Genomic DNA, 71,449 nt, shown 5'->3' on the forward strand with positions numbered 1-71,449 from the left:
GAACAGGTGGATGATCCTGAAGCTTGTCTAAACTTCTTCATTCTCCTCAGTAGTGAAGCACATATATTTGAGTTCCTACTATGTACCAAGTACAATGCACACAGTGTCTTATTTTGGTCACATAATTACATGAAGGACGCATTAGTCTGCCTATTTTGGATAATGAAATGAGACTGCTGTGCTGTGGGATGTTCTGTATGTCCTGTGGGAGCCCATTCTCAGGTTCCTCGTGGCTTTACCCAGGAGGTCCGCATAGAGGATGATTAGGACCGCATGCCTGAGTGCAGGTGTCTGAGATGGTCTGCACTTGGCTATGCTGTGGGATGTTCTGTAGGGCAAATGTGTTGCTCTGATTGGTCAAAAAATAAAATACTGATTGGCCTGTGGCTAGGAAGGAAGTATAGGCGGGACTAACAGAGAGGAGAAAAGAAAGAACCGGAAGGCAGAAGGAGTCACTGCCAGCCGCTGCCAGGACAAGCAGAATGTGAAGATGCCAGTAAGGTATAGATTTATAGAAATGGGTTAATTTAAGATATTAGAACAGTTAGCAAGAAGCCTGCCACGGCCATACAGTTCGTAAGCAATATAAGTCTGTGTTTACTTGGTTGGGTCTGAGCGGCTGTGGGACTGGCGGGTGACAAAGATTTGTCCTGACTGTGGGCAAGGCAGGAAAACTCTAGCTACACTGCTGTATACAAAGCTTAACAAAGATGGCTTGAGTCTGGGGCACTTCCCTCTTAACAATTAATAAGTAGAGTAACTTACAGAAAGGGGTGAAGCAAAAAGAGCTCCAGAGCAAGGTTTTGTCCCTTAAAATATTCTGCAACATGGACAGAAATACCATGCTACGGCTCAAGGCTATTTCATGTTAGGTCTCCGGCCGGACAGGAGTGTGCATTCAAGATGTCAGACATTCTGAACTTAAGAACCACATCTACTCTTGACAATGTCTTTTCTTCTTCAGAGTTTTGGGGGTGCCAAGGAGTGATTCCCAGATAGGAGGCCTTTCTTACCACAAAGAGAACACTGGAGATGTCTGAGAACATGGATCTGTCTGTGAGCTTCTTCAGTCTCTGAGGGCAATTGTAGGAAACAGCTGCCAGGTAACACGTGAGGCTGCTATTTCTCCACTCCAGCCTGTCGTCTCTTGGGCCCTTCCAACTTACTCTAACCTTAGAAAGTAAATGAACTTGCTTGTGCTGGGGATTGTGGGAGTGGGATGGGGAGACTGCTTTAAGACTCAAGAAGTTCACAGTAAAAATATAGCCACTGAACAGTAAGGAATAAAAGATCCCCTAAGATCTCCAGATAGTGAGAACTCAGGAGACCCAGGCAGGACCCTCTCCAATTCTTTTTTATTTTTTAAGATTAGGTCTGTCTCATGTGTAGCATAGACTCTCCTCAGACTTGCTATGTAGCCAAGAATGACCCTAACTTCTGGTCCAATGCCACTACCTCCCAAGTACTGAGATCACAAGTGTGAGCCACTACATTCAATACGCCACCAAATTTTTGGTGAGGTATTCTGCCATATTCCCTGTGTCTTGGGTCCCAGAACCCCAGCTAGGGGCTTTGGGGGAATAAAGAAATAACCACAGACACACAGACATGAAGCTGGGATCAGGTAGGGTCACTAACTGCTACCAGCACATCCTGGAACCATAGCATGTTTATTAAGATACAAACCAGGGCAAAGCGTTGGAAGTCTCAGTAGGAGGTTCCTGTAAGCAGCCTGCTTTGGCTCTGGATGTAAACATCCAGGAGGCAGAAGCTGCAGTTGCCAGTCTTTAAACACACTGATCAAGCATTCATAAACACAGGTACTCGTCTTCCTGAGGACAGCTCTGCCATCCCTCTTGAGCCTGGCCCTTGTGGGTAATGGCTTAGCCAATTTACCATGGACCAGCTGGTGTTGGGGCCTTTGACAGGCTGTGTTTATATCTAGATACACATTCAGGCTTCACTCACTCGGGTCTTCTTCTGCTCCCTAGAGTATATTTTTCTTCTTTCCTTTTTGAGTTTGGTCAGACGACACAAATAATTATACAGATCTGAAGATTACTAATGAAATAGTATAAAATATAATAAGAATGATGCCACAGTGAAAAAAAACTTAATTCTTAATTGAGAATAGCAACCTCTTTCATACTATAATCATAAAAGATGCTGAGTACCTACTATGTGTGAAGTATTCACATATTGCATGCTTTTTTTGTAAAGTGAGTGGTATCATTTAACCCCTCCTACAGGAGAAACACAAGATTTTTTTTAAGGTCCTCAAAATTGAAACACTAAACTTTGTCCTTTTGATTCAAAAACTCTTCTTCTAATGCCAGACAGGCCAAAGAAAGAGGTGGTAAGTTTGAAAGAGATCCTGTCTCAAAAAAAAAAATAATAAATAAATAAATAAATATTCCTGCTTTTTTCAGCACTTGACAGTTCAGCAAGGCAAACAGTTCACATGAACACGGACAATTGCAAAGAAAAGGTCTGTGAAAGGGTAAAAGGGGCACAGACTTTGTCCTGACAGAGCGCTGACATGGGGGTGTGAGTTGCTAACACAGTACCTAGAAACCACATAGTAGAGGATACATTATACTTTAATAGAAAAGAGGTTTCTTTTGACTCACAGTTGCGAGGTCCCAATCCATCATCAGCTGGTCCACAGAACATCACAGTGGCATGAGTGTGTGTGGCAGAGGGGCCTACTCATCTCATGGAGGTCAGCAAAGAGTGTGCAGGGCAATAGGGACAAATGCCTTTAATAGAATGTCTCTGTTTGACCTGGTACCATTATATGTTCTAATTATTGTTAGAGCAGCTGGAATTTGACCATCAGGCCATTCTGTGTCATCTAAATTTATCTCACTTCTTTCAATAACATCTCTTGTTTCAATAGCTCATACCAACCCTACACTACACACACACACACACACACACACACACACACACACACACACACTCATCAGCTAATTGGACTTGAGCAAGAACAAGGAAGGACAGTAGAATTCAAGGCTAACTCTTGTTTTGTGTTTAAAAGTTGGAGTTACTTCAAACTTCTTTGTTTTAATTAGTTTCCAAGTTTAAGCAAGCTTTGAAACTCCTCTACTAAAATTTTACACAAAGAAAAGCAAAAACAACAGCAGCAACAATACACTGCCCCTGGACATGACTGGGGAAAGGGATGTTAAGGACTTTGATCTGGACTTTTACATGAACTGTGAACATTTAAAAGGAACTTGGGGGTTGGCAAGATGGTTCAGGGGGCAAAGGTGCTTGCCACCAAGTCTGACAACCTCAGTTCAATTCACAGACCCACATGATGGAATGAGAGAACTAATTCTCAAAAGTTGTCCTCTTAAATGAGAGAGAGAGAGAGAGAGAATTAAATATAATAAAAAATACCTTTTTTTAAATCAACTAGATAACAATGGAGAAATAGCAGTCTATAAATATGCTGACCTGAGCTTGATCCTCCATAACCCACACGAAGGAGGAGGAGGAAGGAGAAGTTAGAGGAGGAGGAGGAGGAGGGAGAAGCTAGAGGAAGAGGAAGAGGAGAAGGAGGAGGAGGAGGAGGAGGAGAAGCTGGCCCAAGCAGTACTGGGGAGGTAGAGAAAAGGGGATCCCTAGAACTCACTGGCCTGCTTGTCTAGCTGAATCAGTGCGTTTCGGGTTCAGGGAGAAACCATGTCTTAAAAAGTAAGGTGGGCAGCAATTGTGGGAGGCACCCGATGGGGCCTCAGGCTTTTGCACACAAGGTATGCGCCAGAACCCACACGTGAATGAACACACACACACAAAGTGGTGGGGAGATTGCTCTATGCTATCCTATTAATTAATTTAGGGGAGACACAGTCTCCCTGTATTGTCCAAGGTGATCTTGAACTCCTGCAATCAAGCCCTTTACACTCTCGGCCTCCTTTTACTAACCCACAGGTACAAACCACAGCTCTCAGCCTGGTCTGGCTCTTCAGAAAAGAAAATGCACACACCTTCATCATTTTTCTTCTTCTATATTAAACATCCATAGTCCTACTAATGGGCACAGTTGATCCAAATATGTGAACATATGTTCTCTGGCACAGCAGCTATCTTACTGGAGGGAAGCAGAAATGAAGTAACAAGGGTGTCTCCTCTGGGGGCCATGGATCCAGAGAGAGCGGTGCTAAGGAGAGTCTGGGCAAAAATGGGATCTTGGGCTACAAAAAGGCTTTTCATTTCATAACAAAAGTCCAATTCAAGATACAAATTAACCTTTTCTTCTTTCACTAATAATCTGAAAATAATGTCTACATTAAGCTAGAAAGTAAAACCACTCAATTAAGAAATTAAAAATATCAATATGAGCGAAGGACTTTCTGGTGGTCACTGGATAATAGTTCCTTTGTCGGTTTGTAAAAATAAGTCCAGGAAATATTTTTGATAGATTAATACTCAAATGGGCAGCAACTTAAATTTTTCCCTCACAGTAATACAATCTGTTTTATTGAGCATCAAACAGAAAGTTGCAAAAAAATACCCACTGGACAACAATCTCTTCAGTGTTACAGCTCAGCAGGTGGAATTTCTGCTGGCCAGAGACTCAATATTGGGAAAGCACTCTTCCAGGCATCTCCAGGCTGCTTTATTCGGTGAACGGAAAACTGTGAGAAGATTGTATTTAAGTATGCAATGGGACCCTGAAACAATCTTTTGTTTCCTGCCACATTCTGAGAAGTCTTTATGTGGGTAAATAGTTCAAGAGCACACTAACTATAAGCTGGCTAGAAGAGAAATGATGGAATGTCAGTAAACACTTGAGATTCGTGAAGATTAAATCTTGCTGCTTCATAGCCATCCAGTTTCTCTAGAAGGCAAAAATGAGAATTACTAGGTACATCAGAGAGGAGGGACCCCTCATTGGAGAGAATAAAAATAACTAAGCAACAAATTTAGATTTTTTTCCCCTAAGATATTTTTACGTGTTTTAATTCAAGGGTTACTTGCCACTAAATGATATCAAGAAATGTCTAGCCCTCTTGGACACACAAAAATAGCCTCAAGTGTTACAGAAATTCAGTGAGCCAGGAAGAGATGAACTGGAAGAGAATTCTTATAAGATCACAGTGGTCATTCACAGCTGAATAATGAATTATGTGTCATACAATATATGATAGCTATCTACATTTCTGAAGTTATAGCTGAGGAATTATTGGCCTCCCTTATCTGAAAAACCAAGCCTAGTATGAGATCAAAGGAAGTAATAATTGTACAGGAAATATCTTTTTCAAAAAAAATTCCTCTGAGGATGAGAAACTGATTTATAAATTTGAAGATTAGTAAGCACTTGCTTGGCCTTAGATTTCCCTAGTTGAATTAAGTATTTTTGGCAATATTTTGAACAGACCATTTGCTGCAGAAAGAAACACTTAAAAAAATATCAAACTGGCAACCCAGGGTCCCTCCTGGGGAATGAGCAAACAAAACAAAAAGCACATGAAGTTATTTTTCAGATACTTCTCTGGCAAAGAGTCTGGATAATAAATACATGATTGCATCAAGTCCTTCCTTTGAAAAGAGAAAATGACCCTTAAAATCTTCTCCAGAAGCCCCACAAACCAATCAGGTTCCCATAGACTATAAATCAAGGAAATTCTAACCCTACCAGTTCATGACCTCAGAGTTTTATGAATCAGCAGTTCTGACAACTCTAATCTGAGCACAAGAAGGACTTGGAACAAACTGATGTAGAATTCAAATCAAGAGTTAGTCCCAGAATCAAGATAGATTCTTTTACCTCCTTACCAAAGCATACCTACAAAACACATTTGGGATTCACCAGCACCTGATTACATATTTTGCCACTATTCTTTGAGAACCACAGAGGCAGGAGATGCCACGTTAACTTTTCCCAATGGCTTTCTTTAAAAATAATGTTTTCCTTCAAAATATTCATCATTCAAAACTCAGTTAAGAGGCTAGAGAGACGGCCCAATGCCTTTGAGCATGAACTGCTCTTCCAGACGACCTGGGTTCAATTCCTAGTATCCACGTTTGCTCACAATTGTCTGTAATTTAGTGCCAGAGGATCTGAATGCCCTATTCTGACCTCAGTGAGCACAAGTGCGCATGTATTACACAAACATATGTGCAGGCAAAACACCTATACACATAAATTTGTTTAATTAAGATACTATATTAAGAGTCAGGTTTCTGATGCATGTCAAAAGTACCAGCACTTGGAATGCTGAACCAGGTGGATGACAAGTTTAAAGATAGCCTGGGCTACATAGCAAACCCTAGTTTTAAAATAAATAAAAATAAATGTAAATAAGAAAAAAAATTACTCAATGGTCTAACTAATATGAACTGTCTAAACATCTTTAAAACTGGATAGTTGCAACAAAAAGAAAAGAAAAGAAAAGGAAGTTTTGCAACGGTGGTGTAAGACAAAGATGTTCAGTTCTTTCATTGGCCTAGATGGATACAAAATGTACCTTCCAATTATAAACCAAAAAAGCAAAAAAAAAAAAAAAAAAAAAAGTAAGACACATTCTCCAAAGGGACTTCAAGCACAGATAAGAGAAAACTTCTTCTCCATTTTATTTACATCTATGTCTCCCTTGCCAAACACAGACATGAGTCCACCACTCTGCATTTCATTCTGTTGACTCTTTGAAATGCTCTGTGAGCACAGGAGTCTCATTTATCTTGAGTACAATGGGGAAAATACCTCTGAAAATATTGTCATGCAGTATTAAGACTGCAGTAAGTCACCGGGCGGTGGTGTCGCACGCCTTTAATCCCAGCACTCAGGAGGCAGAGGCAGGCGGATCTCTGTGAGTTCAAGGCCAGCCTGGGCTACCAAGTAAGTTTCAGGAAAGGCACAAATCTACACAGAGAAACCCTGTCTGGAAAAAAAAAAATGAGAATTCGATCTCCCAGCTCTACTCACAGAATCACAGTAACTAGTATCTTCTTCCTGGCTTAAATACAAGGCCTTCAGTGGCTGAGAATCACAATATTAAGATTAAGCTTATTCAATTGCCAGCCTTCAGGAAAATAATCCTGAAATGAACTACTTTCTATTCACGTTTTATAATTCCATACAATATAGCTAAATTAAAAAATGTGCAAATATAGAAAGAAAATTGTTTAAAAAATCATCTATGGAGCATGGCATGGTCATTTACACCTATGATCCTAGCACTTACAGGTGCTGAGGCAGGAGGATTGTCAAGAATTTTAGGCCATCCTGGGATACATGGTGACCATGTAGACCAGCGTGGACTACAGAGTATCTCAAAAATTAGTCAGCTAAGGGATTGGTTGTCTAATGTGGTCAGCCTTGAAACTATATACACACAAACAACAAAATCAGACTCAGCAGAATGCATTTATCTATAGATGTGCAAATGCAATGCTGAGCCATTTATCTCCCAGCCCTTGTACTAGACATGTCAATACAGAATAAGAACATAGATTGCATCTAAGGTTGATCCTCAGCTATGAGGGAGGGGGGAAGATTAAGCCTTGCTTTATCTCTGAGACTCTCCCAGACTTACCCTTAGCTGTTCCCTAAATTTCTACTGTTCAGTCTGAGGTTTGCTTACCTGGCCCATGTGGACTACTTTGTATCAAGAATGTACATGCTCTGTAGGGGGGTCCATACAACCTACCTCTCTTCTGTTTTTCCAAATAGACTATGGGTTCTTTATGTCATTTTTGAATCCCCTTTCCTCCAGCAACCTCCTTTCTGATCTTAGTACCTTATACCATATCTAGCAAATATCGCATGGATGGATGATTTGTGGATCTATCTATGTATGGCTTTCCTTTCTAAATTGCCAATCAACCATCTTTAACTGAGTCTAGCCATAGTCCTCCAGGCATAAGTGTGAAGGCAGCATAACAGAACTGCAATCTATCCAGCTGAGAATTAGAACATGGAAAGACCAGGCTTCTGTCTGCTTATTGTGACCCATGCACTCTTGAATAAAATCTTTCACCTCTAGAATTTAGTTTCCTCATGGGTAAAAATCACAGTGCTACATGTGGTAAACTTGAACCTCTAGTCTAACTCTTAAATGCTATGATTTTGTTTGATCAGTGATCAACAAACCTCAGTGATCAACACAACAGATACTAGTTCACATGGGCCACTTAAATTCAAATTTAAGATATTTTAAACACCCTCACATGTGGAAGTGAGATATAGACTAAGCTATGAAAGGAAGATCATTTGGAATATTAGCAAAGTATGTTTTATGTGTCATATGTAAATTATGACAATTAAAATTGGAGATGCAATGAGAATAATCTGCTTAATAGAAGTTGATAAGATTGGTTGGTGCATCTTAGAAGGACAATAATGGTATTTAGGATATCACTGTAGACTAGGTCCATCCAATTAAGGTTTGGCATTGAACCCAATTAATTTTCCTGTCTTCCAATACAGTATATGACACATAAAACATACATTTTTTAAACGTTCACTATCAGTATTATTTTCTCTTAGAAAAATAGGCCAAGTAATGCAATTACGAGCAACAAACTGAAAACCTGAAGACTAGGATCCACCCATTCCTGTGGAAATTCCCATCAGGCACACTGAGCTCTTTCCACACCCTCACATGTGGAAGTGAGATATAGACTAAGCTATGAAAGGAAGATCATTTGGAATATTAGCAAAGTTGAAGAATCCATCTTTTGTGTCCATCCAGAAAGACACAAAGTTATCTGCCCAACATGCCACTCCCCACCAGTGGACAACATGACATCAGATTGTGTGGGGTGCAAGACCCAGCCCTGTGGAAAGTTGACAGGCAGTGTTCCTTAATCACCACCTTCTGATTGACAGTTCCCTAAAACAAACCACCAACGTAGCCTTTCAATAAATCACTGTATTGGCAGCCAACTCTACCATTATATTGTTTTTCTTGCTCCGCTTGTCTTGTTCTCCAGCACAAATGTCATTGCAGCATACCTAGTGAAATATTTTGCTCCCCACCCTTGAAGCTGCCAGGGCACCTTATGTCATTCAAGAGACACTCCTCATCCACTCCTATCCATTGATTAGTTCCTTTTCAAGATGATAAGATGTGATCTGGATCTTGTAGCTCATTTTCTAGCTGTTAACACAGTAAGTAGTATACTTACAGCCAAATAAGTAGTAAATCTGACTAGGGATGGAGGAACCGATGAAGTGAATGAGTGTATTTATAAGTAAATGAATAGATTTTTGAATGAATGCATGCATGAATGAATGAATGCTCTACAATGAGCTAACACACCAAAAATGACAAGTGCTTACAGGTTCTCTCATCTACTCAATCTTTCATCCACAGCTCACTCACTGAAATCTCCTTTCTTTGAAAGGAATTGCCTGGTCACATGGAGTAGGAAATGGCCAACAGCTATGTTAACTTCAGAGAAGTGGGAGAACTACTGAGAGCCATGCTCTTAGGCCATGTTCCCTGGCATGTATCTTCTTTTCTACATATTCATCTAAAATAATTACTGCAGTTCTTGATAACATATTTAGCTGGACTCAAATAAAATAACCTCTAAAGCAGTTTCTGTATATTTCTGTATATTGTGTATGCCAATATTAATCATTTTTATCACTAACTTGTCTTCTCATGAGATTTCTACCATAGTGACAGAGCTTTTCCCCAAAGCTAATAAAGAATGTAGCTGAAAAATTACTCACAACCAAAACTATTCACATCTGAACATTCCAGTTCAGCTGTGATCGTGAACTCACATTTTCATGTTATTTTCTATCATTACATCCAAGAAACTTCAGCTAGGCATGTCATTCACATTGCATTGCCAGTTTTAATTGTCATAATTCATATGTAGTACACAAAACATGTTGTGGTGGTTTAAAAGAAAATGGCCCCCAAAGGGAGTGAAACTATTAGGAGGTGTGGCTCTGGTAGAGTAGATAGGACCAACACATGTCACTGTGGGGGTGCGCTTTGAGGTCTATCATGCCTAAGCTATGCCCAGTGACTTCATGTTCCCTTCAGATCAAGATGTAGAACCCTCAGCTCCTTCTCCAGCACCACATCTGCCCACATGCCATGTCCCACCATGATGATAATGGACTAAACCTCTGAACTGTTAGCCAGCCCCAATTAAATGCTTTCCTTTATAAGTTTTATGGTCATGGTATCTCTTTATAGCAATAAAAACTCTGACTAAAGCTGGGTGGTGGTGGTGCATGCCTTTAATCCCAGCACTTGGGAGGCAAGCAGAGGCAGGCAGATCTCAGTGAGTTTGAAGCCAGCCTGGTCTACAAACCGAGTTCCAGGACAGCCAGGAATGCTACATAGAGAAACCCTGTCTCGAAAAAAGAGAGAGAAAGAGAGAGAGAACCTAAGACACATGTATATTCTAAAAAAAAACATTCATTTACAAATATTCCTTCATCTTAAAAAAATATAATAGGTAGTATGATTACAGAACCAAGCTGGTCCATCAGTAAGGGGATTAATAAGTAAACTGTGGTTGTATCACTCAAAGGAATGCTATGTAAATATTTTAAAAGATAAGTGCACTTTCTATACATTCCAAAGTAATCAATTATATCCCAGAGAAATTAATTTTTTCTATACTAGAAAATACACAAAGATTAATCATTAGGGAAACAAATGTAGTCCATAAACTCAGTAGAAGAGTATACAACTATAAAAATAAAGCCACTCTGCTCATATGAAAGATTTCTTAGTTATATAGTTAAGTAGAAAAATCAAACTTAAAAACAATGCATACAGTGTTTGTCTTCTATTAGAAGAGGAGAGAGTTGAGGATATTTGGGGGAAAATAAATTCTGGGATTAAATACAAGAAATTAATGTAAATGGCTGGACAGGAAGTTAGACAGATAAAGTTGGATGTTGCAGGGACAGGAGAAAAGGTAAAATTTTTTTACAATGTGTCATTTTGTATTCTTATTTTTAACCCATATGAATAGATTGCCCACGCAAGGAATTTTAAGATACATATCGCCACTCGTGTGACTAGGATACTTAATAAGTAAATTTTGCTAAATTTCCTTCTTCTCTCTGCCCTCCCTTCTTCCACATCAAATTACTTGTTCAGTTCTCATAAAGACCCAGCTTCAGGAAACAGCTGAAGCGGTAGAGTTTAGAACGAAGTTGCTTTTGATCCAATTTGAAATCTAAAAAAACCTAATGCTACCTAATAGAGTTGATAAGGGAACATGTTTTCCTAAAAGTAAAAGCTGGAATCTGTTGTCTGAGTAATAACCAAAAATTTAGGAGAGTATAATTAATTATATCTGTTTTGCTAGTGTGTAATGATCTGAAAGTTCAATTAAAATTTTTCATTTGGGGGTTGTGGAATGCAGTTCATGATAGACTACTTGCCCTCAGCACTACAACAAAAAGAAATACTTTCATTCATAAACAAAATCAGTGGTTATCAACCACCACCTGAAGAAGTAATTTTTTTTTAAATTTCATTGGCCTATACATATTTGAAGAAAGAAGGAAAGTCATTGTGTGGTCATACTGAACTATCTTTTTATTACATTAGCCCAACATTTTAAATATTTAAGTCATTAACCTATATTTAGGAACCTATATTCATTTCAGGTCTTACACAGCTTTTCATTTATTAGAAATGAATTCACACACACAAACACACACACACACACACACATGCACAAACACATTTAACTTTGGCATTCAAAAGACCTTCTCAGCAAGAGGTAATAAAATGTCAACTTCATTTAAATGAAACATTATTGACCCCCATTAGTAGGACATGTGCTCGGCTTGGCTTTCCCTAATGCTGGCAATGGATTTGGTCTTGTCCATCCACACACTCTTTCCCTGTCCTCTTATGACCTGGGGCAGACATATGCCAGACAGCTGGCTGGACCAAGTCTGTGGCCACTGAACAAAGCAAGCCTTGCTGGCCCACACAAAGATTGAACCTGTGACCTTGTTCTCATTAGCTTGTGCCCTAACCACCTGAGCTGAACAGCCACCAAAAAAGAATAAATTGAGCTCTGTGTAGATCAATGTCTGTGTGCGGGCATCAAAGTCAGGTATAAAATCATATATAACAACAGTCATAAAGCTGGTACTTAGGAGGGTGTTACATCTTCCTCTTATGTTATATGTCTTGAGCCCTAAGCCCCAGTGACACTTTCTAAGCTGATAACCAAAATATGACTACCTTAAGAGCAATTTGAGTTCAATTCTGACATACAATTGTGTATGGTGCTCACTCTGAAACAAAGAGGTTAGCCATTGAAATTAACCAGTTTGTGCTAGATCGCTGTGTAATCTGGGTTCTACTGAGATAATGGGGAAAGAAAAGGGAATAATAGTTAGACCTAGAAGCGAGGACAAGATGCAAAACCTGAGTGAGAAGAAACTGTCCAAGTAGAGCGTCATCAAAAAAAAAAAAAGTCCATGTTCAGTCATCCATCTAGAACTTCTGGCATGTTTCCAGTGTTTTATGTGTTTTAGGACTTGTGGTTGAAGAATTCTACCAACAAGGTAGGAATCTCAATTTACAGTTCATAATCAGAATATCTCTGGTATACAGCCATCTAGATTTCTATGTGTCTCCTGAGGTTGGAATGGACAGTTATTCTGATTCCAATTCCTAATGATCACCAAGCTGACCCCAGTGCAGTAGTGTGTGTGGAAAATTCCAAACTAATTGAGAGCATTAACCACAAGTTTAATAGTGGTTTCAAAGCCAGGGCTTTGTTTCAAGGGGTGAAGTCCTACATACAGCCTCCCTCCTTGTACATCTGAATGGATTGTCTCACATACAAATGCACTGAAGGTCTGACCACACACAGCGTACCATACATACCTAGCCTCTAGGAGACACAAACTGTTTTTATATCTTACATCATGAGAACATATTCCATGCTAACCACCAAAAACTACTACTTGAAAGCTCCTATATTCTTGTCCTGAGTATAAAGCCCTGGTTCCTCGACACCTGACAGAATTTCAAGGCAACATTTTCCTTATATGCTCATCTCTATGCCTAGCAGGAGTCTTTTGACATAAATATACTCAATAAGTCATTGGTGAGGGAAAAAATGAATGATTTTTATCCAGTACTATTTTATCTTTCTATATTATTCAACTTTGCTTCTCTGTTTCATCCCTTTCCTCCATTCATAATCTTCTCATTACCCTGTAAATACAGCTGACTCCCTCTTTCTTCTGTTGATTCAAAATGTTCTCTCAACTGAAAAAGGCTATCATTTATTGAGCAACTACAATGTACCATCTTATATGTGTTACATCATTTAATATTGAAAGGGTGGTTTTCACTATTGTATGCATTCATAGAAGGTACTTACAGAATCTGAGTAGCATCCCCAGATTACAGGGCTGAGAACAATGAAGACAAAATTTAAACCCAGATCTGTTGGAATCAAGATGTGTTCTCAGAATTCCTCTCTTGTGTGTCTCCAAATTCTACCTTTCCAGAATTGGTTTGGCACACGATTCAACAAAACTCATTCAGTCCATTCTATGACATAGTGGGCTCTTAATTTTGCTCATTTAAAGTGCTTAATGACTCAGAGTGCTTAATGATTACCTATATGCTCTATCTATCATCTCTTTCCTTGTAACTTCATTAATCCAATCCTTCTTGGCCTCAACCAAGTGTAGGGACAATAAGAGGAGACTCTGCAGGTTGAAAATGGAATAAGAGATTTCTGTGTTCGACAGTATCAACAAAATACACATTGACTGCTTCATAACTGCATTCAGACCTTTTACTGTCAATCTCTAGAGTTATAAAAACACACTAATTGTGTTTATCACCTATTATTTGTGGGGGTAGGGGGGAGAAACTGGAAAGCTTTGAAAATTTGCATATTTTTTAAATATTTTAAAGTGTTGTGTTCTGGTTGTATAAATCAGTAGCAAAGCACTTGTCTGGAATGAGATCCTACATTTGATCCCAAATTACATGTAATTTTCAATTTCAAAGCCTTTAATTTTTAAACTTCTAGAGCATCTCTGCTTCAGAGAGGTCCACCACACCAGTGTCAGTGAAATCACCCTGAGTTTCTCCTTGTTTCTTCAAATACCCTCATTTTCAAAGGTTAAATACATGGTTGTAAAAGTGCACTCCAGAATGAAATTTAACCTGAGCTCTCCACTCTTGAGGTGACCATTCTTGGCATTTTTTTCACAAGTAGAAAGCCATCTGTTTAACCAATTTAAATACATACTTACAGAAGAATGAAAAATAGGAATACAAAAGTTCGTGGATTTTAAGCTCTTCTGAGTTATGTGTAAAACACATGAAGACTTTGATGCTTGGGAAAAAATATGAAGTGATGCTTTCTGCTATAAATCAACACTAGTAACTAAAGCTAGGCTAGAGTGGGGATATCTTTAGGATGAAATTGTTTTGATCATCTAAAATGTTGATCATTTGTGTGCCATAGAGAAAAGGATTTATTATTTTTAAATGGTTCAACTTCTTAGAAAGATAAAGAGCATATAATCTGAGAAAACATCAAACAGAATACAATTCTTATTAATGCTGTATATCCTTCCCTGAAAAAACTTCACCAGGGTAACTTCCATTAGAACCAAATTGAACATGTTGACAGGTACATCACACTAGGGAGGTCTCTCCTTTTGAAAAGCTAGAACATTAATTCAATGTCACTTGACTAGTTTTCTTCACGAACCTAAGAGTTGGAGGCAGACTCTGTTCTTCAAGCTTTAATCACACAGAAGTCCCAATAACCGAACAGCACAACCCCTAACCAGTCAGGCCCTCAGCCATGGACTGGCTATAGGCATATCATTCACATTTCCATTATAAAAATAAAAATCTATAGCCAGACAACCAGAAAAGACTAGATTCCAATGTTCATCCAGAGGATATCTAATTCTAAGCATATGAGATATTACTGTGCTCATGTAATATCTCATATGCTTAGAATTGGATATTCTCTGGATCCAAATGCATAATAAATTAAAGGTTTTTCCCTAAGCAATATTTGAATTGTTTTTTGTCCTTATCCTAAAAATTAACAAGACTCTAACATTAGCATTTACTTTGTAGAATTTTTGAGAAATTCAAGAAGGGTTTATGTGACTTGGTGACAGAATACTTGGTTATCTAGCACTCACGTGACCCTGAATTCAAAATCCAATGAGAAGGTGGGACCAACGGGTTGAAAGAGAGAAGAAAGGGTGATATAAAGGAAGAAAGAAAGGAAAAGAGAGACTCAATATACTCCAGCACCTCGTTTACTTTATTATAGATCTCTGTAAGTATTTACAGATATTTACAAATATCAACTTTCTGAACTTGGGGCCCAACACGTAATTATAAACATGTTAGAGGAAATCAGATAAAAGTCCTTTTGAGGGGGAGAGGGGTTGAGACAGGATCTCTCTGCATAGTCCTGGCACTCACTGTGTACCCTAGTCCTCAAACTCACAGAGATCCACCTGCCTCTGCTTCCCAAGTGCTCGAGTTAAAGGTGTATGCCACCAAGCCCAGCTCAAGATACAAGTCTTAAAATCTAAGCTCATATCAACCACATGTAGTTGATTCCACTCAGTTCTAAGCTTGATCTAGTGAAGAAATTGTCTTTAAGTTTTTAAGAGCTCTAGGCAGAATAAGTTAAGAAGTGATCTGAGATAATATGTACAACTAAGTCTTAGAAAAAGTAGCTTGTCCCTCCTTTTGTATAAAAGAAGAAAGTTGTTGGGGCCATGCACTGAATCCCTTCCTGAGGCCATGTATCAATTAGAGAATCCAGAGTCATATTCTAGAGTTGTATAGCTACACATTACCAACAGAGCCCTCTAGGTGATATCACCATCCCCGAACTCCCTCACCTACTGCCATTACAACTACCACTATGTAGTGATACATATTACTGACACAATTGCATCCATGTAAGAGACACCCAGCAAACAAAAGAAAAGAATCCTGACCTTGAGAATTTATGTGGACTAAGTCAGACTTCCTACCCTCTCATACTAGAGCGTAAACAAAAGGACCAAAAAGGCTATATAAGGGGGCTGCAGAGATGGATCAGCAGTTAAGGGCACTGACTGCTCTTCCAGAGGTCCTGAGTTCAGTTCCTAGCAACCACATGGTGGCTCACAACCATCTGTAATAGGATCTGATACGCTCTTCTGGCATACAGGTATACACTCAGAGCACTCATACATAAAATATAAGTAAAATTTTAAATAAAAAGTTATTTAAAAAAAATAAAGCCATGCAAGATCCAGCTCTGGACTGCCCTAGGCTCTGAGGAAGAAGCATGTTCTTGCCTAGCACTGTGACTGACTGAGCAGGGCAAAGACACCCATGAGCAGGCCTGCCCTGGGCTTCAAAGAGAAAAGCATGGGCCTGCCCAGTGCGAAGCAGATGGGGCGCTTTTATGGTGAGCAAATGTATGGTGTGTTGTGAGAGAGACAGAGACAGAGAAACAGAATAGTTCATTTCCTGTGGACAGAAATGTGTCTGAAGAAGGGGAAGCAGCGAGGAGCAGGCTGAGGCGGATGGCTTGATTGCCACTCAGTGACACGGTCATGTCTGGGCCTGGGCTGCTGCCGGGGTTCATGTCTAGGTTCATGGTGCTGAGGCAGCCACGTTGGTGTTGATGTCCGATGTCTTAATACCACCGAAGGCTGAGAGGATAGGGCTGTACAGAGATGTCCCCGCCCCTTATTGGCTGCAACACTAGGGAGAACTGGTCCTGTTCCTCACCACCTGAAGCACTCAGGAAAAAGGGCCCTACACTTCATATGGGCAGCACCGTAGAGCTGACCCTGCTCGAAAGGGCATAGGCAAGCTGGCCCTGAGGGTGTGAGAATGGAAGAAGTCGCGCCCCTCTCATCTGCCATGTGGTAGCATGGGTGAGGGAAAGATGCCCTCCTCCCCTCGCCCTTCGATACCTGCAGCAGGTGGGGAACCTGACCCAACCCCTCACCAGCTGCAGGGCTTGGGAGAATGGGCCCCGCGCCTCGCCTGGGCAGCACAGTAGAGTTGACCCTGTAGACAGGGATGCGAGTGAGACAGCCCTGAGGGCGTGAGGGGGGCATACCGGGTACTGCCTCCCTCGTCTGCAGGGTGGTGGGAGAGAGGGTGAGGGAAAGACGCTTTCTTCCCTTCTCCTGCCACCTCCAGCTGTGGAGGGAGCCGACCCCTTTGCCAGCTGCAACACTCAGGAAAGCAGGCCCTGCATCTCGTCCCGGCAGCACAGCAGAGCTGACTCTGTGGACAAGGGCACAGGTGAGCCAGCCCGAGAACGTGAGAGTGCGAGACCTGGCCCCATCGCTCATCTGCCATGTGGTGGCATGGGTAAGGGAGAGGTGCCCTCCCCCGCCCCATCAATGCTGGAGGCAGGTGGGAGAACTGTCCCAGAGATCATAGGAGTGGAAGAGCTGTCCCCTGCCCCCCCCCCCCCCACCCCCACCCCCGCCAGCTGCAACACTCGGGAGACCCGGCCCTGCACATCGCCTGGGCAGCCCAACAGAGCCAACCCTGCTAGCAGAGTTGTGGGTGAGCCAGCCCCAAAGTTGCGAGTGTGGGAGAGCTGTCTCCACTAGTCATCTTTCACGCAGTGGTATGGATGAAGGACGGATGCCCCTCACCACCTTCGACGTAGGAGGGAGCTGACCCTCCCCCTTACCAGCTGCAGCAATCAAGAAAGCAGGTCCTGTTCCTCACCTGGGCAGCACAGTAGAGTTGACCCTGATACAGAGGCGCGAGTGAAATAGCCCTGGGGGTGTGAATGTGGGATGGTGGGCACATCCCCCTCCTCCTTGGCCGTGATGTGGTGGTAAGAGCAAGGTACCGCTGCCACCTGTGGAGGGCGAGGGAGCTGACCCTCCCCCTCCCTAGATGCAGCACACTTGGGAAAGTGGACCCTGCACCTCCCCCCGGGGGGGGGCAGCATGGTAGAGCTGACCCTGTTGGCAGGAGGTGTGGGTGAGCCAGCCCCAAGGTTGTGAGCAAGGGAGAGCAGTCTCCATCATTCATCTGTCATGGGCAGCACAGGTGGGGGAGAGATCCCCTCCCCCCCACACACACTCAAGGTGGGAGAGCCGGCCCTAAGGTCCTAAGAGCAGAAGAGCCATCCCTGCCCCTCATTGACTGCAGCACTCGGGAGAGTGGCCCCTATATCTCACCCGGGGAACCGGGGAACACAGTAGAGTTGGCCCTGAAGGTGGGTGTGGGAGAACTGCCCCCAGGATGTGAAAAGGGGAAAACTGACCCCACCCCTTGCTCATCACTGCAAGAGATGAGCTAGCCAGGGCTATGGTGGAGAGCTCAGCCTGGTGGTGAAGACAGGAGAGCTGGCCGACTGACTAGCCCTGCAGTTACACAGGCCCAGAAGCAGGGTTATGAGTTGGCCCGCCCCAACATCCACCCCATCTGTGATCTGCTGGAGCACAGGTTGGGCATGGGGGAATGGTCCTGCGGACCCAGAGCTCCAGGATCTTCATGACACAGGGCACCAACAGCAGATGTCCAGGAAGGGTCCCAGTGAGTGCCCAGCATTGATAGTGTAGCGGGGACCCGGGACCTCAAACCAAACCAGTGATTCTTTGTGATGAATGCCTGCATGTAAAGATGTATAGATAAAGGAGTTTTCTGTGTGACTCACTGTGTCACACTGCAGCTTCCATGACGAGGTTTTCCCTTTCTTCCTTTTTTTCCTTTTTATCTTGAACTTTTTTGTTTTATTTGGGGGGTTTGCAGAGGCAGAGGGTGGATTCAAGAGGAGGAGAGATGGGTGGGATCCAGATGCATGATATGAAAGATACAAAGAATAAATCTAAAAAAAAAAAAAAGATCCAGCTCTGTAGCTTCATTAAGGAGCTGACTTAGTTATGGTTTCTATTGTTGTAATGAAACACCACTACCAAAAAGCTAGTAAGGAAGAAAAGGTTTATTTCAGCTTACACTTCCATATCACTGGTCATGATCAAAGATAGTCTGGACAGGAACTCAAATAGAATGGGAACTTGGAGACAGGAGCGGATGCAGAGGCCATGGAGGAGTGCTGCTTACTGGCTTGCTCCCACTAGCTTGCTCAGTCTGCTTTCTTATAGTATATAGGACCACTAGCCCAGGGATGGCACCACGCACAGTGCTCTGGGCTCTCCCCCATCAATCACTAATTAAGAAAATGTCCCACAGCTGGATCTTATGGAAGCATCTTCTCAACTGAGGAGCTCTCCTCTAGTTTGTGTCAAGTTGGCATAAGGCTAGCCAGCACAGGAGCTTATATCAGTACTAACTTACATATTATCATTGATTCATTGACAGTATCTTCTCACCAGATCAACTTGTTACTGAAAGAGTCACTAGCTTTTATGTCCAACAAGCTATGAGTTTGAAGAAAGTACAGATGTCCACCTAGATTCACTAATACTTCACCTGAAATGCCTTTCATGCACTAAATGCTTGTCTTAATTGGGGTTTCTGGTCCTGTGATGAAACACCATGACCAAAGCAACTTGGGAAGGAAACGGTTTGTTTGCCTTATGCTCCCACATCACTGTTCATCACTAAAGGAGGTCAGCTCATCACTGAAGGAAGTCAGGACAGGAACTCAAGCATGGCAGGAACCTGGAGGCAGGAGTTGATGCAGAGGCCATGGCAGGCGCTTACTGGCTTGTAGCTTGCTCAGCCTGCTTTCTTACAGAATCCAGGTTGATCAGACCAAGGATGGCACCACCCACAATGGGCTGGGCCCTCCTACGTAAATTACTAATAACCTTATGGGGGCATTTTCTCCATCATGGCTCTCTCCTTTCAGTCAACTCTAGCTGTGTCAAGTTGACATATAACCAGCCAGGACAACTGACACCTTGTCAGCTTGACACACAAACACATCACTGTGAAGCCACAAACCTTAATTTCTTGTTCTTCACCAAGATCACACATTAATATCAACATTACCACATAAACCTTCCAAATTTTAAAAATCCCACAGTCTTTAAAAATTCAGCCTCTTTAGAATACCCAGTCACTTTTAAAATTCAGAGTCTCTCAACTGCGGGCTCCTGTAAAATCAACAATAAACTAAATACTTTCTTATTTCAAGAGAGAAGAACCAGGGCACAGTCACAATCTGAACCAAGCAAAAGCAAGCTCCAAAAGTGTAAATAAATCCAATAAATAGTATCCAGTTATCTGGAATTCATTCATGATCCTCTGGGCTCCTCCAAGTGGGTTGGATAACTTCTTGGGCTCTGCCCTCTAAAACACATACAACTTGTCCTCTAGGTTCCAGCTGGTTCCCCTTGGTGGCTCCTCCTATTCTTGATGGCCATCCTCTGGTACTGGCATCTTAAAAGCTGTTGGGGTCCCTTGCTACAACTAGACTTTCACTTTCACCAATAGCCTCTGCTAGGCTTGCTTCAGGGACTCCAGCCCTGCCACACGGTGCCAAGCCTCAGCTGCTCTCCATGACACCTTTTCAAAGCCAATAACACCTGAGTGACTTACACTACCAAGTTCAGTTGCCAACAGGTGGTACAACCTTGGCCATGTCTGGAACACAGATTCTGTGTGCTGATTCTGGGAGTGGGGGGAAACACTTTCCAAAAGACTTCACCTCAATGATGCTGGCCTCTTCTTAATTACAGCTGATTGTTCAGTTCCAACATCCATTGTCCCAGCAAAGCAAAGGTTTTACTTTAGTAGTTCTGGTCTCTTGTTAATCACAGCCAATTTTTCAACTCTAACTGACCAGACACCACAGATTCTTCACACAGAAGTCCTGGTACAGTCTTTGCTTCCCTCTGAAACTTCACAAACCAGCCCTCGACCATCTGCATGACCCTCAACAATCTTATCTTCCAAGTTCCTCCAGAAGAACTCACTGAGCTCTCAAGACTCAATAGCCCAAAGTTCCAAAGTCCTTCCAAAAACAATGTAACAAGGTCAGGTCTACCACAACTCTACCCCACTATCCTGGTACCAACTTGTCTTTTAATTAGGATTTCTATTGCTGTGATGATACACCATGGCCAAAACAACTCGAAGAGGAAAGGGTATATTTGGTTTATAGTTCCATATCACTATTCATCATCAAAGGAAGTCAGGACAGGAACTCAAACAGGGCAGGAGCATGGAGGCCATGGAAGAGTGCTGCTTATTGGCTTGCTCCTCGTGGCTTACTCAGCCTGCTTTCTTATAGAACCCAGGACCACCAGCCCAGGGATGGCACCATCCACAATGGGCTGGGCCCCCTACATCAATCATTAATTAAGAAAATGCCCTACAGCCAGATACTATGGAGGCATTTTCTCAAATGAGGCTCCCTTCTTTCAGATGACGCTAGCTTGTGTCAAGTTGACATAAAGCTACCCAGCACAGTGCTCAGTGAGTTATGGGTTGAGTGAAGGCAGATAAAACACTATCAAGTCAGGCTGTGGCTTCCATTTCTATGCTGCTGTCTGATCCTGGTGACACTCTTGTGCCTTGAGTATTCTATAAAACAGGTGTAGTAGCAGCAGCTTTTATGAGGAATTGTGAAAAATAAGAACCCATATGAGCCTGGCATATAGTAAACATCAATGTTGTTGTTGTTGTTATCTCTCTTTCTGGTGTGGGGCAGATCAGGGTTCAGTGAACTTCCAGAACTTCATGTAAAATTACAGGTGTTTATGGTCAATAAATCATTTTTTTCTTTTCTTTCTTTTTTTTTTTTTTTTGTTTTGTTTTGTATTGTTTTCAAGATGGGGTTTCTCTGTGAATTCCTGGCTATCCTGGAACTCCCTCTGTAGACCAGGCTGGCCTCTGCCTCCCAAATGCTTCTATTAAAGGGATGCACCACCACTTTCCAGCTCCAATAAATCATTCTTTTGTGGATGAAAACATAAAACTCACCAAACAATAAAATGAGTTTCCCCAAAGACTTAATGTTTCACAATATTCTAAAGACCCTCCAAAGGCCTGATGTGGTGGCTCATACTTATTCATATTTATTCCCATCACTCAGAATACTGAGGCAGGAGGATTCCCAATTTCAGTGAGTTCCAAGTCAGCCTGAGCTATAAAGCAAAACCTATTCTTTTTTCATTAATTCATTTTGTATTGATTCTTGGGGAATTTCACATCATGCACCCTAATCCCACTCATTTCCCAATCCTTCCATATCTGCCCTCCACCATTGTAGCTTCCCCCACAAGAAAATAAATAATTTAAAAAAAAAAAAATTCTCTCCTCCTTCATCTTTCCCACATCTTTATCACATATTCATTTGTTGTAGTGGCCTTGGGAGCTGTGCTGTGGCACACAGTATATACCCTGTTGCCCAAACAGCTTTACTTGCAAATGTTCATTGCAATGAGTTATTGGTCTGGTTCAAGACCTCTGGCTTCTGGTACACCTTCAATACTGGACCTTCACTGAGACTCCTCTCTCGGATATCCTATTTTGCCCTGAGTCATGGGGATCTTGCAGCTACGGTTCTACAGGACCAGTCCCTTCACAAGCTCTAGCAGATGGGGAAGATGTTGGGGTGGGCCAACTCCTTTAAAGCCTTGGATATGGGCCTGGGTGGTAGCTGAGCTGGTCAGTCTGAATACCCACCAGGACTACCCTACTCAGGAGAGGTCAGCACCAGCTCTCAGGGGCCTTCAGGGCCAGCTCTTCCAAGTGCATGATAAGTAGTGGGGCCAACTCTCCCGTTGTAGTGGGGGCAGGCAATTCTCCCAGGGCCATTGAGGGTTGGGACCAGCTATCCAGTGCCCAGGCCACTGGAGTCAGCTCTCTCATGGCCTCTGGTGGTAACATTGGCTATAGACATCAACACAGACCCTCGCTGCAGTAAGGCCATGAACCCAGACATGGCTCTGGGCCTCATTTCAGCCCAGACAGTACCATAGCTCTGAGTGGCAGCATAGGCCATCCAGATTGGTATGGCTTTGGTGGCAGCATGGCCCTTGGACATCAACATGGCCTCAGGTGGTGCCCAGATCATGGGTGGGCATCTCTGTATGGCCCTCAGTGGTAATGGGCCATGAACATCAACATAGACCCCAGCTAGGATAGGGCTGTGGTATCAGACATGGCCCTTGTTGGATATCACACCACCCCAGGTGGCAACATAGGCCACTTACAGTGGCCTGTTTTTCACCACCATCATATCCATCTCAGTTCTGCTTCTCTCCACAGGGCACGAACTTCTCTCCCATTTCTCCACCACATACCTGTTCATCATACTGGTGCCCGCTCACCCAGGCCACGGGGCCTGAAACCTATTCTTGCTTTTAAGCATTTTTTAAAAATAAATGGGCAGCTGGGCGGTGGTGGTGCACGCCTTTTTAATCCCAGCACTGGGGAGGCAGAGGCAGGTGGATCTCTGAGAGTTCAGGGCCAGCCTGGGCTACAGGAGTTCCAGGACAGCCAAGGCTCTTACACAAAGAAACCCTGTCTTGAAAAAGCAAAAATATAAATAAATAAATAATAGATAGATAGATAGATAGACAGACAGACAGGCAGGCAGGCAGACAGATGGGCTAGGGAAGTGGGGGGACAAATATGATCAAAATATATTGTATGAAATTTTCAAAGAATAAATAAAAAAAAACATTTTAAAAATTAAAATGTTACATCCAAGCTACTACTCAGAGTTCATTACTAATAAACATAAAAGCCAGCTTCCTTACATGTACAATTTGTACAAAATGCTGTTAGTGTGATTTCAGTAGATACAAGAAGACTTCTAATATTGCTAACTTTTCACTGCTATTCCACTCAGATACATTATATTGAATCTCAGCGTTTCCAGATGCCTGGTCTTCCGTCCCTCCCTAAGGGGTCTAGATTATCTAGCAGTGTCCAGATGCCTGGACACGTGCACTGGGGTCACCATCGACGGCCGACTGGACCAGGAGCAGGAGCATCTTAAAACAGAACAGCTGCATCCCAAGTGCTTAAGACTCAGGTGCAATATGATAGCGGCTATTAAACTCCTTTGAGCCTGTCCTGACTTTGATGATTTCCCTCTTCCTCTTCTTTGCCTAACTCCAACTTGATCTCGTAAAATCGCTCCAGTGTTTGTTTGGTTTCTGTGCTAATGTTTTAGTTGTATTATTAATTTTAGCATTGTGGATGGATTCAGTCTTTTCAGGATTTTCTCTCCCCACCACCCCAAACCCCCCACCCCCCCCCTTTGTCTTTTTTTTTTTTTTTTTTTTTTTTTTTTTTTTTTTTTTTTTTTTTTTTTTTTTTTTTTTTTTTTTTTTTGGTCTGGAGAAACTGTGAAGCGAGGTAAAAGCCATGCTAAATTCTCCCCAACGGACATGGAAGTAGCAATGTCTTGTCCCTAGCACTGACCTAATTCAAAGGCCCTGAGCTCCAAAGCACTTCTTGGTAAGTACCTGCAGTGGCCTTCACAGGCTGGAATGGTTTCTACACACTCCGTATTACCAACCTCCTTTCCAACACCTCTCACTCCACTGCCCATTATTTGAGTGAAAATGCTTCATTTCTATATTCACAAATGCATCACTGAATAAAATCTGTTGGTCACTATTTGGGGAGAATAAGAGCTTGAATGCACTGTTGAAATAATTTTTTTTTTCATTTGAAAAGTTTATAGACAAGGCAACTCAATAGAAAGAAGCGAGTCTCAAAAGCAGTCTTCTCTTGGAGGCCTGTTCTTTTCTGAAGAGGAAACAACTGGGGAGTGATTCTGAGGGAGAAGGGAGCTGGGGTGGGGGAGCTGGGAGGAGTGGAGGGAGGGATTCTGTGGTTGGGATGTGTCGTATGAGAGAAGATTCTATTTTCATTTTTTTTAAAGGGTGAAAAGAGAATTTCTCTCAAGATTAAAATAAAAGTTTACAGAGAAGCTAAGGTGTAGCTCACAGAGCACTTGCTTGAGCGTGCATGAAGCCCTGGCTTCAATCAGCAATATGTAAAAGGGAACAGAGTGGCTGAAGGCTGTGATTCCAGCACTCAGCAAGTAGAGGAAGGAGCTCCAAGTCATTCTTAGCCACCTAGTGAGTTCAAGGCCAGCTAAAGGAATGTAGCTCAGTGGAGGGGCGTTGCCTAGAACGCACGTGGGCCTAGATTTGATCCCCAGAACCAAAAAAGAAACAAAGAGACAGAACAAAGAGAAAATAAAATAGGACATAGTATACATTAAGCTAACTGAAGCAATTCTAGAACCTTCTAAACCTCCTCTTAAGGAAATTATTCAAATAAAATACTCTCTAAATTGTCCTGGCATGATGGTGGCACATGCCTTTAATCCCAGCACTCAGGAGGCAGTGGCAGGCAGATCTCTGTGAGTTCAAGCCCAGCCTAGATTACATGGTGAGTTTCAGGACAAGCAAGGCTCTATACAGAGATCCTGTCTCAAAAACAAAAAACAAAAAAAAAGGAAGGAAGAAAAGAAAAATAAAAGAAAGACCCTCTAAATCAATATATCCTTATTCTACCATTGTGTTGAATATAGTCTTTTCTAATAAGCTGTCACTTAAAGACTATTCCCAGTGCTAAAAGGAAGCCTAACAGTCACCCAAGTCGTCAGGACTTTTTCCAGCTCCCAATGGCCACCTGGGATTCATCTCAGTTCTCTGATTCTGTTTCAAATCAGCTGCTCAAAGATACTATTGCTGTCAGCAGGCCCTCTGATTTATTTAACCCTTCCCCAAAGTAGGTCCCGAAATTCTCACACTTTAACCCCTACTTGTTAAGGCAGCAGCTCCCCTGCGGGGACTGACTCTCCCCTGCACTGGTAGGTGTCTGCAGAGGGCTCCAGGGCACCGCAGTAGCCTGGGAGAGGAGCCCACCCTTTGTTCCTACTGTTGGGCTTTATCCCCTCCACACACCATCAACGAAGTCTTCAACGGAGCCTCCCACTCCTCCTTCCGGAAAATCAGAACACGCGAATTCGTCAGAACTCAGCATATGCTTCTGTTTCACATTTGAGCAGTGCTATCATTTTGCTAATTTAATCAGCAGCAAGAAACACTGGTTCTAGCTCACCCTGGCCCACTTCTGTAACACCAACATCAGGAGGCTGAGGCAGGAGGCTGGCAAGTTCCCGGCCAGCCTGGGATACAGAGTGAGTGAGTGAGACACTGTTTCAAAAACAAGAAAAAGAAAAAACACTTACAGGGTCTTTTTTTTTTTTTTAAATAGTTTTAATACATTGTGTGCAGGACTGGATAGGTGCCTGCAACACATACCACAGTGATATGTGAAGATCTGAGGGCAACTTTCTGTCATCAGCTCTCTTTGTATCATGCAGGTTCCGGAGTCATCAGACTTGGCAACAAGGACTCTCTCCCACTGAATCAATACAACATGGAAATACAGATTCAAAATAGAATAAAAGAAGGAAATTTAATAAGTCAGAAAGAGATGAGACTAAAAAAAAAAACTTTAGAAATAGATTATGGCAGTAGGGTCTAACACAATCTCATTTCATCTTCTAAGGTATAGTTCAATCTGCTGTTTCATCTTAAAGTTGTATGCAAAGCAGAAGTCCTGTGATGAGAGGTTAGCATCTTGTCTTTCCCTGAGTAGCACGACAACCTGTAATAAAAATCAGAGATAAATAAAATCAGCTGAGTTCGAGAAATGATCTAAGGCTCTTTAAGATTTATTCACAATCCCATCTTTCCCCTAGTCTGAGTTCAGTCCTAGAAAACATGGACTCTTAGAATATCTCGACATTTTATTAGGCTTTTTGTGGTAATTTTAAATTCTTGTGCAGTGGCAAAAAAAAAATAATAGAGATCCTCTTCTCCCTTATTCAGTTTCTCCAGTGCCGACTCAGGATTGCTCCGATAGGGTCCTGGCACTTACACAGTTAAGTACAAACTGTTTTCTTTGTGATGAGGATCCTTCTGCTGTTCTTTTTCGACCACACCCACTTCCCTTTCACCTCCTGCTCTTGGACTCTTGGTGGCCGCTAATCTTTCACTCATTTCTCAGATTTTGTTATTGCAATATTATTACATAACGTATGTGCAGGGAGATGGCACAGTGGTTAGAGCATGAGGACTGGAGTCAGGTCCCCAGACCCTCCCTAAAGGATCCCTACACCAAACTGGCTAGCAAGACTAGTCACCTCCAAGAGCTCTGAGTTTGACTAAGAGACCCTGACACCAAGAATACAGTAGAAGAACAACCAAGGATGATTCCAGGCATCAACCGTGGACCTCCCCATGCAACTGCACAACAATATACTTGCAAAACGTACATTCTTAACTTCCACAGTCACACCACACTCAGATGGAAATGGAGAAAAAAGCAAGAACCTTAAGTGGAACCTTTAGGGGTTGACATTTTTTTTCCCCACCCAGTCTAGTTCTCTAAAGATTCCTTCAGGTTTTGCACATATCAATGATTTTGTAGCTTTAATTGTCAAGTAGTATTGATATGGCTCCATCATGGCTGATAGTGGTTACTTAAATGTTAGTAGACTGGCTGATAGTTTATTTACCCAGTGAAGGACATCTGGGTTGTTTCTAGTTGTTGGCTATTGCGAATAAAGCTGTTATAAACATTCTGTGTGAACTTGAAGTACTTATTTATCTGGGACAAATGCTCAGAAGCACAATGTGAATTCTATGGTAGTCTATGGTTAGTTTAAAAAAAAAACAAACTAAACTGTCTTCCAGAGGTTATCATAGCTTTATATCCCCACTTGCATTTTATAAGCAATCTACATTTTCATATTTGCTAGTATTCTAGTTTGTTGTGGTTAATTTTCAGCCAAATCCAGAGATCAAATTTGAGGCAAAAACTGGCAATTTCTACTTACCGACTGTATGGACTCAGTCAACACCAATGACAGCTCATCTCCAACTTGGTCTTTAGAATAGAATCAGACAGACCTGCCTTTGAGATCGAAAGATGAAGAGTTCAAGTGAGAAATTATGTGAATAATTTGTCAATGGAGAATGATGATAACACCATGTAAAAACAGAAAATGGCAAGATTCAGAAATCATATCCAACATAACTAAAGGTCTTGTTCACTTTGCCAGAGAACTTCAAGCTAGAGAAATGGCTGGAAACAGAATGACCTCTGAGTCCATCATAATGGTGCCCAAAGCATGAAATATCAGAACTCTATTAGAAATTCCCTCTTGCATTTGTTTTACTATCAAAAAATCAGAAATTGGACACTGATATCATATATAACCATTGGCACTAACAGACTCAGGTAGTCCGTCCTATGTCAGCAGATGCTCTGGGCACGTAAGGTCTCATCTGAAAAGAGATGACCACAAAATGGGTTTCCAGTGGCTTCTCTTTTTCTTTCTTCCTTTCTTCCTTCCTTCCTTTCTTTTTTTTAGGAAAGAGAAAGAGTTAATATGGCTCAAAGTCCCAGGTTATTTATCTGGGACAAATGCTCAGAGTCCATCACTCCAGAGCAGTCAAGGCAGAACCTCAAAGAGTCACATCACATCCAGCCAAGAGCCAAGAGAATAAATGCATCATTTCTTGCTTGTTTCTTCTCAGTTTTCTCTATTTTCACACAGTTCAGGGCCCCTGCCTAGGGAATGGTGTCACCCTCCATGGTTTGAGTCAATTAACAACCAGCAGCCCCCTACAGATATGGCCATGATTTAATCTCACGTAGGTAATCCCTCCATGGAGGAGACTACCTTCTCAGGTGATTTTTAGGTAGTTGTGTCAGGTTGACAGTTAAAACTAAGGCAGACACGTGGCAAGTACTTTACAGATGAATCCATCTCTCCAGTCCATCATCCTGCCTTATAATTACTACAGTACTACCGTAAATTTTCATATCAGGGAGTATTGATCTTTCTTTCTCTTTTTTTTTAATTTGGCCTTCCAAATGTTGAGATTACAGGTATGTCTTTTTTATTGTTATTTAAAAAAAAAATTGCAGTGGCTTCTTAAGTGCAGAGAGTGGGGTGTGCTACCATCATCTGCCTCAATTATATAGAAGTAGATTATATAATCCAAACCTTCATCATGAATGAAGGGCTTAAAAGGATTCCTTCAAAGATCCTACCAGGTAATACCATGCAAAGAATGTGGGCAGAAACTATCTACAGAGGACAGCAGAAGGGACTGTGTCCCCTCCTAGTTAAGAGCTTGAACCAGCCATAAAACAAGGCAGGAACTCACCATGTCAGTCTAACCATGCAGTTTTCAACAGACAAGACCAAAGTTTACCCTAAAATACTTAAGTCTACTACCTGAGTCTTCTTTATCTTAGTCCCTGCTTATTTTTGCATGGGCTTATTATGTATATTATGTATCAGTAAAAGTGCTTAAAAATGATTTTTCTTTCAAATAAAATTTATTATTGAGGAGGCTTGAAATAAAAGCAAATAAAGAAAACCATTCCCACCAGGCAGTGGTGGTACATGGCTTTAATCCCAGCACTTTGGAGGCAGAGCCAGGAGGATCTCTGTGAGTTTGAGGCCAGCCTGGGCTACTGAGCAAGTTCCAGGACAGCCAAGGCTACACTGAGAAACTCTGTCTCAAAAACCAAAAAGAAAAGAAAAGAAAAGAAAGAAAGGGAGGGAGGGAGGGAGGGAGGGAGAGGAGAGAGAGAGAGAGAGAGAGAGAGAGAGAGAGAGAGAAGGAAGGAAGGAAGAAAGAAAGAAAGAGAGAGAGAGAGAGAGAAAGAGAGGAAGAGAGGGAGAGAGGGAGAGAGGGAGGGAGGGAAGAAGAAAGGAAGAAAGGAAGAAAGAAAAGAGAAGAAAAAAGGAAACCATTCCTGGGGTATTTTATTTATTTCCCCCAGCAGACCTTTGTGTCAGGCCACAGTAGAGCATAGTCACACTCTTGAAGACAACACAGGTATGAATGTCACAGGGCCGTTGCCCCATAGCATCTCTCTTTACCCCTAGTTGGTTTGAGGCCGGGTCATACAGCCATAGGCTGGCCTTGAACTCATGCTGGCCCTCTTGCCTCAGCTTTGTGAGTTGCTGGGATTCTGAGCATGCTCCACTACAGTCAGTTCCCATATCATTCTTGCACCTCTGAAGACACCAGAAACTTCCTTTCACCCTTCCAGCTTGGGGGCTGGAAACCAACACAGGCCCCTCGCAGAGAGCTTGTGAGGCGTGTGAACTGTCAACATCCTCGTGTTCTGTGGCCCGTCAGGGAAGCGGCCGTGGCCTGCCACTCACTGTAGAGCCACGCGGAAGGAAATGGCTGGTGTGTCTTAAGTACTTAGTGTGCACCAGACCCTCCAAGATCCCCATGTGAATATTCTCGCTAATGCTCCTGACATTATGACTGCAATTCTTATCCATCTTTTACAGATGTAATCACTGAGGCAGAGAATGGCTACCTGATTTTTCCAAGATCATACGGTTAATAGCTGTTATCGGAATTCAAATTATTCACGCTAACCTATTCCCTAAGACCTGTTCTTCATCACAGAGCTCTCCTGCTTGACAAGCATAGCAGTAGCCTCACCAGGTATCGCTGAGACTTGCCTTTTAACAACAAAATGAATTTTTGTAAGACAGGTGGCAGCCCAATTGTGACTTTTGTTTCAAAATAATTGTCAGAATGCATCCCTGACCTTGACCTAAATATCAAAAATAAATTGGAATCATATTTTCAGGAATTTTATTCTCACAAACAGATTTTGAAGAAAAAAAAAATGTGTCTTATCAATTCTTTAAGTCCCTTCTAACACTAAGTGGAGCCAAGTTGTATGTACACACGAATGTACATACAGCTTCTTACTTCTCCCACAATTTAAATGGCTACCATTCTAACATAATGAGAAAAAGACAGTATGTGACCCAGTTATTTCCAAGTATCAGAGTTATTGATGAGAGAGAAAAAAAAAAAAGACAGGAGAGCTGAGAAAACTTGTCAATCACTAATCGTTAATGAAGCTAAATTAGTGCCATGTGATATTAAGATGTTTAAGCTGAGAAAAGCCCAGTGAATTACAGCACCCATCCCCTCCTCATTCTGGAACTTTCTAATAAAATACAAGTAGAACTGTAGGGGCAGGGAAAGAAATGAAAATGTCTGTAGAAAAGCACTTCTGGGGGAAGGCTCCCTAACATGATTATATGTTCTTAGCTGTGCAAATTAAGGACTCAAATTTCTCTCCTTAGATGCCCCCATCATGAATACCAAAGTCATGATTTTAAATGCAGTATAATTTACAAAGCACAATCAACACCAGACAGACTTAAATGTTACTTTGTTACTGTGACTATTTTTAGCTTTGATAACCCCTCACGTTTATCTCTGCAAGGAGCAAGTGGCTTTAGGGGTGATGTTAAATATCGCTTTATCCAAAAAGAGAAAAAATTCAACAGTGAAACATCTAAGCAGCGCAATAGCCCAAGATGATGCGTACATTTTGTAATAAAGCAAAAATACCTCCTTGATTAGATTCTGTAATTTCATGAGTGACATCATCTTTACTTGAATAACACAAGATGCATAGAACCTAACAATGTTCGGGAAAGTAGAAAGAATTACCAGGAATGTAAGAAGACAGCTTCCTCATTTATTTGTCTGGATTAATAACAATTAAATGGCCTGATTTCTCCCAGATAAAGCTTTGTCACATTTTGCTCAGCAATTCGGAGTTTATAGAAATCTTCTCCCAGATACGGTTTTTTTTAATCAGTACTTTATAACACCTAACATACCGTGCATTGGGCTAGAAAGAATGGTGGTAACATCTTTTGATGTTCTTATATTTCAACATCATGTTTAAAATCACAGTAACAGCATTTGCATATATACAAGAGTGTGCATACATTTCCTTGATTGGGTTTCTTCACCCACTGGGGGTGGGGAAACAATTTTAAAAATCACTGCATTGAGGAAAACAGCCATCTTGGCTGGGCTTCTCAGCTGCCTGTTTAGGGGCAAAGACAGAGCTCATCCAAGCAAACTTTCTTTTTCATGTCTCACTCTTCTGTATCCTTCCTGTCTCCTTTATTATGCACCTCACCAAGCCTTCGAAACTGTAGCTGGGAAGGCACTTGCTCATTTTTTTTTTTTTTCTGACTTCACATTTAACAGAATTTTTGTTTTTAGCTGCATCACAAGCAATCTCTTGCAGGGGTTGGGGGGTGGGACGTGCAGAGACGTGTTCTGTGAGCTTCTGCAAAGGGTGAGCAGTCTGTCCAGTGTACCTTCTGTTTGTCACTCAGTAGGAATAAAGAATCCTGTTACCTACAAAAGTATTAGGAAAGTGCTCCCAGCTGAAAGCATTTACCCAATTCCAATTGTTCGAAAGTCTAAAATGCTAAGGAAGATACTCTTCCAGGAGCTACTGTTTAAAACAGTGCAATCCCTGTTCAGAGTGAAATCTTGGTATTTAGAAATCTGAGTTAGTTTTTAAAATAATAACTGTGTATCCAAAAAGGCATTCCAAAGAAGCATTCTTATGCCAAGCATATGTTTTTAATTTTAATAGCATTGGCTTACCTAAGTAAATATGTAGACCCTAATAAGTGTGCCTTACATGTTGATAGTTTTGAATATTATTTTTGTTTTAGCTTGCAAAAAGATTGCTGAATAATAATGTAGAAAATGCAGTATCTGTCAGTATCAAATTGCTGTGGTTTATTGGAATTGCAAAATACTGTAGTTTAAAAAAAAAGTTGTGTTGAAAACTAATAATTGAAAACTGCCCTGATTTTAAAAGAAATGAATATAGCCATATCCTTATAGGATAATGTCAAATAGAAAGAAATCATGCTCCCATACAATTGTGTTTGTTGGCATTTATGTGAGAATAATAATGCCTTACGGTTATTTTCATAGTTGTTCACTTAACGTGGGATTAACTTCAACATCTTCATAATTATCTGAGATCACCCAATTGAAAGTGGTATGGTAAAAACATGTTAATGGTTACGACACCCTCGCCATCTTAATACCAAACAGATTAACACACATGAAAGTAATAGTATAATTTGGACATGGAATAATATGCCAGACCAATTCTTATAGTGAAAAGAGAATTCTAATGAAATGGTACCTTTCTAACTACTGCTTCCTATTCCTTGGGATATTAATGCGATCCGTTGCCTGGACAATGATATAGGAAACATGCCTGGGTACATGTGACTCTGTGGACTTCAGATATGGTTCTTCCACTTTATCACTGCAGAATTTATGAAGCCAACAGTCCTGAGATTTGCCTTAGTTAAGACTCATAGCATGCTACATTGAAGGTGTAATCTAGCTGGGATCATAAACTGAAAAGGAAAAAAATGTTTTTAATTGTGGGGGAAAAAAAGATTGCTTATTGGCCATAGTGGCTGTGAGTTTAGTTTATGATCAACCAACAAAAAGAGACTGCACCTTACACATTCTTAAATAATATGGTTCATGTCAGTATAGAAGCCAGAGTCACATACAAATCTCTTCCTCAACTTCCCCTACTGCAAAAACCGCATGAAAGGAAAACAGCCATCTGTTTGCAAAGTGATATGAAGTCATAAATACTCAAGTCACACCCAGAGTGGACCTTGCATCCAAGACCTCACTATTTAATAATCCTTGTTACACGTGATAAACATCAGAATGGCGCGTGAAATCTCGGGATGCAGGTGTCTCCCCGTCAGGGATGGAAGTTGGCAGTGCCTTCCAGTTCCAGCAGTGCTGGAAAAGGGGGAGTGGAGGGACTTAAATCATGTTGTTTCCACTTATGCAGGGAGAATCCATAAAAAGAGATTTATTATTGTATTTTCTGTTTGAAATGTAATATTTGCTATTTTTCTACTCCAAAAGTGCTCCTCGGTATAGAGCAGAGTAAATATTACAATTGCGCCTCACCAGCAGCCAAGATTTAATTGTCTGTGAAATATAGGGCTTAGTGACTGACTTAACTACCGTTCTGCGGACGCAAACGAGGCTCCCAGCACCGGAGGGAAGGCACTCGGAGGCTACCCCAGAAAGAAAGAAAAGCGAGCTAGAGGCCCCCAGCCACATGTGTGGAAAAGCCTCTCCTAGGACCATGGGGTTTGGGTTCTTGCAGCAGATTTAAAGTAACTATGTACCAAAAAAAAAAAAAAAATCAAACAAGAACAGCTAGGGCAAATACAACACGCCACGCTAGCGAGCAGTTTAACAGCGAGGAAGCAGAGGAAAATCCAGAACCGCTAACACTGAACTGTGCTTTAGAAAACGTTAGGAGGATAGAAGAGAGGGGAAGAGCAGCTGGGGACCGAAAGGGAGCTGAAGACACAACGCTGGCTTCCATGTGTGGATTCTACGTTTTATTATTGTTGCATACACTTCGGTTGCCCAGCCAGGAACCTAGAAAGCCGGTGTTTACCCCGACCCTGCGCGCCCTTTGCACAGGGGTCTAGGCTAGGGCTCCACCAAGCCCTAGCAACCGACCGGGCCACCCCTGTCCGCGCCACCACCCCACCCCCCGCCTCTCCCAGCACTGGCTCCAGGGTCGCTTCCTCCAGCGGGCTCTCGGGGTGCAGAGGAATCAGCGGACCGCAGCAAATTTGCCCCGGTGGCACCAGAGGCACAAGCCAAGCCCGTAATTGCAAAGCAAACAAGGCTGAAACGGTGGATTCGCCTCCATCGTGACAAGATCTACGCTTTTGCCGCCAATTTGTTTGTGCAGCTCTATTTCAGGGCACTTGATTGAGGAAATGTTGAAAATAGCGGTGAGGGTTTCCCTAATGAGACCGGGGGGGGGGGGGGGGGGGAGGGAGAAGTGGCCTTCCCTCAGCACCAGGGGCTCGGAGGTGAGCAAGAGAGGCAGCCGGGTTAACCCCTTCCTGCCCGCATCGGGCGAAAAGTTCTCGGAGCCACCTAGGGGGAAGGTGCGGGTCCACGGTTCCCAGCAGCGATCTCTCCTGGCCTGAATGTGGTGAACTCGCCTCCTGCTGCCCGCCCCACAGAGGGGCATTGGGGATCGAATGAGAATGTGGCCAGAATAGAGGGGAAGAGACCAGGGCCTGGACCACAGGAGGTCTGTAAGCCCCTAACAGCTTCTGCTGCTCCCCCTGCCCCGGCAGCGCCGGGGCAGCCCTGTGAGCGTTGAGGATGCAGCGACCTCCCCCAGACCACGACTTTTGCTGCTCGAGGCCAACGAAGCAGGATAAAGCGGGTCGGAGAGACCGGACGCCCAAAGTTAGGCCGCACCGGAAAGGCGCACTTGGCCCGCTGACGCCCAAGGCTGTCGGGCTGGATCTTTAGGCAGCTAGATCCAGAGGGGAATTTAAAATAAAACTAAACAATTCAATAAAAATTAGCAAATATAATAAAATAAACGAAGATGCAGGGGGAAATACGTGAATAATTAATTGAGCTCAGCCTGGTATCAGACAACTCTCTTGAGGGTGCCTTGGTCTGTTTAATCTAGCTCTCAGCCTCCAGTCTGTTTCCTTTCCACCATTCTTTCAACGGAGAGAGAAACTAACTAAGGTACCAAACACTGACCACCGCGGCGATGAAGTGTTGAGGTGGCCTTGGCTACCTCTGACTCTTGAGTTTGGGGTACTTGGAATGGGTACCAGAGAAGCCAAGCCAGGATGGATCTGGAAGACACGTTCCCCAGTGCCCGCAGAGGCTTGAGGTTGAAGGTGTCTGTTCCTTCATAAATGACTTCCAAGTCGCATCCCAGCTCTAATGGCCTTCAAAATAGAATAAAAACCTGATTGCAATTAGAATGTCCAGGTTTCTCTAAATCGCCTTCCCACCAGCTGGTTGGGGGCATCTTTTTGTGTGAAGCATTCGTTGTGTGTTTAGAGGACACGAGAAGAGAAGACTGTGTCATCTGAGAACTGCGTGTATGCATGCACGATCCCACCAGAAAGGAGCTAAGGGAATGGGAGGCTTGGTGTGGGTACAGAAGGAAAACCTATCATCAGAAGTCCTCCTGTGAAGTGGGAGCACCCAGGAAGGCCCGAGAGACAGCAATGGAGTGTGGATTCTTCGCCAGCTTGGGAAGGTGGGCCATATTTGTCAAAGTGGTTGGCAAGTTGGCGACAATGTGAGGGTCTGTCTACCGCCAGCATCCATCTCACGCTCCCCTTGTAACTTGGAGAATGGCGGGTTGATCCAGTGCGGAGCCAAAATTCCAACCCGGCTTAACACTGAAAGCCCCACTTTTGGAAGTTGGTTGGCTTTGACCAGCTCGGTAAGCTCTCTCCAAGAGAACTGTCGAGGGCAGAGACAGTAACACGACACTAGGGGCGCTCTCACCAGAGAGCCTGACTGCTCCAGCCCTTCAGTCCCTGCTCTTTTCCCTGGGGTCTAATCTGAGATGTACCTTGGCCAATCTGAAGTTTCTGTCTGAAGTCACACTCCGCTGTAGAGGGCAAAAGAAAATCCCCCAGGAGGTGAAGAAGGCTGGTTTCGTTGTTCTTGCTGAAGAATCGGCTATGCCTTCTGTCAGGGAAAAAAAAAAAAAAAAAGCACCAGTCACACGGATTTAGTGAAGTATCCAAACAGCATTCTAAATGGAATTCTGCTTTTCCTGTATGCAAATAATTGCTTCGTTTGAAGTTGGATGCTTTGCAAGAAAAATGCAGTTCCACTTTTAATTCCTCGAGTTTGGGGCCTGTGTTGACTTAAATGAGCACTCACACAAGTACTAAAAAGAAAACCATTCTCTTTTGGAAAATGGAACAAAGTAGCGCTTCTCCAATCAGAGTGCAGATACATAATCTGTAACAACAAATTTGCCTCCTGGTGCTGCGTATTTCCAGCAAGCATCCTGACTTCTCTGTTTATATTATAACTTTGCTGCCTGCAATTATTTTTATTTTAATTTTCTGTCACTTTAACAGAAACCAGATCCTTTCCTTTTAATGTTTTGTACACAACATGTTCATTTTGATAAGATGTTCTTTCCTATCCTCTTTTAGCTTGCCTTCCCTTGTTTAGAGTTCTGTATCAGAAGTTTCTAATATTTCTCCTTCTTCTTTTTTAAGAATTTGTCCCTGTCTTGCTTTATTTGTTTGTGTGAAATTTAGTTTGAAAGGAGATCAGAGAGAGCAGGAGGGGTTTGTAATAAGAGAATGACCGAATGACCCAAAGGCTGATTATCTATCATTAACTGGAGACTCGGTGTACCCAAATTACCAGGAAGACCTCAGTCTGCCGGATCCTTACCCGGCCAGAAAGGCAACCGTGGAATGCACACACTAAAAAAGACTTGTGACATTACAAGTGAGGACGTTGCTTAAACATATTTTCTTAAAGGAATTCTCCTTCAAAACTCAGCTTCAGTTGAAGGAATAAATCACTACATCGTAACATGTTTTGTACAGGTAAAAACCGGTACTCAGAGACTAACTTTAAAATTTTTTGCAAGTAACTCTCTTGTATTGTTTCATTAGAACCAAAATTGCAGGTAATTGTCTAAGCGCCAGAGAATATTGAGAAATCAAGACAGGCTGCTTTTGATCTGCTCAACCCAAGGCTTGTAAAAATCGAAGTTTGCCATTAATATTGACAATAAAAGTGTTTCTTTTTGTTAACCTGAAACCTAACCATCCTGGCTCAAGTCCCTTGTCTATAAGCAAAGACTGTAGAAGAATGCAGAAAAGGCTTGGAAGGAACTGTCAGAGTTAAAGAAATCCATCTATGTGGTTCTGCAAATGAAGCCACATTGTGGAGACTTCCCAGAAATGCCCCCAACATGGCAGTTAGAACTGGGAAGGAGCAGGACTCAAGTCACAAGAAAATTCTTCAGTCCCACAAATGATGCTTTAGAAGCCCCACATGTTAAGCAGCCATTTCATTTCTATTTTATTCTGAACCCCAGACTGTATTGCATGTCAGCTATCCATTGCTGGCTAGTTCCAAGGGGTGTGAACGTAAAATCACACTTACATTCTCATCTGAATTCTGAATGGTTTCTGTACAGCAGAAGAAAAGAATTCTCTTTATCGTTCATTTTTATTTTATTATTGTGTTGTTTTGTGGGGTTTTGTTGTTGTTAAGTGCTGGGAGTGAAAGCCAGGGTGGGTCTACCCCTCAAATATATGTCCAGCTCTGAAATATTTCTATGGGTATGCAGTTCTTTGAGTGTGTTGTATAAATCCTAAGGGACGGATTGTCTTGTAACACTTTTATTCTAAACCCAGTATTTTACTACAAAGTAGCAAAGATCAGATTTATCATACTTCTTGAGACTACTATAATAACAACTCAAATGTTATATATAATGTTATTATATATAATGCTATCTTTTTGCAATGCCTGTTCACAGCACATTTTATGTTGCCTTTAGTCTAAATGAGTATTTTTAATTTACAGATACCTATCAAAGTGCCAAATCCTTCTTCATCAATGAGAACTCTCCACAGCAGCAACCTATCTTCCCGTTAACACAAGAATGTAGTCATGGGTTATTGGAGAAAATAGAAGATCTACTGCTGAGGTTTTCCATACAAAACTTAAGGATGAATTAGTGCCTCATTCTTCCACAAGTCTCTGGTTCAATGACAGGGACACATAATGTATAAACCCCCAACACTTCTGGGGGGTAAGTTATGGGGAAAGAAAGAAGGGAAGGGGGAAGAGGAAGGACCAGAGAAAATAAGGGGAGAAATGTCCAGGCACTTAGCAAGTCCTGGCTCTCCGGTCTGCTAGACACAACTGAACGGAAGAGTTCATTTTTTAAACTCATCCTCGCCATAGTCACCCCTGCCTTTGAACCAGCCCCTCCCTCCTCCATCTGCAAAGATCTGTTTTGAATGGAGAACAGGGAGGGAAGGGGGTCTACTCTCCAAATGCCCCACCCTCCCCCAAAATCCAAGAAGAAATTGTTCAGAAGAAAATAAAACCACATGAGAGTCAAGGGCACCTTTTTCTGTCCTTGGTTGTTGTTTTTTTTTTTTTTTTAAGCAGACATAAAAGTTCAATCGTCTGGATTCCCTACTTTGTGGATGTCTACTTTGAAACATTGTTGCCATGCCTGTAGACGACTACCACAAAAGGAAAAGGCCAAAGCCCTATCAGAGGGAGACCTTTGCTGCCACTCACCCTGTAGGCCTTGTTCTGGATGTCCTAAAACATGGTGGGACTAAGTGGCTAACAAGTAATATGACACAGTGCCCCCCACTAGAGAAAGGCCTGCCGGGCAACCAGAGTGTGGCAGAAACTTGTCTTTGGAGCAGGTGAGGCAGAGGTTACATCTTCCATAACAGGTTCATTTTCCCCATCGTTTTCTGGGTTTGCTATCTCTTTTGGGTTCTTCTCACATTTCTGGAGTTCACCTTGTTACAGATATTTAAAGGAATGTGCACAGTCAATGCTCTACTACTTTGGTTAGGAAAGGAAGGTTAAGAAGGGGCTTGAAAGATGATGAAGGGAATTGAGCCATAATTCCTGTAAATATAAAATGTGTGTTTATGGCCTTCTGGCCTGCTTCTTTTCAGATCCAGTTTATTTTGAGTACTCATGAGCAAAGCACAAGATACAAAATTGCCCTTGCCTTTGAAATAATAAATACCCTGAAAAGATGTGCATTTCCCCTAAAAAGAGACTGGAGTTTAAAAAAATGTTTAAACAGAGTTTAAAAGTAGTATCTCACAGGGGCAAAATGTTTGCAAGGAGGTCCCCAGTCTTTTTTTTTTCCCTTCCTCTTCTCTCTCTCTCTTTGATTTCTTTTCCAGAGAAAGAAAGTTGGTAGTAAAAGAAAAGAGACAAGTGACATGGACACAAAATAAATGTTTAAAACCAGCCTTGTTTGTTTGACTGAAAGAAGTAACGTGTAACACTGCGGATACACTGTGAGCATCAGAGAAGGCTATGGACGCAGAATCTCCAACACTACCATGAATCTGGGCTGCCTTCCTCTGATAGTGTGCAGACCCAGGACCACTCAGCCCTCAGCCTCCCAGGAGAGAGATGACCCTCTGTGGGGTTCCCCACACACACCTCCCGGCACCCAGATTGACCCACAACCAGCATCATCACAGTACCTTCGTCTTTGGGGATTCTAAATGTGTACCCTAAGGGAGCCATTCACCAGAGGCCTTACTAGTACAGCCCAAGAGTAAGGGAGCAGGCAGACATCTAAGCTGGAAACTATGCACCTGCCTTCTCCTATCTTCTCCCTGACCACCAGTGCCAACTCCCCCCCCCCCCCGCCCCAACACATCTATCTCAGGACCACCCCTGCCTGGGGACAGGCCATATAAAATAGGGACAAATTTAAAATAGCATCTTAGCTTGGTAGTTTTGCAAAGTAGCAAGCTAACCCAGCATTCCAAGATTCCTGCAAGTAAAATGTGTCAAAAAAAAGACACTAAAAAGAAAAAGGTGAGCAAACCCATTAAGGACACAGCTCAGTTAGTTAGAGCCAGCCAGCTACCACTGAAACTTGCCCGTTTGTCCTCTCTCTGGCTACCTCCAGACTGCCATTCTAAGGGTCCAGTCTCTGGGTTTGGGTTTCTGAGATACATGAAGCTTCAGACCTCTGGATTGTACTTCTTAACCGATAATGGTGCTGTCAGTAAGGAAAGATGGTCAGATCAGCGTCTTTTAAGGGCCCCTTTCTGTCCCATGTTGTCCATTTCTTTTATCACTTGTGACGAAGCTATCTGAAGCCATGCATCCGTACCCCTACTTTTTGATGTTGTTATTGGTTTCAATTTAAAAAGCATAAAAAGGGACTAAAAGTAGCAAGTTCTGGTCCCTAGCTTCTGGGACTACTGGGAAACAGATAGCCTATCCACCGCTAGCCCTATTTTTCTCTGGATTCTTCTTCTATCTTCCAACCCCCTAAAAGTCTACGTCCTAAGTCCTAAGGCAGCCAAGAATTTGCCTTCCCTCATTGTTTTTTATCTATTGCCGGCCACAGTGCAATCATCTAACTTAGTCTACCTGTTCCCAAGGCCTACATGTTTGTATAAACAGACTTTTTTTTTAATGTATCAAATGTCAGAGGATTGAACTACCAGTATTTACTGGTTCAGGATACCCTTCTGGTGAAAATGTAAACAGAATCCTCCACCACACTACCCCTATTCTTTCCGTGAAGAAGTGGTTCTTTAGAAAACTCTCTCTGTACCCCAAACTACAGACCACAGACCCACCCAAGCTGGGAAGCAGAGCTGTGTGTAGGTCATTATTTGTTCTGCTACCAAACGCAAGCCTCTGGGCTAGCCAGCAAGACTGGCTCCAGCTTTTTCCCATCCAGGATTTGTTCTCTGTCTTAAGACCGTCTACTGGGCGCTGGCGAGGGAAACTGACCCCTTATGGACAGAAGATAGGCCACAGTCTTTGAGTTTCCCCTTTCTCTGTCACCTAGCTCCATACGTCTACATTTTAAAACTCTCCGTGAGACTAACACTCTGCAGTAGCCAGCAAGGTCTCAGCCAGGAGACCATGGGAGCAACCAGTTGGGCAACCTCCAACTCCTGTCGATCTGGCCTTCCAGACAGAACCACAGTCAGCCAGACTCGGGGGGCCACGGAAAGGACTGTCCACGCGGAGTCCTTAGGCTGGGGTTCTCTTTGATGTCTGGAACCAGACTGCCCCTGCTTCCAAAGAGCGATGCCCCAGGTGGAGTCACTGGTGTGCCCTCTGCTTGCCTAGTGAGGTCCAAGGCCAGCCCTCGACTTGATCAAATCTACAGCCTACAGGCTTCTGTTGCACACGCTGTTGCACACCGACCTCCATCATGCAGGTAAGCAGAGGGAATCTTCACACATGCTCGGCCTCTCCCGGAGTCTGCGGCCAAGGCCGCAGGGTGATTTTGACTTCTTCCACTGACCGCCTCCACCCGCGCTGCTAGGGGTCTGCCTGGGTGCCCCGCGGCCGGCTCACTTACAAGTAGAGATCCATTTTCCGTTCTAATGCGTTCAAGATCGCCAAGGCAAGCAGTCTAAACATCCACGAGCCGTCCTCCTTGCCTGCCTCTTAAACAGCCGTTTAATGGCTCCCCTCCGATAACTAAACCTGCTTTCCACAGATGCCCGCTTTTATGGGGGAGGCAGGAATGCAGAGATATATTTATATGTTTGTTCATAAAAAGTAGAAAATAAGCTCCGAACACGCTGTAAAAACTATTCAGTTACTTACCAAACAGGCTAGTTAAACCAGCGGAACACGGGTACTCGCCACACCACAGATTCGAGAAATCGAGGTGCCCCACTTTGAAAACCTCCAAAGTCTGTGTTTGGGGTAGCTGCACCAGAAGAATATGCAAATGAGTGCCTTTACAGACTGAAGTCCCCAGCCACCATCTCTGCAAGTTCTCACTAGAACCCGAGTCATCCAAATCAGTTCCTAAGCAAAAAGGCCACTGAAATTTTTCCAACGTGTGCCGGGTCCAAGAAACGCTGAGTACCAGCCTAGTCAAAGAGACTCGGCTGCTCCCAACCGCACCTTAATGGGGATCCGTACCGCCGCCTCCAGACTCTTGTCGCCACCACACCGCCCCCCCCCGCCCCCATCCTTCCCCGGTCCAGCACAAGACCACTACGAGAGGCTGCCTGCTCAGTTTTGTGCCTCAGTTACCTACAAAAAATACACTTAAAAAGAGCATTATCCGCGTTCCTTCTCTTCACCCCACCCTTGTAACCAGAAAAGAAAGTGAAATAATACTGTACCTGGTTTGAGATTCTTCAATATTGGGGGGGGGGGGGTTTTAATAGTGAAGCATCTGTTAAACACTTGCATTAACCTATGGCTGATAAAAAAGGTTTTTTTTTAACCCTGCCGCCCCCCCCGTTTTAATTATCTTATGGTTATGAGTGGACAACCAATCCTAGAAGAGGACCTCGGCAATTAGCAACGTGAACATCAAAAAGTTTTATTGCGGAGAGCGCGAGGCGCCGCCCCCGCCGCCCCGGGATTGGCGTGAGGAGCCTCTGACGACATATATTAACCCGAGCGGCCCTAAAGATGTAGCTGTACATGGAGATCTTGCTGGGAAAATCGGCTTGCTCCCCTCACCGCGTCCAGCCCAGGAGAACCGCCGCCACCACCACCACCCGGGAGCTCCCACGGCCACTGTGCACACCCCTCCGAGAGCCCAGTCGCCGCTTCCCAGCACCGAGGCGCCTTCAGGGGCCCCAGATTCTTGTCGCGCGAGAGGAGAGGATCTTAAGAAAATGGATGCGCTGAGACCTCTCTGCCAAGCCTCCAAGAGAGCCTGAGAGGAGCGAGGACCGACACGTTACTCGCAGCTTTAAAAACAAATCACACTCAAGGACCACAACAACCAAAAAAAAAAAAAAAAAATTGTATTAAAACAATAAGCGCCCAAGAACCCAGATCGGGCTGGTGAGGGAGGGGAAGGGGCAGGAAGGGGAGGGTCGCACCGAGGTAGCTCCACGCTGAGCAGCGACCCCGCCGCCTCCCGGCATCGCCGGGCCGGCCCCTCCAGCCCCGGCTCGGACTCGCCCGGGATTCCAGGTCAGCTTTGGAGGAGTCAGGAGTCGGGGTGCCCCGGCATCTGCGGGACAGCCTCGCCGGAGCCGCCGGCACTTTTGCATGAGCACCGGAGCGCCCTGCCCAGACGCTGCAGCCGGGAAAGCGGGAGCCGGCGCGCGGGCTGTAGAGCCGGGCAGGCAGCGGCGGCGGCGGCGCCGGCGGCGGCGGGCAGGGGCGCACCGTGCCGGGACCAGCTCGCCGCGCCCCATGGGGAGCCGGCGGCCGCGGCGCAGCTGAGGCGGGCCCGGTGGGCCAGGCGCGGGCCCCGGGCTGCAGCGGCCCCCTGTGCGGCTGCCGGGCGGGCCCGGGAGCCCGGGGGTTGGGGGGTGGGGGGTGGGGGAGGCCGGCGATCGTCGAGGCCGCCGGGGCCCGGGCGGAGGGCGCGGCGGGGCTGCGCGCACGCTGGGGCGCGTGGAGGGCCACGGAAGGCGAGATGAGTCTGGTGGGGGGCTTTCCCCACCACCCCGTGGTGCACCATGAGGGCTACCCGTTCGCCGCCGCCGCCGCCGCCGCTGCCGCCGCCGCCGCCAGCCGCTGCGGCCACGAGGAGAACCCCTACTTCCACGGCTGGCTCATTGGCCACCCGGAGATGTCGCCCCCCGACTACAGCATGGCCCTGTCCTACAGCCCAGAGTATGCCAGCGGCGCCGCCGGCCTGGACCACTCCCATTATGGGGGAGTGCCGCCCGGTGCGGGGCCTCCGGGCCTGGGGGGGCCGCGCCCGGTGAAGCGCCGGGGTACTGCCAACCGCAAGGAGCGGCGCAGGACTCAGAGCATCAACAGCGCCTTCGCCGAGCTGCGGGAGTGCATCCCCAACGTGCCCGCCGACACCAAACTCTCCAAAATCAAGACACTGCGCCTGGCCACCAGCTACATCGCCTACCTCATGGATCTGCTGGCCAAGGACGACCAGAACGGCGAGGCGGAGGCCTTCAAGGCGGAGATCAAGAAGACCGACGTGAAGGAGGAGAAGAGGAAGAAAGAGCTGGTCAGTCCTGGGGGCACGGAGGGTTGGTGAGGGGCTCGGGCTCCCCGGGACCGCTGTTCAGGTCTTCCCAGTAGAGTCGAGAAACTGCCTACCGGCGTTCTTTGGCTGCGTAGTGCGCGCCGAAGTTGTTTTCAGCAGGTTGTAGAAGGGATAGTTCCTGCAAAAGCCAGGAAGAGCGGGGAGGATGTCAGCGGCGGGAGGAGAAGGGTTTAGACGTCTGCTTGGCGCTTCTGGTCCTCCCTTGAGGTTCCCTGCCCCTCTAGCCCGTTAGGACCGGCCTCCGAAACTCTAGGAACTGACCCATGTCCCAGTCTCACTGGCTGGGTCCCCCTCATTCTGTACCCATTAGAGCTATCTTTTGGCTTCCAATCCAACCTTTCTTTTAAATATTTCTATAGTAAGTTGTCAGTGGCCTCGGAGTTCCAGTTATCTCACTATTGACCACATGCCCCACTCCAAAACCGAGGCTGCCTCTGGCTCCAACACTAAGAAAGTGTTTTGCTTGTTCACGCTGCTAAGGCATGGGAGAGGTAATGGTAAACATTCAGTACATTGAACGTAAAAATACAACTTTAGTTTCTCTCTGGGTGCAAAGTTAAAGCGTAATTTCTCAAGTGCCATAGCTCAAGTGTCAGGAGCATTTCTAATTTTATTTGGATGAGCTTGTGCATTTTAAGTGCTTTTTTTTAAAAAGCAGGCACTGTGGTCATTACTATTAACTCTAACACGAAGTTATGGCCCAGACATTGAAAGTGTTCTCAGGTTCTTTTACCAACTGCCTGGAAAGTGGTGGTGTTCGGGGGTGCGTCTATGGTCAGTCAGGAAGAACCTGGGAAACAATTCCATTTGTGGAGATTTTTCTCCTTTGTGGCTTGCAGCCCTCTCTGATTGCTGCGTAATGGAATGGCCTTCCGAATAACCAAAGCTTTCAAGGGCCTTGGAGAAAAACTGCCGAGCTGAGGGCACAGGACCAGGACAGCCGCTGGCTGGCGGGAGAGGCAGGCCCAGGCCAGAACAGGAGGGCCTTTGGACGTGGGATCGCTATGGAAAACGCAAGGCAGATTTAGCACCGGCCTCTGCCTCCCCTCCTACAATAGCAGTGAAAGGGGGGAAAAGACCCGGGGCTTCCCGGTAAACGACTAGAAATGCGGGCCGTGGTTTATAAACTTGCCGACTGCATCCTTGATCGTTGCGAAGGGAGGCCTCGGAGGTTGCTAAAACACTGGAAACCTTGCCTAACTTCTGCAGGGGGCCGGTACCCGAGGCCCCCCTTTGCTAAGCGGTCCCTCTGGTACTCAGGCTGCGTCCTCTGGCGAGCGAAGGGCTAAGGGTGCCAGGACCAGGACTGTCCTCTCTGAACTTCTCTTTCCGTTTCTCCCCGCCCTCCCCTCGGTTTAGAACGAAATCTTGAAAAGCACAGTGAGCAGCAACGACAAGAAAACTAAAGGCCGGACAGGCTGGCCGCAGCACGTCTGGGCCCTAGAACTCAAGCAGTGAAGAAGAGGAGGAGAAGAAGGAGGAGAGCTTGGGAACCCGGGCCAAGGCGCCAGATGCAGACCCAGGACTCTCTGAAAGCCCTCGGGCTCCGTACTGAGGACTTCTTGCAGTTGGATCATCCGGTTTATTTATGTGCAATTTCCTTCCCCCTCTTTCTGCCCCCCACCCACCCACCCTTGAGGCATCCGCTCCCCACCTCCCTCTCCAAAAAAAAAATGGATATTTGAAGAAAAGCATTCCATATTTTAATATGAAGAGGACACTCCCGTGTGGTAAGGGACCCCCGTCCTTCTCTGTGTGTGAATGTTCCCTCTCGGCTGTGTAGACACCAGCGTTATCCCCTCCCCCACTTGCCCAGCTCCTTCCAGATAAAGAAGTGGACACTAGTGCGTATGTGAAGTGTATCTTTACTACTCGGCCTTTGGATATAAATATTCCTGGGGATTATAAAGTTTTATTTCAAAGCAGAGAACAGGGCCGCTAACATTTCTGTTGGGGTCAGTTATCGAGTGCTGTCTTTTCAAGTGTTGTTGTTGTTCCCTATTCGAAGAAGATGTTTCCACCACCACCGGCTACTTGTTTTGTGAGCTTCTGTCCTCTAAAACTAAGTGGAATTTAATTAATATTGAAGGTGTAAGCGTTGTGAGTATTCAATAAACCACTGTGTGTTTTTTTTTACAAAAAAAAAACCTAATCTTTATATGGGTGATACCTCAAAAAGAATTTTGAAAACAAAGCTGTTATACTTGTTTTCATAATATTTAAAATATTCAGAAGTAAACTAAATTATCGTAATTGCCTCCCACTTTATTTGAAAGAAGTCAGGGGTTCTAATCAATCAGTATGATTTGAGGCTCCCTGTGTGAAGGAGCAGTTATTAAAGTGAAGTGTCCTGGTGAAAATCCTGACCAAAGGCCTGGGCTTCTATCCAGTGCTGTCTCTCTTCTTCTTCTTCCCGAAGCTCCCAGGAGACCTTTGAGCGGTCTTGAGGAGTGTGTCTGGTGGGGAGAAGGGCCTGTGCTTGGTGCCCAGGATGGAAGGTGCCCTTGTTTTATAGGTATCAATCGGAAGCCCTGTGCCTGGTGCTTCGTTTTGTGTTTGGGGAGCGTGTTTTTTGTCTGTGGAGGAGGTGTGAGGAGTATCCCAGGCCTTATTACAGGCACAGGAAATAGTCTGGGGCGTTTAGTTCAAAATATGGGGCTTTCATCCAAGATTTTTTTTTTTTTAAGGGAGAGAGAAAAAAAAAAGGAGAGGAGGGGGTTTTGCTTGCTCTTCCAGATCGGAAGATTCTCATCTGCGTAGTGGCGGTGGGGGGAGGGGAGTCTTTTGAAAAAGAAGTCTATGATTAGGTAACAAGGAATTTTACGTCAAGTAAGAAATCGCGAACAAGACCACAGATTTAAAAGGGGGTGAGAGGTTGGGTTAGATTTACAAGGAGCTACAAGGGAACTCAATATTAACTGCTCCGTGTCTGAAGTCTTCTTCGATGCTGCAGCAAGAGCAAGTGGTGACCTCTCCCCTTGGCTGAACAACCGCCCGGGAACTTCACCCTGTCCCGGGCTTTGCGGCGCCCAAAGTCCTGTACCGCAGAAGAAAATCCCTGCGGCCTGCTTTTCCCGAGGGCTCGGGCTAGATCGAGCTTCACCCTTAGCTCTAGAAATCAAAGACCCTGAGGTGCTATTAAGGGGTCTTGGGGGTGGAGAACTGGGGAGGCGGGGAAGGACTTGGGGAGGAAGGGAAATGAATAGTATTTTTTTTTTTCTTTAAAGCGGTTTGTTTCATGCAACTCCGTGTGTATAAATCTGGTGTCGGAGAGCCTGGCCAACGGGTTTCCTCCGCCTTTAGGCATCCCTGCGGTGATGTTCACACCTTGCCTGCCTGGGGGCCCAGATCCTCCTCCTCGGAGCGTTCACACGGCTCACTCTTAGCTCCTCTGACCCGGGGTGGTCTGCAGTTAGCTGGACCAGACCTTCGTGGGTGAGGGGGGGGCGGGGGCGGGTGTGAGTGGCGTCTCGGACTTCTGCGGGTGGCTGACGAGGCGAGGGCGAGGGGTTAGAACAACTAGGCCAAAGCGATCTGAACTTTCTCCCCTTAGGTCAGGCGGCGCTGGGCCGACCTGTTGGGCGAGGGGCTGTGTTTACAGACACTTGCCTTTGTTTATAAGGGGTGGGGGGTAGCCCAGGTTTTCTGTGGCTCTCTGGATCCCTGTCTGCTCGGACGAGGCGGCTCTCTCTGCTTTTGCCTGCAGAGGCCTAGGACATCTTTCATTTTTAGCAGCTCAGAAGGGAGATGCCGGGTTCTAGAGGCAGAAGAAAGGAATCTCAGAGTGGCCAGTAAAGGGACTGGCGGTGATTTAAAGACATTTGTTATCTTCTCCAGGAGCATGTCCCTTGGCCTGCTCGGGTCTTCTCCAGGAGCGTGTCCCTGGGCCTTTAATGTGCCTCTGGTTTACTCACCTTTTCTGTTTTATTAAATGCCAGCACCGGGGAACCGGGAGACCCCAGTGCGTTGTCCCTGTGCGGCTGTTTTTGCTAATCCTCACGTTTTTAGTTGGCCACTCTAGGCATCCACCCCCTTCGGCTATCCAAGGCCACTGAGCTGCTGGGCCTTCTCTCCCTCCAGCCTGCCAGTACTCTGACACGGAATCCACTCTACCACTGTAACCTGCCAGGAAACCCCAACTGGCTAGAAATCCCGCTGACTCACTATGTCAGCCAGTAGAAAGCCCTGGATGCTCCAAGACCTCAGTCGAACAATCCCCCTAACTAGTCACAGTCCTGAACAAGATGGACACTTCAACCTTATAGATTATCCTTTACCTCATTCTCAAATCTCAACTGTCCCGGCATCCTCAGCCACCCAATAACCCTGCTTCGCCTTGTCAAACTCCGACGAACCGGAGCGGGGATGTCTGCTGTGTCTTCCAAGCTTTTTCTCGGGCGACACAAGTTTTTTCCTGGTTTTTCTCCTTTGTTTAAAGGCGGTAGAGGGGAAGGACTCTAAGCTCCTGCTTGTGGGACTAGCTAAAAGGCCTCTGTTTTAATTGCTCCGATAATGTGTTTGCTGCTATTTTGTTAAGAGCAATCACTCCTGCAGAGAATTCACAAGCGTTCTAGACAGGCCGGAGCCGACAAAAATGTAGGATTTGACGTTAAAAGCTAAATGGGGAAGCTGGGGCGCAGAAGGTAAATTGATGGTCGAGCTGGCTGTCAGGGCTCGACCCCGGACCTCCGCGCAGGACGAAAGCCTGATAACCCCCAGAGCACCGGCAGGCAGGCAGGCAGGCGAGGGCCAAATCTCTCTCTCTCTCTCTCTCTCTCTCTCTCTCTCTCTCTCTCTCTCTCTCTCTCTCTCTCTCTCACACACACACACACACACACACACACACACACACACACACACCAGCTTGGGAATAAATCTGAGAATCTCTCAGAGTGGACCTCAGCATCCTCCTCGGCTCAATTTTCCAGGACTTTCGATGGACGAGAGGAACCCTGACTGGCAGCTTACAGACAGCATGTCCGAAATGACAGCTAGATCCCTGGGGGGGGGGGGACACTTCGTTTGCCTCCTATGCCCTGGAGCCACACTAAGGAGATAGGGAGTCAGCGAACTCAGGATGGTTCCACCCATTGGTTCCAGCATTTTCCACTGTGTGCCTCGGGTCTTAGGCCGCCTTTCTGGGCTGTTGATTTCACCGACAGCAAATGGATGTAGCCGTGTCGGGACCGAATCCACTCTCAGAGACCCTTGGACAATGTGTCTGCCCGACTTCCAAATGGAGTGATGGTCCAATCCCCGCCCCCACACCTGTGGCTCTGTTGGCTGCTGCCCCCAGAGAAGCTACAGAGAATCTCAGAACTAGCCTCTCGCTGTGTCAAAGTAGCAGGAGAGAGGCAGGGGGCACTTAAGGATTTCAGATTTCGCAGGAAGAGAGGGGTGTGGGAATCGAGAGCGATTTCAAACGCCAAACTACGGGGAGGGGGGGAGTGCTTTGGGGCTACTCCTGAGACTTTGAGGAGAGAACCGGGGACCAGGTGCAAGGACGGGCCTGGAGTACGTTTGCAAAGACCGCAAACCGAAAAGGACACCAAGAAAGCCTGAACTTGCATTGGAACAGAGGGTCTACAAACAGCAGGAATCCGCTCCATTATTCCTGGATCGCTAAACGTGTGCCCTTTCTAAAGTCGTCTGCGCGGGTGGTGGGTTTCTCTTCCACCGCCACCTCACATTTCCCTTGCTTCTCCCCGTGCGTGAGCCTCGTCTGTGCCATCGGGGTTGGGAGAAGGGTTGGCTGGCGGGTGCAAAACAGAATTGGTTTTAAAAGGAAGTTTGTGGCGGCCTAAACCCCCATAGTCTGCTGAATCTGGGCCCTGGCCGCTGCCCATCTAGTCATGCTGTCTTAACTTGGGAGGACGTGCCTCTGAAAGTCAAATCCTCGGGGCGCAGATCACCGCGCTAGGAGAGGGCGCTAACGAGTCTTCGGACGCGGGGGATTCTTCTCCTGTGCCAGCCCTTGGATCTCTCGGACAGGAAGAAAAAATCCCAAGAACCGCCCTCAGACTGGGGTTCAGAAATCGGCCGGAGGTCCCAACAGACTAAAAGGTTCAACGTTGCAATGAATCGATGTTGTGGAGATTATCGGGGTGGTGGTTGTGGGGGGGGGAATGGGGGTGGCATTAGGTATTTTTAACTGTTTAAAAGAGGAAAGAGGGGGGCGCTCCAAAAGAGGAAACCAATCCCACGTTTCCGGGGGCCGGACAGTTCCAAGAGCGCCGCCCCACCACCCAGCCGGTGTGCTACAACGCACAGCAACTGTCTGCCCCCGTTCTAATTAGCCTATGACCGCGGAGCCGCTGCGGCCGGCCGGCCTCCTGCAAGTCAACGCAACGGAGTCTCGGACTCCAGCGCCCAGTTCTCAGTCTCTCCCCGGGTTCTCCCCGTTCCACCCTGCCCCAAGCCGGTTCTCACATCCAGGAGCGCGAGCAACCAACCCCATTCCCTCCCAAAATTCTCCCGGCATTTGGGCCGCTTTGATGATCAGATGGGTAGAGCCCTGATTACAAATTTATTCCCGGCCTCTCTGTCCGTCTTTATCTCCGCTATTAGGGACATCTGGGAGTGATTAGTGCCGCGCCTGCGCCGGGCCGCGCTCTCCTATCTCGCCGCAGCGGGGCCCAGAGCCTCGCTGACGTCAGGGCAGACGGCACGGAGCCATCCCAACAGAGCTGGGTGTAATCCGCTGCTGCGCGGCCAAGTCCTCCTGGGGCCAGGCAGGCAGCTGGAAAGCTCCATCTGCCTGCGCAAGGAGACCTTCTAAATATATATATTTTTAGCCCAGAACACTTTTTTGTTTTCCTTGTTTGGGGTGAGAAGGGGCCAGTTGGCGAGGCTTACTTGATATCTTCCAACCCTCTCGGTCGGTCTTGTGCATGCATTCCTCTTAGAAAAGCCTCCGGTGATTGGTCCCTAAGGATTCGGAGACCCTTTGCTACCCCTGAGCCTAGCGCTACTTCCCTTCACCAACAGAAGCAGCCTGGGAGGTAATGCCAGGGCAAAACGGGGACTCACCTGGCTGCCAGTGGCCCTCTGTAGCCAGGGGACTCTCAAGAAACTTCTTAGAGGTAGCTAGGGCCCCGCCCACAGCACCCGCCTGGGCCACAGTTCTCAGGACCAGAAATGGTGGAAATGTCAGCCTAAGGAAAGGGACGACCTGGCAGAAGTTGGTTGCTGAGCATGACTTCTCTGGAGGCCGCCACCTCTGCACTTGCTATCATCCAGTGATCTAGGAGTGAGCTGCCCAGCTGGCGTCTCTTGAGCAAGGCACGTGGCAGCTAGCGTGACAGCTTGGTCTTGTGTTACTTTGCGGTGTCCAAGGCAGGGGAGTGAGGTCTGTGTGTGAATCCTAGACGCTCAAGACCTCTGACCCCGCCGACCTGCTGGCTGACAGACAGGTGCAGTGGGGAACCCAGTATCTGAACTCCTCAGGATGGAGCTGCCCATTCTCCAGAGAACTGACAAAATTACACATCCACCCCTATTTCATCCAGACTTCCAAAAAATTCTTCATTTCAGAGCTTGCAATCCTTAGAACTCCCGCAGAGAATTCTAGACCGGCGGCCTGAGGCCACACCAACCACCGTAATTAATCCAGAGTGTTAGGAACGTTTTCCTGGACCCTCAGAAATAGTGCCTGGTGTGGGTAAAGATAACATTATCACATCTGAGAAAAGAGGAGGCCAAGACCTCCATTACTGAAGTCTACACCCAGCAAGAGAGACTTAGCCACGGTGTGTATCATCCTACAGCTCAAAGTTTAACTTAATCAGTAAGAGATGCTTTGCTGGAGTGGGATTTACTTCCTCATACCCTAAACAGGGCAACCTTCATGCTCAGTCAGAGGCTTACAGTTTAGAGGGAAGGAAGACAGCCTTGGTTTGAGTGAAGTGATAAAATGACAAAATCCACTTAAGGTGGAACCAAGAATACAAAAACTAATTGGGGAATCCAGAATGCCCCCAAAATTCTTCACAATCAGTTGAAGCTGCTCTGTAGAATAAACCCCACAACTTCACATAATCTAGAATGGGAAGAAGAAAGCTGGTCTCAAAACATGGCAATCCTCCTGCTTCTGCCTTCCAAGCACTGGGATTACAGGTATATGCCTAGAGGAGGCCAGGAAAGATAGCATTCTAAACTAAGATGGCAGGAAATCCCTCCTTTGTGGAAAGATGGGAGCCAATGGACCACTGATGTCTGTGCCTTCTCTTTAAGATGGGTTGTTATTGTTGCTTGGAGCACGCTGTGTGTGTGTGTGTGTGTGTGTGTGTGTGTGTGTGTGTGTGTGTGTGTGTGTTGCTTGTGGCTTTTGTTTTAAAGGAACAAAACAAACAATCTAGGTTGGGGAAATTTCCTCCCATCAGAGAAATGTTTTGCCATTCTTACCCTCCACACAGTGGGGAACCTAAATGTGTGGTTTGAAGAATTAATCCCTGCTGAGTTCAGGACTCTGGCCTGGCTGAGAAGAAAGGGCAATGACTATGCAAAGCATAGTTTTTATGTTGTTGTCTTTGGGGGGGGGGCTCTGCCTAATGTTGGAATCTGTTTTGTTTTGGTTTTGGTTGTTTATTTATTTATTTATTTGGTTGGCTGATTGGTTGGTTTGGTTTTTTGAGACAAGAGTTTCATTGTGTGTAGCTCTGGCTGTCCTAGAACTCGCTCTGTAGAGCAGGATGGCCTCAAATTCACAGAGATCTGCCTGCATCTGCCTCCGAGTGCTGGGATCAAAGACGTGCCCCACCACCTCTGGGCCAGATTTCTGAATCAGGTCACTCAAACCCACAAAGATCCACATTGTTCTTACCTACAGTATTTTCTTGCTCCAGGTACAAATTACATGAGGGTGGGATAAAACTAGGTGAATCACTGGCCAGAGGTTCTCAGTTTCTGTCCCCAAGCAGAGAATCTAGATTCATAGGAAACTGAGCCTTTCAGGTAGCAATCAGGGGTATTTGACAATATTTGGCCTCTAACCAATATCTCAGCTGCTTTCACAAGTAGTTTTTGTTTTTCAGGGTGTGTTTGTGTCTGACAAGATCTTGCCAAGATAGCCCAAAAGAACCCAGATCTCTCTATGTGGACTATGCTGGTCTCGAAGCATGGCAATCCTCCTGCCTCTGCCTTCCAAGCACTGGGATTACAGGTATATGCCAGTATGCTCAACTTCAAATAGTGTCTTTAATGCACAACCCATCAGAATTAACCAGACCCAACTAACCTAATGCTTCTCTATGACTGAATGCAGTGCTTCAAAATAGAATTCCGTGTTGTAACACCAAAGCCATCTTCCAACCATTGGTGACCAAGAACTGAAGAGTCGGGGAGACCTGCAGAAACACATCCTTCTCCTGATGTTTGCAGCTGGGCAAGCTAAAAATCGCTTAGAACAAACAGTACACGTCATCAAGGGCAGAGAGTTTTCAACCTTCATTAAACATACTGCCAAGAGGAGGCCAGGAAAGATAGCATTCTAAACTAAGATGGCAGGAAATCCCTCCTTTGTGGAAAGATGGGAGCCAATGGACCACTGATGTCTGTGCCTCCTCCTCTTTAAGATGGGTTGTTATTGTTGCTTGGAGCACAGTGTGTGTGTGTGTGTGTGTGTGTGTGTGTGTGTGTGTGTGTGTGTGTGTGTGTTGCTTGTGGCTTCTGTTTTAAAGAAACAAAACAAACCAAAATCTAAGTTTGTAGCTTGTAGTCGGGGAAGAAGAAAAGCTGATGAGGTTTCAATGGGGGGAAAGTGGCGGTCAGAGCGCCTGACCACCGCCTTCCCTTGCAAATCTGGTTTTCATATTCCCCCGCTCAGTAATCACCCAAGGCTATAACTGTCTCTGAAATTATTCATTAAAGTCATTTTCAGGGATTCTCACAGGATGACTCTTACGTTTATGATCTGAGAGCAATGACATCAGCCTCTGTCTTTTTTTTTTCCGCTTTTAATTAATGCTCTGGAAAGATGGGCTTGGGGGGAGGAGGCTGTGAGCGTGGGGAGGGGGCGCGGGCAGGGTGGAACTCACAGGCCTCGGCTTCAGCGGTCAGCTGAGCGCTGGCGCGCAGACATCCTTTGATTAAGGAGGGTATTTCGGGGAGTGCAGGCTGTGCAGAAGATCACGGCTGTGCCCTGTGGTGCTGTCAGCAGTGACAGATCCCAGATGGGCCCCGCTACTGTGTGACAGATTGAGTTTCTCAACAGAAAACTCACCCTTCCTCCTAAACGTCTTCAAAAACCTTCTCCGGATACTCCATCCATCCAGGTCGCGTCGTTTGAAATAGAAACAGTCCACCCCCAAAGTTGGTTTTGAGTGCGTGCGTGTATGCTTGGGTTTTTCCCCCCTCCCTTCCTCTTTTCTCTATACTTCCTCTCCTTTGTACATCTTCGACTCGCGAAGGCCACTCGTAGCACAGATGAGGTGGGTCTGGGGGTTCCAGTTCACCCGGCTCAGGGTGCCTAGTGGTCGAACCGTGGGCACTGAGGGGCCTCCGAAGGCAATCCAGTGGGTAGAGGCTTGGCATCCGCGATTAGGGTGAGACTGTGGCACCCTAGGGGAAGTCAGGGTGGACCCAGTAAGTCACACATTCTGGAATAGAGACGCTGGGGGCGGGGAACGCGGGAGATGAAGGAGAAAACTGAAGGTACCACGTCCTTGCTCCAGCCGGCCTGTCTCTTTGGGGAGGCAGTGCAGAGTCCAGGAAAAGGGAGACTGGGTCTTCTTACCGTTGTGGCCGGAGTCTGCTGAGGATGGGTGCTGAGTCTGCAGGAGCCAAGTACCCTCTGGAAGAGTGAGAGCGCGTGCTGCCAGGATCCCAGCTGCGGTCTGAGCGGTTGAGACTGGACTCCGGCTTTCTCAAGGTGAGAGGGGACCGCGCGCGCGAGCGGAAGCCCAGGTCTCCACACAATACTCCCCTAGCATTCCCGGACGCTCTTGGGGTTGGAAATTGCGTTGCAGAAATGTGGATTTCTTATAAACTGTTCTTTAAAAGTGACTTCAGACATGTCTTGAACCTTTGCTCTCTGGAAGCAGCAGAGATTCCTCCCTTACCCCCACCCCCACTCCCATCCCCACCCCCACCCCGGTCCTTCTCAGAAAGAGCTGGTCTGGCCAGCTCTGGGCTAGGGGCAGTGACCGAAAAGAGAGGGGAGAAAGGTTGAGAGCTCCAGGATTCCAAGTCCAGCAGAGAGCCATTTCTAGGCCCCACCCATCCCTCCCCCCAAGATTTTCTTACTAGTGAATCTTGGCGCGTTTTTCAGATGAAACATCTTGAAACTGAGATGAATCTAGAGAGCACATTTTGTTCTGTTTTGCTTTAATAGTAAGTAGTGTGCCACAACCTCTCTGGATAAGACAGTCGGAGCATCCCAGAAACTAAAAATACCGGAGATGCCACGCTCAACGTCCAAGAAACCACCCGCCGCCGCCTCTGTGGGGCGGGGACCCTGTCGGTGAGGAATCGTCACCTTCCTCACCTGGACAACCTGACAGCAAGGGTCTTTCCTTCTTTTAAGCCCAGGACCCAAGTCCGAACTAGGTGGGGAGGTCCCACCCTGCAAGCCGCGGGGAGAACGCGCCTCCTCGTGACCCCTGTGGCCGGCCACTGTGTCTACTCTTTCGAGTTGACTTTTTGGTCAAATCTAGATGCCACGTTTTTAATGCCTTCCAATCTGCCCCTTCTGAAGTCTAATTTTTGGAGAGAAAAGAGGTGAGCTACTAGACCTTGCTTACGACACTGTCGTGTGGTAGGCAAGCGTTGGTCTCCAGCTTGTGTTGAGAAGCATGGATGTACATAGTCAGGGGGAGCCTATGAACCCAACCCCACCCACCTCCACCTATGTGATATTCCACCCCCCACTCCACCCCCCCACAGGATTCCAGTGGGTAAACCCTAAAAACTCTTCATCTAAAAACAAAACACGCCACATTTCAAAACTCCCGCTCACCTCCTCTGGAAGGCAGTTTTTATTTTCAGTGCTCATGATGGATGAAAGCAGTTTATTTTGATTTTGTTTTCTTGTACCCACATGTCTTGTAAAAGGTTCCTGTGCACGGGCCTGCTGCCCCCTCCTCCCTCCGCTACACCCCCCCCGATGACCGCGGCGGGCGGGGGAGGGGGGGCGCTTGCTTCCAGACTGCAGTCCCCCACCACTTGGTTTAAAGTCCTCGCCTGGAGCCGAGGTGTAATTGGGACCCTCCCTAACTCCGATTCTCCCGGGGGTAAGGTTGGCCTGGCCAGACTGAGGCCGGGACCTCCCAAGTGGCGGCCCAAGCCTCGAGGTCCGCGCCTCCCATCTTCCTCCCCCTTTTCTCCCTCTGGCGACTTTGCTGGCCTTTTCTCTTAGTTCTGTACTTTGCCCATGCCCCAGGTCGGAGAAGGTAAATCTTTTCTCCATTTGGGTTTGCTTTATTTGTGTATCTTTTACCTGTCTGGCATCTTATTAGGACTCTCTGGGTCGCCTTCCCACCGAAATCCGAGGTCCAGAAAAGTAACGGTCTTGATGGAAATCTGGGGCAAAGAACTGCGAGCCTTTAGCCCCCTCGGCTCCGCAGCGGAGTCGGAACCCAGGCGCTTCTGCGTAACGTCAGCGCGCCCGGGTAATTTACCTTTCCTGCGCGTCTGTCAATATGACTAATTTCCACCCGGGTCAAAAAGCCTTTCTCCGGCAGTCCATCTTGGAGCGCTCTCTTAACGCGGTAGACGGGGGTGGTTGTTTTGTTTCCACCCTAGAAATAAATACTCTTGGGGCGTCCCTGCTAGGGCAGCCCTGAGATGAACAAGGGAATATACACCGTGTCAATTAAAGGCAGTTTGCCTTGAACTACGAACTGTGACTGGGCCTCAACGACAGCGACCTGCTTGCCTTTTAATACACATTACCTAACTCGTCCTTGATTCCAATGCTTTCTTTAGAAACAGATCTTTTCCCCCAAGAAGGAAGTAATTATTGCTCCAATTCTTCTCCATTGGGTGCAGTTCCCTAATGAAACAGGGCCACAATTCAGGGTATGTTTTAAACATAGGATATGATAGCTAATCTGGCCTCGACAATATATCATCCAGGCGATGTTTTACAGTAACTTTTAAACTGCTACCGACCTCTAAGTGCGAATCGTGCTGTGGAGTCAACCGCTCTCACGGCAGCCGCCAACGGATGCTGGTAGTAGCAAAGCCCTGCCTGACTCTGAGAAATGTGCTTGAAGAAGTTAGCTTGGCTAGGGAGACTGGAAGAGTCTCCGGTGGTAGATTCAGGGCTAACACAAAGGAGCAGGGAAGACAACGCACCCAGCTCTGAGGGCACCCAGCTCTGAGGGCATCTAGTTAGGTCCCTTAGACTTTGGAGTATTTTACTTCCCTTATCCAAGGTACAGCAGGAACTGAAAAATCCTCAACAGCATATTTCCTTTCCACCCAAGCTCAGGCAGTGAGAACACAACTAATAAAATTAAAATGTTAACAAACTTGACAAGACATACAGAGAGAAAGAGAGAGAGACTACTGCAGTCAAACCCCAGGGGAAACCACTTGGGGAGGTGGGTGGCCCACCCTGCACCAGGATGCCACCTATAGCTCAACCTACATACATGCTTAAGCTATCACACCTGTCTCTGGTGAACACACACACACACACACACACACACACACACACACACACACACCTCCCTCTCTCATCTGCTGGTGCATTTATGGCCTAATGAAAGTATATCCTTTAGGGAAAAGACTGTCTATAAAACGTGAAATATGGAGAACCCCTTTGGATAGTCCCAACCCGGGGCCTGGCCTGGTCTTGATTTTTTTTTTTTTTTAAGCACAAACACCTTGATTCCTTCTGTTGTTTCCATAATCACCCTGTTGCTTTTACTAAACTATGGATTTTTTTTTCTTACTGACCTCTGTTTATTCCCTGTGGGAGAGGAGATGATTTCAGCCTGAAGACTTATCTTTATTTGCAGGGAACGCATTCTTTAGGGGGAAAAGGAATTTTACTGTCTATTCTCTGTCATCTTGGAGAAACTCTGGCACCATATGTTCCAGCAGCTGGGAAAACCAAGGGCTCTTTCAACTCCTTTTCATTCCCTTCCTACCTCAACTGTTTCCCTCAACGGCTGCCTTTGGGGGTCTCAGGCCCATCCTTTCTCTTGGCCACTACAGGAACCCCCTCCCAGCATACTATGGGACTCACATCAACACCTGCTTTGTGGTAAACTATAACCTAATTTTGTGTCTGGGACAGAATCTGTTGATGAACATAAATGGGCGCAGCAGAGATCATTCCCGGTTTGCTTTCCTATATACTGTACATTTAAGTAAGACAGCTTCTTTCTAAGTCCCTTTCATTTTGCAGCCCCGACCTTTGACACCGGAGCAGTTTAGCTTGTTTACTAGTCTGGACGATACAACATGAAAAACTTCTAGAGACATAAACATCAGAGTGAGTTGCAGAGCAGCGTCCTTGGACAGGGTGGATTTGTTTATTTGCACATTCTTGAAGACCACAGCAGTTCTAAATTAAAATATTTGGGCATGTGAGAGCTCTTTAATTACCTGGAAGTAATGAAAGTGAACGATTATCCAACCCCAAACATACACAGTTCCTTTGATTTCGGAGTTCACCCTGGGTTTTGATGCTTCTATTCTTTTTTAAAATGTAGGTTTGAGTCAGGCATGGTGTCCAGCCTAAAATCTGAGCACATGGACCCTGGGTACAAGAAGATCACCACAAGTTGCAAGTTGCTCTTCACAGCAGGTTCCAGACCAGCCAGGGGTATATAGCAAGACTCTCTTCCCCAAAACGAAACACACACACACACACACACACACACAGTTTAAGGCATTGTTGTCCTTCCTGAGTAGCAGATGCCTAACTCTTACCTTTCTAGAGTTCTGGCAAAGGAGCGAAGTGTATGCCCACCCTAAGAGGTATAACTGGGTGTGTGTGTGGAAGGAATGGTCTCTGAGAGGACGCCATTTCTGGACAAGGATCTTCTCCCTGAAAAAAAAAAGTTCACTTCAAAACATCTGCTAGAAACTGTCTTTTCAGTTATATTCTAGCATAGTCTTTCCCCGTGAGACTAAAGGCTCTCACTCTTTCAAATCTACCTTCCCAGTGACTTAGCTGGAGCTGTAAATGACTTTAAACTGGCTGGTCCCCCCTTTTGGGGAGGATGAAAGGAGAGACTCGCCTAAAATGCCTTTCTTCTCATAAAAATAGCATTTCCTGGTCAGATTTCCAATGAAGGACCCATTAAATAAAACAAAAAGCAAACTATATGTTTTTAAATCCTAGATTCTCAGCAGACAGCAACTGACACTTCCTTTCAATATGGGACAGATGCTAACTATGCTACATTTAGCATCTATCTGCTTTGTGCATCCTGGTGAGGTTTCTTACTTAGTTTTGTTTGTAAAGATAGGACCCACCTGTAATCTAAGTGTTCCTCCTCTTATGTCCATCTCCCAGGTGCTGGGATTACAAGTCTGCACCATCTCCCCATCATGAGATGTATTCCTAATGAAAAGGCATGACGTTCTTGTGAGTCAAGAAGATCTACAAAACAGACAGGCAACCAAGTTTTTCCAGCTATCCCACACACACATACTGTTATTCACTGCTTGTTCATCTTCTATGAGCTTCCTAACACATAGCAAAGTCCAAAGGACTATCATTCTTACGGTTCTAGCATTGCAAATCACTCCATTATGTCTGTGCAGTTGATGGAAACGAAGGGGGGGGGAACCCTTGGAGGCTTTGAAGATGACACAAAATACAGTGTCGTCTCTCGGTAGAAGATATATCCTGATTGTAATCTAAATTTTACAACCCAGGGGATACTCAGAACAAATGATTGCCAAGGCTCCACCTTTGACTGTCTTTACTCGGTGAAGGCAAGCAGAGAAAGAGAAGCAACTAGAAAGGCAGAAATTATAAAATTCTGTCTAGAGTTGTGGAAGTGGCTTTTCACGTTTTGGTGTGGCCCTCCTTCCAACTCAAATTGATGTGTGTGTGTGTGTGTGTGTGTGTGTGTGTGTGTGTGTGTGTGTGTATGTGTGTGTGTGTGTTGTTTTGGGTGCTTTGGATTGAGTCTTAGGCCCTGCACAAGCTAAGAATTCCCCTTTCCATCTATCTATCCCTTCATTCCCTCCAAATTGAAAACAGCTAAACGGTTATGCATCAAGTAAGTCATGAATAAATTTTCTCTTATTATACGAGAGTTTTTACAATGTTCTCAAGTGCAATTCATTTGTGCAGGTTCTAAAGAGATAAGGATTAGTTGATACATGTTAGCTATAAAATAATTGAGATAAATTCTGAAATGTAATAACCATGCAGACTTAGATCTCAGGCATTTTGTTATTTGCAATTCAACAAATGGTGAAAAGTTAGGAATGCTCGCTTGCCAGTGTGCCTGAGACCCTGGGCTTAAACAAATAACACTTTCATCTACATCTTTGTGGTCTTGGGAAAAGTTTAAGGATCTTACTACTGATTCTAACATAGACAGTGGTTTATCCTTATTGCTGTCTGTCTGAAAGATATAGACACATTTTTTTAAGAGAAAAAAAATGTCACGTGTAGGAAACAAGAGATGAACTAGTTCTGTTTTCTGGGTTTTCTTTGACTTCCAGTACTTGACCGGAATTGTAGTTAAGTCGACTCAAGCCCATGTTCTTCCTCATCACGCCATTCTTTACCCATCTCTGTAATGATGTTGGAAGCAGTTTCAGTTCCTGACAAGACTATAGCCATTGGGGGTGGGGGGCTGCTAAGTATCTACACATTTATTAATAACAAAAAATGTGTCTGTTTTCACTTTGGACTCTCTCCCAACCCCTAGGTTACAATACTACTAGGATTAGTAATAACAACAAAGGTTTTTGTTTCCTTCTATGAGTAGGTTTTTGCCCATTTCTCTTAGGGACCCAGTGACAGAGTTTGCCTGAAATGCTTAAAAGCTGCCCCATAAAGTGGACTAGTTTTCAGATCGTGTGTTGTGTTCCACTGATGCCTTGGTGGGACCAAAGGGCATTTGGTGGTGAAAGGGACCCAAAACCTCTGCCCCCTGCAGCCCTGATGCTGTTCATCAGACCAGAAGCCAAAGGACCACGTCACTCTAATTTAACATGTGCATATGTTGGCCAGCATCTTGGCCAGTTTTATGAGGTTTCACTGGCAGGGTCAGAGGGTCTGATGCTAGTGTTCTCATGAGGATTAAGGATTCTAATGAATCATGTGACTTTGAATAGACCTGGATGATGGCCGCTTTTAGGAGACCTATTTGCCCACCCGCCACCCTCAGGCTTTCCACCCTGGAGGTCTCTTTCCATTCCCAGAAGGGGAGACTGGTCTTTAAGGACCAACCAAGGAGGAGGGCCTCAGAATTTTAAAATGTTCTCCTCTTCTGTCTCTTGGCACAGACTATTATAAATGTTAGATGTACACATGGGTAGGTACATGTGTATGTTTCTGAAAATGCGCACTTGCGTGCAGATATAATATGAATACAGAAGTAAATAATGCAATTAGCCAGCAGATGTGCACCTGCGGAGTTCATCTGGCCTAGCCACTTCCATGCATATGATATGTTTGAAGATACTTGTGGTACCAGGCCAGCAAGTCTCACCAATTAGTGAAAACGAAGAGTGGTGGGTTTTTCTTCCTTCTGTGTGTAGCTATTTCCGGGGATTTCTTGTTCATTAAAGATAAATAAGAGAAAGTCTCGGCAGGAAATGTTTTAAAGGGGAGGCATCCTAGAGAGCTAGGTGGGAAGAAAGGAATTCTCATCTGGGGGTCGGAAGGTTAAACAGACCTATCTCCACCATTTCCCGAATGCCTTTATTCTGTTCCAAGACAGTTTGTTGGAGGCTGTTGTTTTCACACATATCACAGATACTTCGTGTTGCTTAATAGTTTCCCAAGCCAGTCAGGAGAATGGGTTGGTCTCTCCTGGGGAAAGAGAATAGTGGTCCTAATAAGAAAGCAGTTCTAATTCAAAGGTGGTGGCTCTCAACCCAAGTCTGAGCTTCCTTTCAAGCCATGGGGTCTCTGAGGTGGGGTTGGGACAGTGGGTCCAGAAGACTGCCAGGCTAAGCCAGCGAGGTCCTGATGTGTTGGCCCTGCTGCTAGGCTGGAGAGAAGCTGTAGGGCCTGTTAAGGGACTGCGATGGATTAACAAGAAGCCTCCAAAGAGAGGTAAAAAGACCCTGCGTGCGTAGGCATAGAGGAAAGCACCGGTGATTGCTTAGGTCTGAACTGAGGCTTCTGAATTGCTAGGGCACTCCTGGGGATGCCTCCCTGTGCCTGCCTGTGCATCTGTATTATAAGGAGTTGCTCTGGCTTTGCACAAGTATTTTCCCCCATGGGTAGGGTTGGAAACTGTAGGAGGTGTTCTGGCTTTGGAGGGAAGGGGCGCTCAGAATCAACAAGACAGGGCAAAAAAAAAAAAAAATTAAAAAATTAAAAATTAAAATCAGCCGAGGAAATCAAACAGCCTGCATGCACCAGCCTTCCATTATTGGAAAGCCGTGTTCTGACCTCAGTGCTCAGTTTTGAAATACGAATAAATGGAATCAGATCCCATACTACACTCCGGGGACAGAGTTTTAATGTAAACGTAAAATATGCTTGTAATAATCACTTGTGGGCCCTGAAGCGCCACTAGAATCTCTGTTTAATTATAGGGCATGAGAGGAGTATTACCAGCTAATTAACCCCCCATCCTATATGTATTTCCCCTTCTGCGGCTGCCGACTTTTAAAGGCGAGATTGCTCTTTTTAATATGAATTTTAAAAACACTAAAGTGAGAAACAGGGTGAAAGGGGGCGGGGCAGGAAGGAAGGAAAAAAGAAAGAAAGAAAAAGAAAAGAGCCTCAGGCCCTGGCCCAGAGTCAAATGGGCATCTAGAAGAACCTAGGCCTGGCCTGCAGCGGCTGCTGCTGCTGCTGTGAGAAGCCGCTTCCTCTGAGTTCTGAGGTTTCTACTTCCGCTTTTTTTCCGAGAGGGATTCCACCCGGCTCCAGGGCGGGGGGTCCAACAAGCCCCTGGGGCGGGAAAGGAACGAAGGGGAAAGGCTGGACTGAGAGTCATTGCCCGCCGCCGGGGCAGCCGCGGGAAGCCGGAGCGGGTACCAGCCTGGAGAGGGGGATGGAGCGGCGCCGGAGGAAGTGAGCTCACCCGGGAAGGAAGGCAAGCAAGGAGCCCCGGCTGTGCGCCTTCCATGCCCCACGCACGGAGTGGGAAGGCCAAGAAGCTGCAAGCTCCCGACCCGACCCGCGCCTCGGCCCTCCAAGGAGGCCCGTTTGCCCAGGGCCGCAGATGCAGCCGACTCTCTGGGACTGGCACGGTTGGTCCTTGGTGCTCCCTGGGAGCAGGAGCGCCAGGTGTGGCTTTGGAGCTTCGGGCCTGGGGGTGGAGGTTGGAGGTCAGTCATCACGGGCCCGTTTTCTGGCCTCTTCAGCCTGGGCGTCCGAGCTTTGTCTCTCATTCCCCTTGGCATCCCCTTGCGCCCTTCCCGCTGCGGGTCCTAGAGTCTCGGTTTGCTGTTAGAACGCCCAGTTGTTTGCAAGAGAGAGCCAATTGACTAGCGCGCGTCTCAATAGTGGGCTGAGTACATGTAAGACAGAGTACTATGCTATGGGGGTCTGCTTTGAAACTCGGTACCAGGTATACCATCTGTAAGCATCTGTATTCTGGTCTGGCTGCTGCGATGCAGTCTGATGAAATCCTGTGCCGTGAAAGCGCTGGACAAACTCTTCAAACTGGTCGAGAACCAGAGTGCTGCTGGGCTGGTGCCTATCTCTCAGGGAGGAATTCACTGCCTCGCTTCCTCAACTAAAGGTGGAGTAGTCGCCTCCAGGTCCTTGAGCGCATTTGTGTCTGGAAAGAGGCACGGGTTATCCAGGGATGCGGAGGTTGAGGTTAATTCCACTCTGCACCAGGAGAATCCAGCCTGGAGCTTATTCCTGTGCTCTTCCATGCGTGGGTAGGGAGGGAAAGTGGTGTGACTTTACCCTCCCCCCCCCCCAGACTCACAGAAAAAGTCGCACCTCTCAAGGATTGTTGAGAAGGTAAAAAAGGTCTGGCTCCCTCTATTGTCTGAGACAGGGTTTACCGAGGCCTGGGTAAACCCGGGGAAAGTCAGAAGCCCCTCTCTGTATATTGGAGGAAGAGGTATTTATTGTCAGAACGTGAGCGAGCCTTTGTCTACGGGGCACAGCCTAGGCAGCCAGGTTTGGGTACTCTCTAGATCTGGGGTTGATGTGAGATAGTTCCATCAGTCCAGGGTCTTGGCATTCAGCTCTCACCCCACCTCTCGGGGAAGCCCCCACATACTTTCTGGTCCTTGCTGGTTTGACAGGTTGTAACTTTATAAGATGGGTAAAAATATTGGTTTTGTCTTTTATACACGCATAGCCTCAGACGGAATGGAGGAGCAGAGGAAGCAGGGCTTTACCCCCCAGCTGTCAGCTGGGTCCCCATCTGCCACCAGAGTGCTCTAAGCATGCACCTTTCCTCTCCTTTCTTTTCACACTCCCCCCCACCACCACCACCAATTGCCTTCCTGTTCACAACTCCTGGAGCTCCACAAAGGGGCTTAGGGATTCTGGGTCTTCCAGGCCAGCCAGAGGGGCCTTGCTGCCTGCTTGGAAACTCTCCATTTTCCCACAGTATTTCACATTCATATTACTTTTCACACCCTGTTAGGCAGTAATGGCACTCAACCTGCTAAATACTTCCATTCGCCAAGCCTGGCCTCCCACAGCACTCCAGACATGAGGGTTGTTCTTTCAGCCTTGGAGACTGTTGCCTTCCTCTCTCCTCTTCAGCTTGACCACCCTACCCCAGCTTGGTAACTGGCCACACCGGTCTAGTGAGAGTCTTTTCAAGGGGGTTGGTAGGGTCAGACATAGGAAGACACAGCTTGTGGACAGGTGTAGCTTCTTGCAAGAGCTGACGTTAGATTGGTGATTAAAAAAAATAATAATAACAGCACTTAATTGGCATGAGCAAAATCCTGGATTCTCCCCCCAACCCCCAGGCAACAAACAAACAAAAAACTAGGGCCATGCTCCAGGCCTTGCTCAGAGAATGGAACTAACAGTTTGTGGCCATCCCTTCCCTTCATGGGCACCAGATCCAGTGAGTAACCTTTGAGCACTAAGAGTGCAGAATGCAATGTTCCCAACCCCTTATTGTGGTCTCCCTCAGCTATAGCCATGAGGGCTGCCCTGCAAATTCAGGGGAGTGAGGAAGAGGGGTGATTAGATCCTCTATGGCAGTGGCATTCTGAGAGCCCACCTGGGGTGGACTGGGCCCAGAACGGAGCATTGCACATCTCTGTACCAGCTCTCACCTACTCAGGGCTGAGTCTGCTTCTTGATAAGTCTGGTGGCCACTGGGCTTCAGTGCAAGGAGCTAAGAAGCTCAGGGAAGTTAATGATCCTCCTCCGTAGCCCCTCCACAACCCCACCTCAGTTCTTCCATCTGGAGGAGCAATAAAATGTGCCCACCCCCTACCTCCAGGACATAGAGGAAAGGAAGTAACTTTTAATGAGTGCCTATTAAGTGCCAAACATTTTACAGGGTCACGTTGTTCTATCTTCACAAGCTTCAAGGAGGACATTTCCAAATCTGTTATGCCTGAAAGGAGACTGTGGTATAAAAGGACAGCCCTAGCTAGAGGCTGTGCCTTCCAGTGAACTCCCAGCTTCCTAGGACAGGGTGGCTTTGAGAGCCCTGTAGGCTGGGCTGGCTCTCCTGAGCCCATGCAGAGGGACCTGAAATGACTTCCATGAGTCTTCTGCACACTCCTAGAGTGTGGCTCAAGTGCTGGGAAATGCTCTCCTAAGCACTTGAAGATTTGTGAAGCAGTTTCAACTCTGCTCCCGACACATGCTCTGAAACACCCGTGGCAGAGTCCTTTACTCATAGCTCTCACCAACCAAAGGAACGCAGAGCACAATGGCTCACTAACGGGAGACTTTTTTTCCCTCTCTCCACTTCGTCAGGGTTTGAGAAGGTATAAACTCAAATTCATTGGACTTGAGTTTCTGCTCCTGGCATTTAAACCGAGCCCAAAGCTCCCTCTTCAGCCTGGAGCAGGAAAACTGGGGAGGCTGCCTACTCATTTCTTCACTTCTCAGGGCCAGGAGTTTGCTCAGTGAGCAGAAGGGATTGCCTGCCTCTAAACCCGGAGAGGGCAGAGTGCTCAGTGTGGGCTTCTAGAAGCCAAGCCCTGGGAGCTACACTTCCCATATGTAGTGATCTGCATGTTTACCTGCCAGCTTCCATCCAGTAGTAGCTTCGAGGTGTTGCAGACATCTTTCTTATCTGAAGTGGGTATCTCTGGAGATAATGCCTTAGGTTCTGGGTTTGAGGAGAAGGGTGATAGAAGATGAAAAATTAGGAAGCAAAGCAAGTCTATAGGCCTTCAGACAGAGGTGATATAACATGGAAATTTCTTTATATTATATTTTCTCTATTCTTCTTTCATACAATGCATCCTGAATATAGTTCCCCCCCCTCTACCCCTTCCAGCCTCCCCCCCAATCTCCCCTCTCCTCCAGATCCAGTCCTCCTCCATTTCTTTTTAGTAAAGAACAGGCCTCCCAGGGATATCAATGAACACAGCATAACAAGATACAATAAGACTAGGCCCAAACTCTCACATCAAGGCTGGGTGAGGCAACCCAGTATGAAGAAAAGGGTCCCAAGAGCAGGCAAAAGAGTCAGAGACACCCCTACTCCCACTGTTAGGAGCCCCACAGAAACACCAAGCCAACAACCATAACACCTTTGCAGAGGACCTAGTGCAGATCCTTGCAGGTTCAGTGACCACTGTTTCAGCCTCTGTGAGCCCTCATGAGGCCTGCTTAGTTGATTCTGTGGGCTGTGTTCTCCTGGCAGGTAACATAGAAATTTGTTGAAGGAAATTATTCCCTCTTATTTTCGTTCCTACAAAGATACAGTCCCCGCACAGATCTTCTCCATTCTGTAGCCATCTGCAGCCACTTTTTGGCTTTGTGAGACAAGGTCTCATGTAGGTCAAGTTGGTTATGTGGTCAAGATGACTAGTGAATCTCCTGCTTCCACAGCCCATGTTGGGAGGGGTGGTTTATATCACTCCCGTTCTTCACTTTCCTGGTGCTGATGTTGAGGAAGATGCCCAGAAATAAGGAGAAGGCAGAGGAGGAGAGGAAATACAACAACTGGGGGACTGGAGGGTTGGAGGGAGGGCCCTTACTCCACAATCTTCTCTTTAGGCTGGACATGCACAGTCCAAGAAGCCATACCCATCCAGGATGAGCCACTACTTTCCCTTTGTGTAAAAAAGGTGTGTGTGTGTGTGTGTGTGTGTGTGTGTGTGTGCGCGCGCGCGCGCGCGCGCGCACACAAGGGATGCATTTCTTGCATTCGTGACTAATTTAAAGATTCTGGGCCCTAATTATTACCATAGCACTAAGCAAAACCTGGAGGAGGCTGAATCAGCGATCGTTTAATGGGACTTTTTAATCACACAAGGCTATATTAATTCATTTTATAGTTGCCATGGTGAGAAGACAGAATATGGTGATTTATTGTCCTCAATTCACAGATATTGCTGCTCTAACTTGGCGGTGACAGTCAAGGCTAGCTGGCAGACAGGTGGGGATGTAGTTCCGGATGCTCCTCTTTACAGTCTGCTGTGGAGGGTTCTCCTGCTACCAGCGGTAGTGACCGCCCAGGCGGAAGACCCAAGGCCTTGAGATCAGAATTAGTTGCTAATTTAAATTAAACTCCGTCTTCCCTCCTCTCAGATTGGCTTCCCACGGAGACTCCAACTGTCTGGAACCCAAAACCCAAAACCACCAAGAGGGAAATGCAAAGGAGAGCAAGAAACTGTGGAGAGAGGGGACGGCAACGGGAAAGAAGAATTGCCCACCACTTTTGAAGGGCATGCGGAATTTTGCCCCGGAGTTCCCACAACGCATTCTGACTTTCCTCGATGTGCTTCCTAGAACCCATTTTCCTTCTTCTTACCCTGAAGGTTTTTTTTTGTTTGTTTGTTTGTTTTGTTTTGTTTTTGTTTTGTTTTGTTTGCCTGGGAACCGCACGCTTGCATACTCCTGCAAGCCTTACCCTTTGGCAGTGGAAGGGGAAATCAGCAGCCGGCAGGAGACTTGGGGTGGGGAAAGAAAGCCCTGGCGGCGCCAGGGGTCCAGTCTAAGGCACTCCCCTCGCGGCTACCGCAGGAGCAGGCTTGAGCCGCCGCCCGCCCGAGGCTGAGCCCCTGGGCTGCTGGCCACAGGGTTGATCTGGGCCAGAGTGATCACACTGCATTTATTAACGACCAGAGAGATTTCTTAAGCCAAATCCCCAAAGAGAGGGATCCAAATGAGTAAAACAGTTGCAGCTCCGGCTCCGGCCAAAGCTGCGAGTTGGAGAATCCCGCCCGTTGACAGCGTCGCTGCTTCTCAGGCGTCCCCCGGTTGTAGGACCAGGTGATGCCAGTTTAGGTGGGCTCCTCCGCGCTCTGGGGCTTGCGGTCGTGCGCTGCTGGATGGTAATTATTGGAACTATTAGACCATGCTACAACCGGCTGTGGAAATTGGAAGACACTTCTGGTGTACTTCAGAAAACATTACTGCACTCTTTTCTCCCGCAGCAGATTTAGTCTAAGTCTCTCCTGTCCTGATAATGACACTGCCTTAAAAGCCGTCAGCTGGGTGAATAGATTGGCCATTCCTGTATAACTGGAAACCTCTGTAAGAGTCGCTCGCCCATCTGGCTGGGTGGCAATCGGTGGAGGTGGATGTGATCAGGGGTTGCACACTTTGGTTTCTGGACTGACTTGTGCCCTCCTCGTCTTTGCAGTTACAAAACCGGAGTATTAAAGTGCCGCCTGTGGACCGCAGGCTATCCTCACCAATGTGTGGTTTCTTCAAGTTTTCAGGGAACCCCCCCCCTCGCCTCTTCCCGCCCCTGCGACCCTTGACTAGGAATTGTAGTCCTTTCCCTGGGATCTCACTAGCGTGTTCTCAAACATGCCTCCAAATACATTTCCCCAACCTTGTTGGGCAAGGTTTTCATCTTCGAAGAAGTCCACGTTCTGCTCCCCCAACACCAGACTGGTCCCTGGAAGTTAGGCGCACAGATTTCTCTTCCCTGCGGGTCTTCCAGGTCAGTCGCAAATGCATGACTAGGGAATCTGAGATGGAGAGAGATCTGGAGTTGAGTTGAGATCAGGAAGCAAGTGGTGGAGACCCCTCGGGAGCCCAGGGCTGCACCCAGAAACGCAGACCAGGTATCAACACTTAGATCAGAGTCCAGCCTCCCCTCCCCCAGCCCTCGCTGGCGAAGAGTTCAAAGTCACAGGTATTGCTCCCTTTTGATGCTTCATAAGGAGTTCTTCTTTGTACCCTAGGCCTCCTTTTTATTTATTTATTTTCTCTTGGTAAGGAAATAAGCATCTTGTTTATATTTCCATAGTGGTCAGGCCCTAATTACGCATGATTCCAGCGACGTGACTGCTGCAGCCGGAAGGCGCCGGCCTCAGAAGACGCCTGGAACTTCACATAGATTTTTTTTTTTCTTTTTTAAAGTGTAGACCATTTGCGGAGGGTCAAGAACTGACAGGCTGATGGTTGGAAAGACGACAGCCAGGATTCCCCATTTTGAAAAAACAAAACAAAACAAACAAACAAACAAACAAAAAACCGCCTTGGTGATACCTGCAGTGGAAGCCCTAGAAGGCAGTCCATCCCTGAGCTCGCCCCTGCCTCTGCGATGGTCTTGGCCTCAAGGACAGCTCCCTAGGTCCACATCTGGTCAGTACCACCATTCAACCAGAGCCCAGTAAAATCTCCTGAACATGTAAGACGCGAAGAGAGTGAAGGAGGGAACCAGGCAACGGAACGTCGAAAACATCTTTCTGGTCACGTGAACTTTACTGCAGATCTGGAAGTTAATCTAAAGGCTGCCAAAAAAACTTCTGACTCTGCTGCTTCAAATGCTGACTGTTTCTCACACCTCACCACCAGCTATGGAGTCTGCTGACTTGGGGATATTCAGATTTCCTATTCTCTTTCCAGCTTCTACCCCCACCTGGCTGGTTGCATTTGGAGATGATTTTCCTTTCTTCAGCTCACCAGACCATGTGGCTCCCATGTTTACCTGGGCTGGTGGTTTCCCCATCCACTCTCTATGAGGGAGGAATTCCAAATCTCCTCCTGCAAAGGGAAAGCCAGGTTGAGGAAAGGTCAAAAAAAGGAAGCCAAGCCGGAGGTCCAGGCATACAGTATTGTATTCTCTGTGTGCCTTTGATTTATTCCAGAAAAAAAGTATCAGAAAAAAAAAAAAAAAGCATTTGAATGGGTGCCCTCCCGCCCGCCCTTCCATAACTAATTCCCAGGCCTGAACCAGGCTCATACACTGGGAAACCTGACCTTGCTTCCCTATAAGGCCTGACCAAGATCTGAGTACATGGTAGGCTACCACAGTGATCCTGGTTGACAAATTGAAGTTCCGAGGAGAAGGAACAATTATTGTTATTATGGAGGGAACAGAAGCTAACGTTCACGAGTGCCCATCAATTTTTGTGCAGTTCATTTCATGGTCGGGGAAGAGAATGAAATTATCTCAGGAGGACCCTCTCCCCAAACAGCTGAATAACCAGATCCTCCTGAGTAATCCACACCTAGGTATGGAGGGACCCACTCCGGCTGACTGGTTTAACTGACAGGACATTTCTGTGACCCATGCGCGCATTTCCTGACTCCCTAGAGGTCAGAGTGAGCAGGGCCCGTGGGTCCCGGTCCAAACATCATCCAAACGTCTAGGAATGGGGCTTCTCTGGAGGCCTGTGTATAGAAAGATCATCCATCTTGGACCCAGTGATTTTACTCTGTGTAAAGACAGTCCAAGATAAGCCCCAGCGAGGAAGCGAGCAGCTACAGGAAGGCTGGTGGAATGTCCTGGCTGTGCACCTCGCGGGCAGGATATGTCCAAGAGCATAAAATGCTTGAGCGATGGAGGAGCTTCTTCAGGATTAAAGGATGCTCTGGTGTCGCCCACCGGAAT

At 45.9% G+C, this 71,449-nt stretch overlaps 1 protein-coding gene and 2 long non-coding RNA genes across 7 annotated transcripts; 2 read left to right on the top strand and 1 right to left on the bottom strand.

Annotated features, from left to right (window-relative positions):
• Window positions 1–26,148: 26,148 nt before the first annotated feature.
• Window positions 26,149–42,702, bottom strand: LOC114706776. 5 transcript variants are annotated; one of them, XR_003736564.2, is made up of 5 exons: window positions 42,532–42,702; window positions 42,002–42,107; window positions 36,234–36,352; window positions 27,784–27,860; window positions 26,149–26,303 (listed from the first exon to the last, which is right to left on the bottom strand). It is a non-coding gene; the product is annotated as an uncharacterized LOC114706776 (long non-coding RNA). The 5 variants fall into 5 exon arrangements; XR_005093099.1 differs by having other exon boundaries at window positions 26,149–26,549; XR_005093100.1 differs by lacking the exon at window positions 42,532–42,702 and adding an exon at window positions 42,444–42,489 and having other exon boundaries at window positions 26,149–26,549.
• A 113-nt stretch (window positions 42,703–42,815) lies between these two features.
• Window positions 42,816–46,637, top strand: Hand2 (heart and neural crest derivatives expressed 2). The gene is made up of 2 exons (XM_028889260.2): window positions 42,816–44,345; window positions 45,744–46,637. The coding sequence occupies exons 1-2, from the start codon at window positions 43,791–43,793 to the stop codon at window positions 45,840–45,842; spliced, it is 654 nt and encodes a 217-aa protein (XP_028745093.1). The 5' UTR covers window positions 42,816–43,790; the 3' UTR covers window positions 45,843–46,637.
• A 6,431-nt stretch (window positions 46,638–53,068) lies between these two features.
• On the top strand, window positions 53,069–54,270 carry LOC119089227. Its single transcript, XR_005093104.1, has 2 exons — window positions 53,069–53,544; window positions 53,647–54,270. It is a non-coding gene; the product is annotated as an uncharacterized LOC119089227 (long non-coding RNA).
• Window positions 54,271–71,449: the final 17,179 nt, after the last annotated feature.

The sequence above is a fragment of the Peromyscus leucopus genome, chromosome 17, assembly GCF_004664715.2.
Source record: "Peromyscus leucopus breed LL Stock chromosome 17, UCI_PerLeu_2.1, whole genome shotgun sequence".
Classification (NCBI taxonomy): Eukaryota; Metazoa; Chordata; class Mammalia; order Rodentia; family Cricetidae; genus Peromyscus; species Peromyscus leucopus.

What these genes read in the sequence shown, in the direction of transcription:
- Hand2 (XM_028889260.2), top strand. Translation starts at nt 43,791, where the DNA reads ATGAGTCTGGTGGGGGGCTTTCCCCACCACCCCGTGGTGCACCATGAG. An exon ending in AGAAGAGGAAGAAAGAGCTG is followed by an intron (nt 44,346 to 45,743) that starts GTCAGTCCTGGG and finishes CCCTCGGTTTAG; the next exon opens with AACGAAATCTTGAAAAGCAC.